General features: G+C 37.6%; 1 protein-coding gene and 3 non-coding genes across 4 annotated transcripts; 3 read left to right on the top strand and 1 right to left on the bottom strand.

The window, feature by feature from the left end:
• Positions 1-16,032: 16,032 nt before the first annotated feature.
• LOC148547991 (small nucleolar RNA R71) lies at positions 16,033-16,140 on the top strand. The gene has a single exon (XR_015897816.1). It is a non-coding gene; the product is annotated as a small nucleolar RNA R71 (small nucleolar RNA).
• A 5,711-nt stretch (positions 16,141-21,851) lies between these two features.
• On the top strand, positions 21,852-21,959 carry LOC148547992 (small nucleolar RNA R71). Its single transcript, XR_015898797.1, has one exon. It is a non-coding gene; the product is annotated as a small nucleolar RNA R71 (small nucleolar RNA).
• A 7,359-nt stretch (positions 21,960-29,318) lies between these two features.
• On the top strand, positions 29,319-29,426 carry LOC148547993 (small nucleolar RNA R71). The gene has a single exon (XR_015898811.1). It is a non-coding gene; the product is annotated as a small nucleolar RNA R71 (small nucleolar RNA).
• A 4,736-nt stretch (positions 29,427-34,162) lies between these two features.
• Positions 34,163-35,950, bottom strand: LOC107611998 (uncharacterized). Its single transcript, XM_088497498.1, has 6 exons — positions 35,924-35,950; positions 35,514-35,591; positions 35,368-35,431; positions 34,653-34,740; positions 34,394-34,478; positions 34,163-34,246 (listed from the first exon to the last, which is right to left on the bottom strand). Exons 1-6 carry the CDS (start codon positions 35,948-35,950, stop codon positions 34,163-34,165), a joined length of 426 nt encoding a protein of 141 aa, XP_088353624.1.
• Between the last annotated feature and the right edge of the window lie 36,139 nt (positions 35,951-72,089).

Consider the following 72,089-nt stretch of genomic DNA (forward strand, 5'->3'; position numbering starts at 1 on the left):
TACAAATCACGGGCAACTTACCTTTTCCAGCCCTGGTCTCAGATCTTGTCTCAGCAGCCGGAGTCTCCTACAGAGCTGGGGACACCAAAGCCATGCTTCCACGGGATGATCAGTATGTCCCCAACGGGAAGTACCTTAGACTTCCAGCAGCCACTATCAGTCAGCCTACTGAACCAGTTGAAGATATTCCTTCTTCAACGCCACAAGCACCTACAACAGCCCAACTGCTCCATCAGATACTTGAAAAGTTGGATCGGCATGCACAGAAAGCTAAGATGTGAGAGCACCGTAACGAGCGCCGATTCACATACCTCAAGGAGATGATTATGGGAAAATTCAAGGACTCAGACACCCTGGACTCCACTTCCTTTACCAGCACAGGGAGCCATGATGGTCCCGACTGTGGAGATACTACTACCAGCCCACCTTTGTTCTTGACAGATGGCACCGAGGATGGTGCAAAGCCTTAAGTGTGGGGAGGTCGGTCAGTACCTGACTTCCGGAGGTAATTTCTCTTCCCTAGCACCAATAAATTAGGATATTTAGTTAGACTTTTCTTTTCTAGAATAGGATATTTAGTTGCATGCATGTTCTGCTTGATTGAAAAGACAATAAGTTTCTTCTAAGACCCTATCGTTGGAACAAAATTTCACTAATTTTAATTACTTCTTTTATGTTAAATTTGCTTGAAGTTGTATTTGGAACATGATTTTTGAGCTAAAAAACACACAACCTGTGAGATTTGAGCCTTTATGAATGGTTACATTATTTAACTATAATTATTTTATTCTTGTGTGTTTACTTCTCTATGATTGTAATCTATATTTTGTTTCATCCTATATGTCCAATGTTTATTATATTTATATGTTTGCATATGATTGAGGCCATTATTTGTTTAGCTCACTTATCCAAATAAAGCCTACCCTTTCAATTACCTTTGTTAGCCACTTTGAGCCTTTAAATCCCATTTGTTCTATATTTTACCACATTACTAGCCTTAAGCGGAAAAACAAGTATATACCCCAAATTGAATTTTTGGTTAGCTTAAGATAGAATCGTGTGTGTTATCCAAGTATGGGAAATTGTGGGAACAAAGGATAATAAGGGAATGAGTCATGATAATATAATGGGAATTTGGATACCTACTCATGTGAAACTATAAGAATTAAAACTCTATGTGCATTGATAAGCTATGTTATTTCTATGTTTCTATGTTTATGAAAAAAAAAATCCAAAAATATTCAACAAATAAATAAGGGGACAAAATTACTCCAATGCTAAGTCAAGCATTCAAAGATCAATGCATGTATGATAAAATCAAAATAAAAGGTTGATACATGAGTATGGATGTGAAAGAAATTTTTGGGTAGCTAGGTATGAATTCTAAAGTTATATAGCATATATATAGGTTATGTTAAAGCTTGGGTTAATTAAAGATTCAATTTATAAGCTTACTTAGCCATATATATATCCTTACCCTCACCTTGGCCCCATTACAACCTTGAAAAGACCTCATGATGTTTGCATTGGTATATTAAATGTTGTTGATTGGTTAGGAGAAGAACGAAAATTAGAGAGCATGATTAGAGAAGGATAGAGTGATGACCCTATACACTAGAGAGACTAGAGTGTACATACATCATCAGTGAGGGTTCCATGCTTGAATTTCTATGTTCCCTACTTTCATGAGCTATCTTCTTGCATTTTTATCTGCTCTTGCTTTATAAGAATTGGATTAGTGGAATTTGATTTGTAATTGTTTTGAAGAGCTTAGTTACTTTAGATCAAGTGGATAGTTGCATTCGCATATATAGGCTGTATTGCATTGCATGGGTTTTGCATGTTCCCACTCATTCATTTTATCTCCTTCAACTAAGCATGAGGACATGCTAATGTTTAAGTGTGGGGAGGTTGATAAACCACTATTTTTTGGTTTATATTGCGTTTAATTGTGTGGTTTTATCATGATCTTTACCCACTTATTCATTAAATAAGCATGCATTTATAATTCCTTCCTAAAGTTATTGCATGACTGAAAACTTGCTTCCTAGAGACTTTTAATTATGTATTTTATTTCTCCTTTCTTCCATTTGATGCCGTGATCTGTGTGTTAAGTGTTTCAGGCTTTATAGGGCATGAATGAGTTGGAGATTGGAAAGGAAGCTTGCAAAAATGGAAGGAACACAAGAAATTGAGGAGATGACCAGCGAGAAGCGACGCGGCCGCATGGATGACGCGACCGCGCGGACGAGAGTAAATCGCAATGACACGGCCGCATGGATGATGCGGCCGCGCGAATTGGAAACTGCACAAGTGATGCGGAGGCGTGGATGACGCGCCCGCGTGGCAAAGCGAAACGCCGAATGACGCGTCCACCTGAATGACGCGTCCGCGTGACATGCGCAGTCTGCATAATCTGCAGAATCGCTGGGGGTAATTTCGGGCCTTATTTTGACCCAGTTTTTGGCCCAGAAAAGCATACTAGAGCCAGAGAACATGCAGAAACCAGGAACAACATTCATTTCGCATAAGTTTTAGTTTTGGATCCAGTTTTCCTCTCCTCTAGGTTTTCTCTCTACACATTCATAGTTTAAAGGATTTGTTATTTTCATTGTTTTTGCATTGGGATATTGAGAAGAGTTATTGCCTCATCAAAACTTCGACATTCTAGTTCGTTCTCTTTACTTGTCTCTTACTCTTCCATGTTCCTTAATTTACTTAATTTTACTATTGGACTATTTTAGCATTTATTAATACAAGAATTACTTTTATTTTTAATTAATCTTTTGATCATTATTTATCATGTCTTTCTTTAATTCCCTTTCTTATGTTATGAATTTTACATTTACAATGAGCGAGTAGTTCCCTAACTTGATGGGGGAGTTGATTGAAAGGAACCTTTGAGTTGGGATGCTCAAGAGAAAGATTGTAATTGGGTTTATTGTTGGACTGCTCTCTAGTCACTAACACCAATCCTCCCAAGAGCGGATTGGAACTTGTGGATAGAAACAGCATTCTAACTTATTTGACTTTTCCTTACTTAGTGAGGGACAACTAAACATAATAACCCCCAATTGTCAATTGATCTTGAAAGTACTCCAACACGAATAGGGCTTCCAGCTAATCAACTCCCAGTCAAGGCTTTTATTTAAATTTATATAAATTCTCTAATTTAATTTTCTGCCATTCAACTCAAACCTTTTTGAAAACATCTGATTAATAAAATAGCACACTTTTCTGCAACTCGTTGGGAGACGACTTGGGATCCATACTCCCAGTATTTTAATTTTAATTTCTGTGACACCCTTCTAAATTGATAAGCGGATTTCTGGTTGGTTGAGAACTATACTTGCAACGCATATTTTATAATCATTCTTAACTCGCCAATTTCCGCCAACATCACCTTGCCTTTTGGTTTTAAGGGCTATTGACTTTTTCTGCTTGCTTTTTTTCTTTCTTTTTTTTTTTCCTTCTCTTTTTTTTCGCAAGCTTTTCTCTATTCACTGCTTTTTCTTGCTTCAAGAATCATTTTTATGATTTTTTAGATCATCAAATAACATTTCTCCTTTTTCATTTTTCTTTCAAGAGCCAACAATTTTAACATTCATAGACAACAAATTCAAAAGACATATGCACTGTTCAAGCATTCATTCAGAAAATAAAAAGTATTATCACCACATCAAAATAATTAAACTAATTTCAAGGATGAATTCGAAACCATGTACTTCTTGTTCTTTTGGTTTTAGAACATTTTTCAATTAAGATAGGTGATGGATTCATAGGACATTCATAGCTTTAAGACATAGAAACTTAAACACTAATGATCATATAGTAAAGACACAAACATAAATAAAACAAAAGGCTCAAGAACCGAAAAATAGGAAAATAAGAACAAGGAGATTAAGGAACGGGTCCACCTTAGTGATGGTGGCGTCTTCCTCTTCTTGAAGAACCAATGGTGCTCTTGAGCTCCTCTATGTCTCTTCCTTGTCTTTGTTGCTCCTCCTTCATAGCTCTTTGATCTTCTCTAATCTCATGGAGAATGATGGAGTGCTCTTGGTGTTCTATCCTTAGTTGTCCCATGTTGGAACTTAATTCTCCTAGGGAGGTGTTGATTTGCTCCCAATAGTTTTGTGGAGGGAAGTGCATCCCTTGAGGCATCTCAGGGATTTCATGGTGAGGAATTTCCTCATGCTCTTGTTGAGGTCCATGATCTCTTGTTTTCTCCATCCTTTTCTTCGTGATGGGATTGTCCTCATCAATGAGGATATCTCCCTCTATGTCAATTCCAGCCGAATTGCAGAGGTGGCAAATGAGGTCAGAAAAGGCTAACCTTGCCAAAGTGGATGACTTGTGGTGCACGAAATTGTGATCCCTGGTAATGGCTCCAAAAAATTGGTGCTCTAATCTTAATTCATAATTTGTCACAACTTCGATACAACTAACCAGCAAGTGCACTGGGTCGTCCAAGTAATAAAACCTTACGTGAGTAAGGGTCGATCCCACGGAGATTGTTGGTATGAAGCAAGCTATGGTCACCTTGTAAATCTCAGTCAGGCGGATATCAAATGGTTATGGAGTTTTCGAATAATAATAATAAATAAACAGAAAATAAAGATAGAAATACTTATGTATATCATTGGTGAGAATTTCAAATAAGCGTATAGAGATGCTTTCGTTCCTCTGAACCTCTGCTTTCCTGCTGTCTTCATCCAATCATTCCTACTCCTTTCCATGGCAAGCTTTCTGTAAGGCATCACCATTGTCAATGGCTACATCCCATCCTCTCTGTGAAAAAGGTCCAAATGCTCTGTCACAGCACGGCTAATCATCTGGAGGTTCTCGATCATACTGAAATAGGATTCACCCTCCTTTTACATCTGTCACTACGCCCAGCACTCGCGAGTTTGAAGTTTGTCACAGCCATCCCTTCCCAGATCCTACTCGGAATACCACAGACAAGGTTTAGACTTTCCGGATCTCAGGAATGGCCATCCATGGGTTCTAACCTATACCACGAAGACACTGATAACTCGGACTCGGTCCCCAGTATTAGATATCCAAGAGATATTCATTCTAGCTTGTTTGCATGTAGAACGGAAGTGTTTGTCAGGCACGCGTTCATAAGTGAGAATGATGATGAGCGTCACATAATCATCACATTCATCATGTTCTTGGGTGCGAATGAATATCTTAGAAGCAGAATAAGTTGAATTGAATAGAAAATAGTAGTACTTTGCATTAAATCATAAAGAACAGCAGAGCTCCATACCTTAATCTATGGAGTGCAGAAACTCTACCGTTGAAAATACATAAGTGATAATGGAGTTCATTGGTCTCGGCCCCAGAGGGGAACCGGATTAACCAAGACTCTAAATGATCCGAAGATGAAAATACAATAGTAAAAAGTCCTATTTATACTAAACTAGTTACTAGGGTTTACAGAAGTAAGTAATTGATGCATAAATCCACTTCCGGGGCCCAATTGGTGTGTGCTTGGACTAAGCTTGAAGTTTACACGTGCAGAGGCTTCTTTTGGAGTTGAACGCCAAGTTGTAACGTGTTTTTGGCGTTCAACTCTGGTTCGTGACGTGTTTCTGGCGTTTAACTCCAGACAGCAGCGTAGAACTGGCGTTCAACGCCCTTTTGCGTCGTCTAAACTCGGGCTAAGTATGGACTATTATATATTTCTGGAAAGCCCTAGATTTCTACTTTCCAATGCCATTGAGAGCGCGCCATTTGGAGTTCTGTAGCTCCAGAAAATCCACTTTGAGTGCAGGGAGGTCAGAATCCAACAGCATCAGCAGTCCTTCTTCAACCTCTGAATCTGATTTTTGCTCAAGTCCCTCAATTTCAGCCAGAAAAATACCTGAAATCACAGAAAAACACACAAACTCATAGTAAAGTCTAGAAATGTGAATTTAACATAAAAACTAATAAAAACATCCCTAAAAGTAACTAGATCCTACTAAAAACATACTAAAAACAATGCCAAAAAGCGTATAAATTATCCGCTCATCACAACACCAAACTTAAGTTGTTGCTTGTCCCCAAGAAACTGAAAATCAAATAGGATAAAAAGAAGAGAATATACTATAAATTCTAAACTATCAATGAAACATAGCTCCAATCAGATGAGCGGGACTTGTAGCTTTTTGCCTCTTGAATAGTTTTGGCATCTCACTTTATCCATTGAGGTTCAGAATGATTGGCATCTATAGGAACTCAGAGTTCAGATAGTGTTATTGATTCTCCTAGTTCAGTATGTTGATTCTTGAACACAGCTACTTTATGAGTCTTGGCCGTGGCCCTAAGCACTTTGTTTTCTAGTATTACCACCGGATACATAAATGCCACAGACACATAACTGGGTGAACCTTTTCAGATTGGGACTCAGCTTTGCTAAAGTCCCCAATTAGAGGTGTCTAGGGTTCTTAAGCACACTCTATTTTTGCTTTGGACCTTGACTTTAACCGCTCAGTCTCAAGTTTTCACTTGACACCTTCACGCCACAAGCACATGGTTAGGGACAGCTCGGTTTAGCCGCTTAGGCCAGGATTTTATTCCTTTAGGCCCTCCTATCCACTGATGCTCAAAGCCTTGGGATCCTTTTTATTTACCCTTGCCTTTTGGTTTTAAGGGTTATTGGCTTTTTGCTTTTGCCTTTTGGTTTTAAGAGCTTTTGGCTTTTTCTGCTTGCTCTTTCTTTTTCTATTTTTTTTGCCATCTTTTTTTTTCTGCAAGCTTTGTATTCACCGCTTTTTCTTGCTTCAAGAATCATTTTTATGATTTTTTAGATTATCAAATAACATGTCTCCTTGTCATCATTCTTTCAAGAGCCAACATGTTTAACTTTCTTAATCAACAACTTCAAAAGACATATGCATTGTTCAAGCATTCATTCAGAAAACAAAAAGTATTGTCACCACATTAATATAATTAAACTAAGTTCAAGGATAAATTCGAAACTCATGTACTTCTTGTTCTTTTGAATTAAAAACATTTTTCATTTAAGAGAGGTGATGGATTCATAGGACATTCATAACTTTAAGACAAAGTTACTAAATACTAATGATCATGTAATAAGACACTAACATAGATAAGCACTTAACATAAAGAAAACGAAAAACAGAAAATTTGAGAACAAGAAATGAGTCTACCTTAGTGATGGTGGCGTTTTCTTCTTGAGAAACCAATGATGTCCTTGAGCTCTTCAATGTCTCTTCCTTGTCTTTGTTGCTCCTCCCTTATTGCTCTTTGATCTTCTCTAATTTCATGAAGGATGATGGAGTGCTCTTGATGTTCCACCCTTAGTTGTCCCATGTTGGAACTCAGTTCTCCTAGGAAGGTGTTGATTTTCTCCCAAAAATTCTGTGGAGGAAAGTGCATCCCTTGAGGCATCTCATGGTTTTCTTGGTGATGAGCTTCTTCATGCGTCTCTTGAGATCCATGAATGGGCTCTCTTGTTTGCTCCATCCTTTTCTTAGTGATGGGCTTGTCCTCATCAATGAGGATATCTCCCTCTATGTCAATCCCAGCCGAATTGCATAGATGGCAAATGAGGTGAGGAAAAGCTAACCTTGGCATAGTGGAGGACTTGTCAGCCACCTTATAGAGTTCTTGAGGTATAATCTCATTGAACCTCCACTTCCTCCCCAATCATGATGCTATGGATCATGATGGCCCGGTCTATTGTAACTTTAGACCGGTTGCTAGTGGGAATGATTGAGCGTTGAATGAACTCCAACCATCCTCTAGCTACAGGCTTAAGGTCCAGTCTTCTCAGTTGAACCGGTTTGCCTTTTGAGTCAATCTTCCATTGAGCTCCTTCCACACATATGTCCATGAGGACTTGGTCCAACCTTTGATCAAAGTTGACTCTTCTTGCGTAGGGGCGTGCGTTCTCTTCCATCATTGGCAAGTTGAACGCCAACCTCACATTTTTCGAACTAAAATCTAAGTATTTCTTCCGAACCATGGTGAGATAATTCTTTGGGTTCGGGTTCTTACTTTGATCATGGTTCCTAGCGATCCATGCATTAGCATAGAACTCTTGAACCATTAGAATTCTAACTTTTTGGATGGGGTTTGTTAGAACTTCCCAACCTCTTCTATAGATCTCATGTCGGATCTCCGGATACTCATTTTTCTTGAGTTTGAAAGGGACCTCGGGGATCACCTTCTTCTTGGCCACAACATCATAGAAGTGGTCTTGATGGGCTTTGGAGATGAATCTTTCCATCTCCCATGACTCGGAGGTGGAAGCTTTTGTCTTCCCTTTCCCTTTTCTAGAGGATTCTCCGGTCTTAGGTGCCATCAATGGTAATGGAAAAACAAAAAGCTTATGTTTTTACCACACCAAACTTAGAATATTGCTCGCCCTCGAGCAAGAAAAGAAAGAAGAGATGATGAAGAAGAAGAAATGGAGGAGAGGGAGAGAGGTTATGTTTCGGCCAAGAAGAAGAAGAGAGGATTGTGTTGGGTGAAAATGAATAAGAATTGAGGGGTTTATATAGTGGAGGGAGAGGGGTTAAGGTTCGGCCATATGGGAAGGGTTTGGGTGGAAAAGTGATTTTGAATTTTGAAGGTAGGTGGGGTTTATGAGGTAGGTTTATGGGGAAGAGTGGATGGATGTGAGTGGTGAATAGGTGATAGGGAAGAGAGCTTGAGGTGATTGGTGAAGGGTTTTGGGGAAGGGTGTTTATTGGGAAGAGAGGATGAACATTGAGAATAGGGAAGAGTATGAGTGGAGGTAGGTGGGGATCCTGTGGGGTCCACAGATGCTGAGATGATCTTGTGGGGTCCACAGATCCTGAGGTGTCAAGGAATTGCATCCCTGCACCAATTATGCATGTAAGATGCCTTTGCATGCAATTCTGGCGTTTAAACGCCGAATTGGTGCTTGTTCTGGGTGTTCAGCGCCCAGATGCAGCATGTTTCTGGCGTTCAGTGCCAGCTTTCCTCAGTGTGCATTCCTGGCGTCTGAACACCAGGATGCTGCTTGTTTTGGGCGTTCAACGTCAGATCCATGCTCTGTTCTGGCGTTGAACGCCAGCCAGATGCTCCTTACTGGCGTTTAAACGCCAGAAAGTCCTTCCTCCAGGGTGTGATTTTTCTTCTGCTGTTTTTGATTCTATTTTTGATTTTTCTATTTATTTTGTGACTCCACATGATCATAAACCTAATAGAACATGAAAGAACAATAAAAATAAAAATAAAATTAGATAAATAAAAATTGGGTTGCCTCCCAACAAGCGCTTCTTTAATGTCAATAGCTTGACAGTGGGCTCTCATGGAGCCACACAAGTGATCAGGTCAATTTTATAAACTCCCAACACCAAACTTAGAGTTTGGATATGGGAGTTCAACACCAAACTTAGAGTTTGGCTGAGGCTTCTCAACACCAAACTTAGAGTTTGACTGTGGGGGCTCTGGTTGACTCTGTTTTGAGAGAAGCTTACTGTGCCTTGGTGCACGAAATTGTGATGTCCAGGCTTGAACAATCCCTGGCAACGTGAGCAACTTGGTATGCGTAATCGTGATTACACTTTAATTATGTAAAATTCATGGCTCTTTCTTTCCCTGGCAATGGCGCCAAGAACATGGTGCCAATACCATGGTTCACAACTTCGATACAACTAACCAGCAAGTGCACTGGGTCATCCAAGTATTACCTTACGTGAGTAAGGGTCGAATCCCACGGAGATTGTTGGTATGAAGCAAGCTATGGTCACCTTGCAAATCTCAGTCAGGTAGATATAAATTGATAATGATGTTTTCGAATAATAAATAATAGAATAGGGATAGAGGTACTTATGTAAATCATTGGTAGAAATTTCAGATAAGCGAATGGAGATGCTTTTCGTTCCTCTGAATCTTTGCTTTCCTGCTATCTTCATCCAATCAGTCTTACTCCTTTCCATGGCTGGCTGTATGCAAGGGCATCACCGTTGTCAGTGGCTACATCCCCTCCTCTCAGTGAATAATATGCTCACGCACCCTGTCACGGCACGTCTATTCATCTGTCGGTTCTCGATCATGCTGGAATAGGATTCACCCTCCTTTTACGTCTGTCACTAACGCCCAGCACTCGCGAGTTTGAAGCTCGTCACATCATTCAATCATTGAATCCTACTCAGAATACCACAGACAAGGTTTAGACTTTCTGGATTCTCTTGAATGCCGCCATCATTCTAGCGTACGCCACGAAGATTCCGGTTAAGAGATCTAAGAGATATTCATTCTAGCTTATTTCATGTAGAATAGAAGTGTTTGTCAGGCACGTGTTCATAGAGGGGAATGGTGATGAGCGTCACACATAATCATCACCTTCATCACGTTCTTGGGTGCGAATGGATATCTTAGAAGCGAAATAAGATGAATTGAATAGAAAATAGTAGTACTTTGCATTAATATTTGAGGAACAGCAGAGCTCCACACCTTAATCTATGGAGTGTAGAAACTCTACCGTTAAAAATACATAAGTGAAAGGTCCAGGCATGGCCGAGATGGCCAGCCCCCTAAAACGTGATCAATAGTCTCCTAAGATGAACAATGGATTAAAACTGAGACCAAAGATGTCTAAAAGACTAGTAAAAGGTCCTATTTATAATAAACTAGTCACTAGGGTTTACATGAATAAGTAATTGATGCATAAATCCACTTCCTGGGCCTACTTGGTGTGTGTTTGGGCTGAGCTTGAGTGTTGCACGTGCAGAGGCCATATGTGGAGTTGAACGCCAGCTTTTGTGCCAGTTTGGGCATTCAACTCTGGTTTTGGCTCCTTTTCTGACGCTGGACGCCAGATTTGGGCAGAGAGCTGGCGTTGAACGCCAGTTTACATCGTCTATTCTTAGCCAAAGTATGGACTATTATATATTGCTGGAAAGCGCTGGATGTCTTCTTTCCAACGCAATTAGAAGCGCGCCATTTCGAGTTCTGTAGCTCCAGAAAATCCACTTTGAGTGCAGGGAGGTCAGAATCCAACAGCATCAGCAGTCCTTTTTCAACCTCTGAATCTGATTTCTGCTCAAGTCCCTCAATTTCAGCCAGAAAATACCTGAAATCACAGAAAAACACACAAACTCATAGTAAAGTCCAGAAATGTGAATTTAACATAAAAACTAATGAAAACATCCCTAAAAGTAACTAGATCCTACTAAAAACATACTAAAAACAATGCCAAAAAGCGTATAAATTATCCGCTCATCACAACACCAAACTTAAATTGTTGCTTGTCCCCAAGCAACTGAAAATCAAATAGGATAAAAAGAAGAGAATATACTATAAATTCCAAACTACCAATGAAACAGAGCTTCAATCATATGAGCGGGACTTATAGCTTTTTGCCTCTTGAATAGTTTTGGCATCTCACTTTATCCATTGAGGTTCAGAATGATTGGCATCTATAGGAACTTCAGATTTCGAATAGTGTTATTGACTCTCCTAGTTCAGTATGATGATTCTTGAACACAGCTTCTTTATGAGTCTTGGCCGTGGCCCTAAGCACTTTGTTTTCCAGTATTACCACCGGATACATAAATGCCACAGACACATAATTGGGTGAACCTTTTCAGATTGTGACTCAGCTTTGCTAAAGTCCCTAATTAAAGGTGTCCAGGGTTCTTAAGCACACTCTTTTTTTGCTTTGGACCTTGACTTTAACCGCTCAGTCTCAAGTTTTCACTTGACACCTACACGCCACAAGCACATGGTTAGGGACAGCTTGGTTTAGCCGCTTAGACCAGGATTTTATTCCTTTAGGCCCTCCTATCCACTGATGCTCAAAGCCTTGGGATCCTTTTTATTTGCTCTTGCCTTTTGGTTTTAAGGGTTATTGGCTTTTTGCTCTTGCCTCTTGGTTTTAAGAGCTTTTGGCTTTTTCTGCTTGCTTTTTCTTTCTATATTTTTTTTCTATTTTTTTTTCGCCTATTTTTTTTTTCTGCAAGCTTTGTTCTTTGCTGCTTTTTCTTGCTTCAAGAATCATTTTTATGATTTTTCAGATTATCAAATAACATGTCTCCTAGTCATCATTCTTTCAAGAGCCAACATACTTAACATTCTTAAACAACAACTTCAAAAGACATATGCACTGTTCAAGCATACATTCAGAAAACAAGAAGCATTGTCACCACATCAATATAATTAAACTAAGTTCAAGGATAAATTCGAAACTCATGTACTTCTTGTTCTTTTGAATTAAAACATTTTTCATTTAAGAGAGGTGATGGATTCATAGGACATTCATAACTTTAAGACATAGTTACTAACTACTAATGATCATGTAATAAAGACACAAACATAGATAAGCACATAACATAGAAAACGAAAAATAGAGAAAGCAAGAACAAGGAATGAATCCACCTTAGTGATGGTGGCGTTTCCTTCTTGAGGAACCAATGATGTCCTTGAGCTCTGGCGTTTCCTTCTTGAGGAACCAATGATGTCCTTGAGCTCTTCTATGTCTCTTCCTTGTCTTTGTTACTCCTCCCTCATTGCTTTTTGATCTTCTCTAATTTCATGAAGCATGATGGAGTGCTCTTGATGTTCCACCCTTAGTTGTCCCATATTGGAACTCAATTCTCCTAGGGAGGTGTTGATTTGCTCCCAATAGTTTTGTGGAGGGAAGTGCATTTGAGGCATCTCCGGGATCTCATGGTGATGAGCTTCCTGCGCCTCTTGAGCTCCATGAATGGGCTCTCTTGCTTGCTCCATCTTTTTCTTAGTGATAGGCTTGTCCTCTTTAATGAGGATATCTCCTTCTATGAAAGCTCCAACTGAGTAGCATAGATGGCAAATGAGGTGAGGGAAGGCTAACCTTGCCATAGTGAAGGACTTGTCAGCCACCTTGTAGAGTTCTTGAGGTATAATCTCATGAACTTCCACCTCTTCTCCAATCATGATGCTATGGATCATGATGGCCCGGTCTATAGTAACTTCAGACCGGTTGCTAGTGGGAATGATTGAGCATTGAATGAACTCCAACCATCCTCTAGCTATAGGCTTGATGTCCAATCTTCTTAGTTGAACCGGCTTGCCTTTGGAGTCAATCTTCCATTGAGCTCCTTCTACACATATGTCCATAAGGACTTGGTCCAACCTTTGATGAAAGTTGACTCTCCTTGTGTAGGGGCGTGCGTTCTCTTCCATGTTTGGCAAGTTGAACGCCAACCTCACATTTTCCAGACTAAAATCTAAGTATTTCCCCCGAACCATTGTAACATAGTTCTTTGGATCCGGGTTCTTACTTTGATCATGGTTCTTGGTGATCCATGCATTAGCATAGAACTCTTGAACCATTAGGATGCCGACTTGTTGGATGGGATTTGTTAGAACTTCCCAACCTCTTCTTTGAATTTTATGTTGGATCTCCGGATACTCATTTCTTTTGAGTTTGAAAGGGACCTCAAGGATCACCTTCTTCTTGGCCACAACATCATAGAAGTGGTCTTGATGGGCTTTGGAGATGAACCTTTCCATCTCCCATGACTCGGAGGTGGAAGCTTTTATCTTCCCTTTCCCCTTTCTAGAGAATTCTCCGGTCTTAGGTGCCATCAATGGTAATGGAAAAACAAAAAGCTTATGCTTTTACCACACCAAACTTAGAATATTGCTCGCCCTCGAGCCATAAACAAAAGAATAGAAGAAGAAGAAGAAGAAATATGGAGAGGGAGATGTGGTTTCGGCCAAGAGGAGTGTAGAGGGATGTGTTGTGTGAATTTGATGAAGAATGGAGGTCTTTATATAGGGAAGGGAAGGGGGGGAAGGTTTCAGCCATATGGGTGGGTTTGGGTGGGAAATTGGTTTTGAATTTTTGAAGGTAGGTGGAGTTTATGAGGTAGGTTTATGGGGAAGAGTGGATGGATGTGAGTGGAGGTAGTGGGGATCCTGTGGGGTCCACAGATCCTGAGTGGATCCTGTGGGGTCCACAGATCCTGAGGTGTTCAAGGATTTACATCCCTGCACCCATTAGGCATGTAAAAATGCCTTTGCACACAACTCTGGGCGTTCAGCGCCCATTTGTGTGCCATTTCTGGCGTTGAACGCCAGAACCATGCCTGTTCTGGCGTTCAGTGCCCAGAAGCTGCCCATTTTGGGCGTTCAGCGCCAGCACCATGCTCTGTTCTGGCGCTGAACGCCAGACAGATGCTCCTCCAGGGTGTGATTTTTCTTCTGCTGTTTTTTATTCCATTTTCAATTTTTATATTTATTTTGTGACTCCACATGATCATGAACCTACAAAGACATATAACTAAGGAAAATATAGTTAGATAAATAAAAATTGGGTTGCCTCCCAACAAGCGCTTCTTTAATGTCAATAGCTTGACAGTGGGCTCTCATGGAGCCTCACAGATGTGCAGAGCTTTGTTGAGACTCTCCAACACCAAACTTAAAGTTTGGATATGGGAGTTCAACACCAAACTTAGAGTTTGGTTATGGCCTCCCAACACCAAACTTAGAGTTTGACTGTGGGGGCTCTGGTTGACTCTGCTTTGAGAGAAGCTTTTTCTGCTTCCTCTCCATGGTTGCAGAGGGAGATCCTTGAGTTTTAAACACAAGGGAGTCCTCATTCCATTGAAGGACTATTTCACCTCTGTCAACATCAATCACAGCTCTTGCTGTGGCCAGGAAAGGTCTTCCTAGGATGATGGATTCATCCTCTTCCTTTCCAGTATCCAGGACTATGAAATCAGCAGGGATGTAAAGGCCTTCAACCTTTACTAACACGTCCTCTACTTGTCCATAAGCCTATTTTCTTGAACTGTCTGCCATCTCTAATGAGATTTTAGCAGCTTGCACCCCATAGATTCCCAGTTTCTCTATTACAGAGAGGGGCATGAGGTTTATTCCTGAACCAAGGTCACACAAAGCCTTAAAGATCATGGTGCCTATGGTACAGGGTATTATGAACTTTCCAGGATCCTGTCTCTTCTGAGGCAATGTCAGTTGATCCAGATCACTTAGTTCATTGATGAACAAGGGAGGTTCAACTTCCCAAGTATCAATGCCAAATAATTTGGCATTCAGCTTCATGATTGCACCAAGAAACTTGGCAGTTTGCTCTTCAGTGACATCCTCATTCTCTTCAGAAGAGGAATACTCATCAGAGTTCATGAAGGGCATAAGGAGGTTCAATGGAATCTCTATGGTCTCTAGATGAGCCTCAGAGTCCTTTGGTTCCTCAGAGGGAAGCTCCTTATTGATCACTGGACGTCCCAGGAGGTCTTCCTCCTTGGGATTCACGTCCTCTCCTCTCCTCATAGGTTCGGCCATGATGCTTATATCAATGGCCTTGCACTCTCCCTTTGGATTCTCTTCTGTATTGCTTGGGAGAGTACTGGGAGGGATTTCAGTGATCCTTTTACTCAGCTGGCCCACATGTGCTTCCAAATTTCTAATGGAAGACCTTGTTTCATTCATGAAACTCACAGTGGCCTTAGATAGATCAGAGACTAAGTTTGCTAAGCTAGATGGATTCTTCTCAGAATTCTCTGTCTGTTGCTGAGCGGATGATGGAGAAGGCTTGCTATTGCTAAACCTGTTTCTTCCACCATTATTAAAGCCTTGTTGAGGCTTTTGATCCTTCCATGAGAAATTTGGATGATTTCTCCATGATGAGTTATAGGTGTTTCCATAAGGTTCACCTAAGTAATTCACCTCTGCTATTGCAGGATTCTCAGGATCATAAGCTTCTTCTTCAGAAGATGCCTCTTGAGTACTGTTGGATGCATCTTGCATTCCATTCAGACTCTGAGAAATCATATTGACTTGTTGAGTCAATATTTTATTCTGAGCCAATATCGCATTCAGAGTGTCAACTTCAAGAACTCCATTCTTCATAGGCGTCCTATTACTCACAGGATTCCTTTCAGAAGTGTACATGAACTGGTTATTAGCAACCATGTCAATGAGTTCTTGAGCTTCTGCAGGCGTTTTCTTTAGGTGAATGGAACCACCTGCAGAAGTGTCCAGTGACATCTTTGATAGCTCAGATAAACCATCATAGAATATATCCAGGATGGTCCATTCTGAAAGCATGTCAGAAGGACACTTTTTGGTCAACTGTTTGTATCTTTCCCAAGCTTCATAGAGGGGTTCACCTTCTTTCTGTCTGAAGGTTTGAACATCAGCTCTAAGCTTGCTCAGCTTTTGAGGAGGAAAGTACTTGGCTAAGAAAGCCGTGACCAGCTTATCCCAAGAGTTCAGGCTGTCTTTGGGTTGAGAATCCAACCATAATCTAGCTTTGTCTCTTACAGCAAAAGGGAAAAGCATGAGCCTATAGACTTCAGGATCTACTCCATTAGTCTTAACAGTATCACATATCTGCAAGAATTCAGTTAAGAACTGAAAAGGATCTTCAGATGGAAGTCCATGAAACTTGCAGTTCTGCTGCATCAGAGAAACTAATTGAGGTTTCAGCTCAAAGTTGTTTGCTCCAATGGCAGGAATGGAGATGCTTCTTCCATGTAAATTGGAATTAGGTGCAGTAAAGTCACCAAGCATCTTCCTTACATTATTATTATTTTCGGCTGCCATCTCCTCTTCCTGTTCGAAAATTTCTGAAAGGTTATCTCTGGATTGTTGTATTTTAGCTTCTCTTAATTTTTTCTTCAGAGTCTTTTCAGGTTCTGGATCTGCTTCCACAAGAATGTTCTTATCCTTGCTCCTGCTCATATGACAAAAAAGAGGGCACAGAAAAATAATAATAATAATAGAGATCCTTTATACCACAGTATAGGGATCCCTGTGTGAGTAGAAGAAGAGGGGGAGACAAAGAATGTAATATAATGGAAGAAACACAACTGTGAGGATGGCAGAGATGTGTGATGAGATGTTAGTAGATGAATAAATAAATAGAATAAGATGAGAGAGAAGGGATAATTTTCGAAAATTATTTTGAAAAAGAGTTAGTGATTGTCGAAAATGGTTTTTGAAAATTGTTAGTATTTTTTCGAAAATTTTTTTTTTAAAAATTAAAAATAAAAATAAGAATAATTAGTTAATTAAAAAGAAATTTTTGAAAAAGAGGGAAGATATTTTCGAAAATTAGAGAGAGAGAGTTAGTTAGGTAGTTTTGAAAAAGTTAAGAAACAAACAAAAAGTTAGTTAGTTAGTAGAAACAAATTTTGAAAAGATAATAAGTTAGGAAGTTAGAAAAGATATTTTGAAAAGATATTTTTGAAAAAGATAAGATAAGAAGATATTTTTGAAAAGATATGATTGAAATTAGTTTTGAAAAAGATTTGATTTTTAAAATCTCAATTAATGACTTGATTCATAAGAAATCACAAGATATGATTCTAGAACTTAAAGTTTGAATCTTTCTTAACAAGCAAGTAACAAACTTAAAATTTTTGAATCAAAACATTAATTGTTTATGTTATTTTCGAAAATTTGATATAAAAATAAGAAAAAGATTTTTGAAAAATATTTTTGGAATTTTCGAAAATAACTAAGAATTTTGAAAAAGATTTGATTTTTGAAAAAGATTTTGAAAAAGATAAGATTTTCAAACTGAAAATTTGATTTGACTCATAAGAAACAACTTGATTTTAAAATTTTTGAAAAAGTCAACTCAATTTTCGAATTTGATGAGAGAAAAAGGGAAAGATATTTTTTTTATTTTTGAAATTTTTATGAAAAACATGAAAATTATGCAATGCATGAAATTTTTAGATCAAAACAATGAATTCATGCAAGAATGCTATGAATGTCAAGATGAACACCAAGAACACTATGAATGTCAAGATGAACATCATAGACACAATTTTGAAAAATTTTTAATGCAAAAAAAATATGCAAGACACCAAACGTAGAATTCTTTAATGCTTACGCACTAAGAATTCAAGAATGCATATGATAAACATGAAAAGACACAAAACAAAAAATCATCAAGATCAAACAAGAAGACTTACCAAGAACAACTTGAAGATCATGAAGAGCACTATGAATGCATGATATTTTCGAAAAAATGCAAGATGCATATGCAATTGACACCAAACTTATAACATGACTCAAGACTCAAACAAGAAACACAAAAATATTTTTGATTTTTTTGATTTTCTAATTTTTTTGGATTTTTTTTTTTGAAAATTATATGAAAAAGAAAAAATAAGGATTCCAAAATTTTTAACATGAATTCCAGGAATCTTGCATTCTTAGTCTAAAGCTTCAGTCCAGGAATTAGACATGGCTCATTAGCCAGCCAAGCTTTCAATGAAAGCTCCAGTCCAAAACACTAGACATGGCCAATGGCCAGCCAAGCTTCAGCATTTAACACCAGAGTATATTGCTCTTGATAACAAATTGCAAGCCTCAGTCCAAATAAATTTAGACATGGCTTTACAGCCAGCCAGGCTTTACATGCTTCATGAAACACTAGAATTCATCTTTAAAAATTTTGAATCAAATTTTTGAAAACATTTTTATAATTTTTTCGAAAACAGATGAGAAAATTTTAGAAATATTTTTTAAAAAATTTTTGAAAATAAAATAAAAAGAAAATTACCTAATCTGAGCAACAAGATGAACCGTCAGTTGTCCAAACTCGAACAATCCCCGGCAACGGCGCCAAAAACTTGGTGCACGAAATTGTGATGTCCAGGCTTGAACAATCCCTGGCAATGTGAGCAACTTGGTACGCGTAATCGTGATTACACTTTAATTATGTAAAATTCATGGCTCTTTCTTTCCCTGGCAATGGCGCCAAGAACATGGTGCCAATACCATGGTTCACAACTTCGATACAACTAACAAGCAAGTGCACTGGGTCGTCCAAGTAATACCTTACGTGAGTAAGGGTCGAATCCCACGGAGATTGTTGGTATGAAGCAAGCTATGGTCACCTTGCAAATCTCAGTCAGGCAGATATAAATTGATAATGATGTTTTCGAATAATAAATAATAGAATAGGGATAGAGGTACTTATGTAAATCATTGGTAGGAATTTCAGATAAGCGAATGGAGATGCTTTTCGTTCCTCTGAATCTCTGCTTTCCTGCTATCTTCATCCAATCAGTCTTACTCCTTTCCATGGCTGGCTGTATGCAAGGGCATCACCGTTGTCAGTGGCTACATCCCCTCCTCTCAGTGAATAATATGCTCACGCACCCTGTCACGGCACGGCTATTCATCTGTCGGTTCTCGATCATGCTGGAATAGGATTCACCCTCCTTTTGCGTCTGTCACTAACGCCCAGCACTCGCGAGTTTGAAGCTCGTCACAGTCATTCAATCATTGAATCCTACTCGGAATACCACAGACAAGGTTTAGACTTTTCGGATTCTCTTGAATGCCGCCATCATTCAAGCGTACGCCACGAAGATTCCGGTTAAGAGATCTAAGAGATATTCATTCTAGCTTATTTCATGTAGAACAGAAGTGTTTGTCAGGCACGTGTTCATAGAGGGGAATGGTGATGAGCGTCACACATAATCATCACCTTCATCACGTTCTTGGGTGTGAATGGATATCTTAGAAGCGAAATAAGATGAATTGAATAGAAAACAGTAGTACTTTGCATTAATCTTTGAGGAACAGCAGAGCTCCACACCTTAATCTATGGAGTGTAGAAACTCTACCGTTAAAAATACATAAGTGAAAGGTCCAGGCATGGCCGAGATGGCCAGCCCCCTAAAACGTGATCAATAGTCTCCTAAGATGAACAATGGATTAAAACTGAGACCAAAGATGTCTAAAAGACTAGTAAAAGGTCCTATTTATAATAAACTAGTCACTAGGGTTTACATGAGTAAGTAATTGATGCATAAATCCACTTCCTGGGCCCACTTGGTGTGTGTTTGGGCTGAGCTTGAGTGTTGCACGTGCAGAGGCCATTTGTGGAGTTGAACGCCAGCTTTTGTGCCAGTTTGGGCGTTCAACTCTGGTTTTGGGTCCTTTTCTGGCGCTGGACGCCAGATTTGGGCAGAGAGCTGGTGTTGAACGCCAGTTTACATCGTCTATTCTTGGCCAAAGTATGGACTATTATATATTGCTGGAAAGCCCTGGATGTCTTCTTTCCAACGCAATTGAAAGCGCGCCATTTCGAGTTCTGTAGCTCCAGAAAATCCACTTTGAGTGCAGGGAGGTCAGAATCCAACAGCATCAGCAGTCCTTTTTCAACCTCTGAATCTGATTTCTGCTCAAGTCCCTCAATTTCAGCCAGAAAATACCTGAAATTACAGAAAAACACACAAACTCATAGTAAGGTCCAGAAATGTGAATTTAACATAAAAACTAATGAAAACATCCCTAAAAGTAACTAGATCCTACTAAAAACATACTAAAAATAATGCCAAAAAGCGTATAAATTATCCGCTCATCATGCCTCTTTTCCATGTTTACAGAAAGGTGACCTTGAGTTTTAAACACAAGGGAGTCCTCATTCAATTGAAGGACTAATTCACCTCTGTCTACATCAATCACAGCTCTTGTTGTGGCTAGGAAGGGTCTTCCAAGAATGATGGATTCATCCTCATCCTTTCCAGTATCCAGGATTATGAAATCAGCAGGGATGTAAAGGCCTTCAACCTTTACTAACACGTCCTCTACTTGTCCATAAGCCTCTTTTCTTGAGTTGTTTGCCATCTCTAATGAGATTTTAGCAGCTTGCACCTCAAAGATTCCCAGTTTCTTCATTACAGAGAGTGGCATGAGGTTTATTCCTGACCCAAGGTCACATAGAGCCTTCTCAAAGGTTATGGTGCCTATGGTACAAGGTATTAGGAACTTTCCAGGATCCTGTTTCTTCTGAGGCAGTCTCAGTTGATCCAATGCATTTAGTTCATTGGTGAACAGGGGAGGTTCATCTCCCCAAGTCTGTTTACCAAATAAATTGGCATTCAGCTTCATGATTGCACCAAGAAACTTGGCAACTTGCTCTTCAGTAACATCTTCATTCTCTTCAGAAGAAGAGTACTCTTCAGAGCTCATGAATGGCATAAGGAGGTTCAATGGAATCTCTATGGTCTCTAGATGAGTCTCAGATTCCTTTGGTTCCTCAGAGGGAAACTCCTTATTGATCACTGGACGTCCCAGGAGGTCTTTCTCCTTGGGATTCACGTCCTCCCCTTCCTCCTTGGGTTCGGCTATGATGGTTATATCAATGGCCTTGCACTCTCCTTTTGGATTTTCTTCTGTATTGCTTGGGAGAGCACTAGGAGGGGTTTCAGTGATCTTCTTACTCAGCTGGCTCACTTGTGCCTCTAAATTTCTAATGGAGGACCTTGTTTCATTCATGAAACTCATAGTGGCCATAGATAGATCAGAGACTAAGTTTGCTAAATTAGAGGTATTTTGTTCATAGTTCTCTGTCTGTTGCTGAGTGGATGATGGAAAAGGCTTGCTATTGCTAAACTGTTTCTTCCACCATTATTAAAGCCTTGTTGAGGCTTTTGTTGATCCTTCCATGAGAAATTTGGGTGATTTCTCCATGAGGGGTTATAGGTGTTCCCATAAGGTTCACCCATGTAATTCACCTCTGCTATTGTAGGATTCTCAGGATCATAAGCTTCTTCTTCAGAAGATGCCTCTTGAGTACTGTTGGATGCAGCTTGCATTCCATTCAGACTCTGAGAAATCATATTAACTTGCTAAGTCAATATTTTATTCTGAGCCAATATGGCATTCAGAGTATCAACTTCAAGAACTCCCTTCTTCTGAGGCGTCCCATTACTCACAGGATTCCTCTCAGAAGTGTACATAAACTGGTTGTTAGCAACCATGTCAATGAGTTCTTGAGCTTCTGTAGGCGTTTTCTTTAGGTGAATGGATCCACCTGCAGAAGTATCCAATGACATCTTAGCTAATTCAGATAGACCATCATAGAATATATCCAGGATGGTCCATTCTGAAAGCATGTCAGAAGGACACTTTTTAGTCAGTTCCTTGTATCTCTCCCAAGCTTCATAGAGGGATTCACCTTCTTTCTGTCTGAAGGTTTGAACATCCACTCTAAGCTTACTCAGCTTTTGAGGAGGAAAGAACTTGGCTAAGAAAGCCTTGACCAGCTTATCCCAAGAGTTCATGCTATCCTTAGGTTGAGAGTCCAACCATATTCTAGCTCTGTCTCTTACAACAAACGGGAAAAGCATGAGCCTGTAGACTTCAGGATCTACTCTATTAGTCTTAACAGTGTCACACATCTGCAAGAATTCAGTTAAGAACTGAAAGGGATCTTCAGATGGAAGTCCATGAAACTTACAGTTTTGTTGCATCAGAGAAACTAATTGAGGTTTAAGCTCAAAATTGTTTGCTCCAATGGTAGGGATGGAGATGCTTCTTCCATGTAAATTGGAATTAGGTGCAGTAAAGTCACCAAGCATCCTCCTTGCATTATTATTATTTTCGGCTGCTATCTCCTCTTCCTGTTCGAAAATTCCTATAAGGTTGTCTTTGGATTGTTGTATTTTAGCTTCTCTTAGTTTCCTCTTCAGAGTCCTTTCAGGTTCAGGATCTGCTTCAACAAGAATGTTCTTGTCCTTGCTCCTGCTCATATGACAAAGAAGGGAATAACAAAGAAAATATGGAATCCTCTATGTCACAGTATAGAGATTCCTTTGTGTGAGTAGAAGAAGAAAAGAATGTAATGCAAGGAAAGAGAAGGGAGGAGAATCCAAACACAAGGGTGAGGAGAGCAGAGATATGAGATGAAGAGAAGTGTTAGTAAGTAATTAAATAAATAGAAGAAGATGAGGTAGAGGGAATTTCGAAAATTAATTTTGAAAAAGAGTTAATGATTTTTGAAAATTAAGATAAAATTAAAATTAAAATTAAAAAATTGAAACAATTAATTAATTATAAAGAATTTTTGAAAAAGAGGGAGGTATTTTCGAAAATTAGAGAGGGATAGTTAGTTAGGTAGTTTTGAAAAAGATAAGAGACAAAAAATCAATTAGTTAGTTGAAAGAGATTTGAAATTCAATTTTGAAAATATAAGAAGATAAGAAGTTAGAAAAGATATTTTAAAATCAAATTTTTGAAAAAAATATGATTTAAAAAGATATGATAGAAAGATATGATTAAAATTAGTTTTGAAAAAGATTTGATTTTAAAAATCAAAATTAATGACTTGACTCACAAGTAATTACAAGATATGATTCTAGAACTTAAAGTTTGAATCTTTCTTAACAAGTAAGTAACAAACTTGAAATTTTTGAATCAAAACATTAATTGTTGATGATATTTTCGAAAATATGATGTAAAATTAAGAAAAAGATTTTTAAAAAAATATTTTTAAAATTTTCGAAAATAAATAAGAAAATGAAAAAGATTTGATTTTTGAAAAAGATTTTGAAAAAGATAAGATTTTTAAATTGAAAATTTGATTTGACTCATAAGAAACAATTAAATTTTAAAAATTTTTGAAAGAGTCAATCCAATTTTTGAAATTTTATGAGTGAAAAAGGGAAAGATATTTTTTTTTTATTTTTGAATTTTTAATGATGAAAGAGAAAAACATGAAAAAGACTCATAACATAAAAATTATGAATCAAAACACACAATGCATGCAAGAACACTATGAATGTTAAGATGAACACCAAGAATACTTTGAAGATCAAGATGAACATCAAGACTTATTTTTGAAAAATTTTCAAGAAAAGAAAACATGCAAGACACCAAACTTAAAAATTTTTTATGTATAGACACTATGAATGCAAGAATGCATATGAAAAACAAGAAAAGATACAAAACAATAAAATATGAAGATCAAACAAGAAGACTGGCCAAGAACAACTTGAAGATCATGAAGAACACTATGAATGTATGAATTTTCGAAAAATGCATAAATTTTTAGAAAAAATACAATTGACACCAAACTTAAAAATTTGACTCAAGACTCAAACAAGAAATACAAAATATTTTTTGATTTTTTATGATTTTATAAATTTTTTTTTGTATTTTTATTTTATATTTTTCGAAAAACATATAGGAAAAGGAAAATAAGAAATTCAAAATTTTTAATAAGAATCCCAGGAATCTTTCAATGTTGGCCTAAAGCTCCAATCCAAGGGTTGGGCATGGCTTAATAGCCAGCCAGCTTTAAGATATAAATCAGGCATGCAACAGCTGATATTCCAATTAACTTGCCTCTATGCTGATGGTTGGAAGCCACAGTCCAAAAGGATTAAACATGGCTTTACAGCCAGCCAGGCTTCAACATGCTTCATGAAACACTAGAATTCATTCTTAAAAATTTAGAATAATTTTCGAAAACAGATGAGAAATTTTTGAAAGATTTTTGAAAAATTTTTGAAAATAAAACAAAAAGAAAATTACCTAATCTGAGCAACAAGATGAACCGTCAGTTGTCCAAACTTGAACAATCCCCAGCAACGGCGCCAAAAACTTGGTGCACGAAATTGTGATCCCTAGTAATGGCTCCAAAAACTTGGTGCTCTAATCTTAATTCATAATTTGTCACAACTTCGATACAACTAACCAGCAAGTGCACTGGGTCGTCCAAGTAATAAAACCTTACGTGAGTAAGGGTCGATCCCACGGAGATTGTTGGTGTGAAGCAAGCTATGGTCACCTTGTAAATCTCAGTCAGGCGGATATCAAATGGTTATGGAGTTTTCGAATAATAATAATAATAAATAAACAGAAAATAAAGATAGAAATACTTATGTATATCATTGGTGAGAATTTCAAATAAGCGTATAGAGATGCTTTCGTTCCTCTGAACCTCTGCTTTCCTGCTGTCTTCATCCAATCATTCCTACTCCTTTCCATGGCAAGCTTTCTGTAAGGCATCACCGTTGTCAATGGCTACATCCCATCCTCTCTGTGAAAAAGGTCCAAATGCTCTGTCACGGCACGGCTAATCATCTGGAGGTTCTCGAACATACTGGAATAGGATTCACCCTCCTTTTGCACCTGTCACTACGCCCAGCACTCGCGAGTTTGAAGTTCGTCACAGCCATCCCTTCCCAGATCCTACTCAGAATACCACAGACAAGGTTTAGACTTTTCGGATCTCAGGAATGGCCATCCATGGGTTCTAACTTATACCACGAAGACACTGATAACTTGGACTCAGTCCCCTGTATTAGATATCCAAGAGATATTCATTCTAGCTTGTTTGCATGTAGAACAGAAGTGTTTGTCAGGCACGCATTCATAAGTGAAAATGATGATGAGAGTCACATAATCATCACATTCATCATGTTCTTGGGTGCGAATGGATATCTTAGAAGCGGAATAAGTTGAATTGAATAGAAAACAGTAGTACTTTGCATTAAATCATAAGGAACAGCAGAGCTCCACACCTTAATCTATGGAGTGCAGAAACTCTACCGTTGAAAATACATAAGTGATAATGGAGTTCATTGGTCTCGGCCCCAGAGGAGAACTGGAGTAACCAAGACTCTAAATGATCTGAAGATGAAAATACAATAGTAAAAAGTCCTATTTATACTAAACTAGTTACTAGGGTTTACAGAAGTAAGTAATTGATGCATAAATCCACTTCCAGGGCCCACTTGGTGTGTGCTTGGGCTGAGCTTGAAGTTTACACGTGCAGAGGCTTCTTTTGGAGTTGAACGCCAAGTTGTAACATGTTTTTGGCGTTCAACTCTGGTTCGTGAGGTGTTTCTGGCGTTTAACTCCAGACAGCAGCGTAGAACTGGCGTTCAACGCCCTTTTGCGTCGTCTAAACTCGAGAAAAGTATAGACTATTATATATTGCTGGAAAGCCCTAGATGTCTACTTTCCAATGCCGTTGAGAGCGCGCCATGTGGAGTTCTGTAGCTCCAGAAAATCTACTTTGAGTGCAGGGAGGTCAGAATCCAACAGCATCAGCAGTCCTTCTTCAACCTCTGAATCTGATTTTTGCTCAAGTCCCTCAATTTCAGCCAGAAAATACCTGAAATCACAGAAAAACACACAAACTCATAGTAAAGTCCAGAAATATAAATTTAACATAAAAACTAATAAAAACATCCCTAAAAGTAACTAGATCCTACTAAAAACATACTAAAATCAATGCCAAAAAGCGTATAAATTATCCGCTCATCAACTTGTCAGCCACCTTGTATAGTTCTTGAGGTATAATCTCATGAACTTCCACTTCCTCCCAATCATGATACTATGGATCATGATGGCCCGGTCTACAGTAACTTCAAACCGGTTGCTAGTAGGAATAATTGAGCGTTGGATGAACTCCAACCATCCTCTAGCTACAGGCTTAAGGTCCGGTCTTCTCAATTGAACCGGCTTGCCTCTTGAGTCAACTTTCCATTGAGCTCCTTCCACACATATGTCCATGAGAACTTGGTCCAACCTTTGATCAAAGTTGACCCTTCTAGTGTAGGGGCGTGCGTTTTCTTGCATCATTGGCAAGTTGAACGCCAACCTTACATTTTCCGGACTGAAATCTAAGCATTTCCCCCGAACCATTGTAAGCCAATTCTTTGGATTCGGGTTCCTACTTTGATCATGGTTCCTAGTGATCCATGCGTTTGCATAGAACTCTTGAACTATTAAGATCCCGACATGTTGAATAGGATTAGAGAGAACTTCCCATCCTCTTCTTCTAATCTCTTGTCAAATCTCTGGATATTCGCTCTTTTTGAGCTTAAAAGGGACCTCAGGGATCACCTTTTTCTTGGCCACAACTTCATAGAAGTGGTCTTGATGGACCTTTGAGATGCATCTCTCCATCTCCCATGGCTCAGAGGTGGAAGCAATTGCCTTCCCTTTCCTCTTTCTTGAGGTTTCTCTGGCCTTAAGTGCCATTAATGGTTATGAAAAAACAAAAAGCAATACTTTTACCACACCAAACTTAAAAGGTTTGCTCGTCCCCGAGCAAAAGAAGAAAGGAAGTGGTAGAAGAAGAAGAAAATGAAGGAGATGGAGGGAGAAGGTGTATTCGGCCAAGGGGGAGAAGTGGTGGTTGTAATGTGTGAAAATAGAGTAGTGTTGAGGGGTTTATATAGGGGTGGGGTGGAGGTTAGGTTTCGGCCATTAGGGTTGGGTTTGGAAGGGAAAAGAATTTGAATTTTGGAGGTAGGTGGGGTTTATGGGGAAGAGTGGATGGATGTGAGTGGTTAAGGGTAGTTAGGGAAGAGGTATAGAGGTGATTGGTGAAGGGTATTTGGGGAAGAGAGGTATGAAAAGGTGTGAAGAGGAGAGAAGAAGAGGTGGGGTAGGTGGGGATCCTGTGGGGTCCACAGATCCAGAGGGGTCAAGGACTTAACATCCCTGCTCCATTTAGGCGTGCAAACGCCCTTAGAATGCATGTCTGGCGTTAAACGCCAGCTTGCTGCTTGTTCCTAGCGTTTAACACCAATTCCATGCTCTGTTCTGGTGTTAAACGCCAGTCTGGTGCTTGTTTCTGGCATTTAACGCTTGCTTGATGCTTCTTTCTAGCGTTAAACGCCAGTTTGATGCTTCTTACTGGTGTTTAAACGCCAGTAAGCTCTTCCTCCAGGGTGAGCTATTTTTAATGCTGTTTTTCATTTTGTTTTTGATTTTTCAGTAGTTTTTGTGACTTCACATGATCATCAACCTAAAGAAAACATAAAATAGCAATGAAAAATAAATAGATATAATTAAATAACATTGGGTTGCCTCCCAACAAGCGCTTCTTTAATGTCAATAGCTTGACAGTGAGCTCTCATGGAGCCTCACAGATGTTCAGAGCATTGTTGGGACCTCCCAACACCAAACTTAGAGTTTGAATGTGGGGGTTCAACACCAAACTTAAAGTTTGGTTGTGGCCTCCCAACACCAAATTTAGAGTTTGACTGTGGGGGCTTTGGTTGACTCTGCAGTGAGAGAAGATTTTCATGCTTCCTCTCCATGGTTACAAAAGGAGAACCTTGAGTCTTACATACAAGGTAGTCCTCATTCAGTTGAAGGACCAACTCTCCTCTGTCCACATCAATCACAGCTTTTGCTGTGGCTAGGAAGGGTCTTCCAAGGATGATGGATTCATCCTCATCCTTCCCAGTGTCTAGGATTATGAAATCAGTAGGGATGTAAAGGCCTTCAACCTTTACTAACAAGTCCTCTACCAATCTATAAGCCTATTTCATTGATTTATCTGCCATCTCTAGTGAGATTCTTGCAGCTTGTACCTCATAGATTCCCAGTTTCTCTATTACAGAGAGTGGCAGGAGGTTTATCCCTGACCCAAGGTCACACAGAGCCTTCTCAAAGGTCATGGTGCCTATGGTACAAGGTATGAAGAACTTTTCGGGATCCGGTTTCTTCTGAGGCAATGTCTGCCTCATCAATGCACTTAGTTCATTGGTGAACAAGGGGGATTCATCCTCCCAAGTATCATTACCAAATAAACTGGCATTCAACTTCATGATGGCTCCTAGATATTTAGCAACCTACTCTTCAATGATGTCTTCATCCTCTTCAGAGGAAGAATAGTCATCAGAGCTCATGAATGGTAAAAGGAGGTTCAATGGTATCTCTATGGTCTCTAGATGAGCCTCAGATTCCTTTGGTTCCTCAAAGGGAAACTTCTTATTGGTGAGTGAACGTCCCAGGAGGTCTTCCACACTAGGATTCATGTCCTTCTCCTCCTTTCTAGGTTTGGCCACACCAAGTAAGGTTATGGCCTTGCACTCTCTTTTTGGATTCTCTTCTGTATTGCTTGGGAGAGTACTAGGAGGAGTTTCAGTGACTCTTTTACTCAGCTGGCCCACTTGTGCCTCCAAATTTCTAATGGAGGACCTTGTTTCATTCATGAAGCTTAGAGTGGCCTTAGATAGATCAGAGACTATATTTGCTAAGCTAGATGGATTCTGCTCAAAATTCTCTGTCTGTTGCTGAGAGGATGATGGAGAAGGTTTGCTATTGCTAAACCTATTTCTTCCACCATTATTAAAGCTTTGTTGAGGCTTTTGTTGATCCTTCCATGAGAAATTTGGATGATTTCTCCATTAGGGATTATAGGTGTTTCCATAGGGTTCTCCCATGTAATTCACCTCTGCTATTGCAGGGTTCTCAGGATCATAAGCTTCTTCTTCAGAAGATGCTTCTTTAGTACTGTTGGATGCAGCTTGTAATCCATTCAGACTCTGAGAAATCATATTGACTTGCTGAGTCAATATTTTATTCTGAGCCAATATGGCATTCAGAGTATCAATTTCAAGAACTACCTTCCTCTGAGGCGTCCCATTACTCACAGGATTCCTTTCAGAAGTGTACACAAATTGGTTATTTGCAACCATGTCAATGAGTTCCTGAGCTTCTGTAGGCGTTTTCTTTAGGTGAATGGATCCACCTGCAGAATGGTCCAATGACATCTTTGATAATTCAGACAGACCATCATAGAATATATCCAGGATGGTCCATTCTGAAAGCATGTCAGAAGGACACTTTTTGGTGAGTTGCTTGTATCTCTCCCAAGCTTCATAGAGGGATTCACCTTCTTTCTGTTTAAAGGTTTGAACATCCACTCTAAGCTTGCTAAGCTTTTGAGGAGGAAAGAACTTGGCTAAGAAAGCCGTGACCAGCTTATCCCTAGAGTTCAGGCTATCTTTAGGTTGAGAGTCCAACCATATTCTAGCTCTGTCTCTTATAGCAAACAGGAAAAGCATAAGCCTGTAGACCTCGGGATCAACCCCATTGGTCTTAACAGTATCACAGATTTGCAAGAATTCAGTTAAGAACTGAAAAGGATCTTCTGATGGAAGTCCATGAAACTTGCAATCTGTTGCATCAGAGAAACTAATTGAGGCTTTAGCTCAAAATTGTTTGCTCCAATGGCAGGGATTAAGATGCTTCTTCCATGTAAGTTGGAATTTGGTGCAGTAAATTCACCAAGCACCTTCCTTGCATCTCCACCATTGTTATTATTTTCGGCTGCCATCTCTACTTCTTTTTTGAAAATTTCTTTTAGGACCTCTCCAGAGTTTTGTGCTTTAGATTCTCTTAGTTTCCTCTTTAGAGTCCTTTCAGGTTCAGGATTAGTTTCAATAAGAATGCCTTTGTCCTTGTTCCTACTCATATGAAAGAGAAGAGAACAAGAAAGTATGGAATCCTCTATGTCATAGTATAGAGATTCCTTTATGTGAGTAGAAGAAGAGAAGAATAGAAGAAGGAGAAGAGAAAAATTCGAAAATTAATTAAAATAAAATAAAAATATTTTTGTTTTTATTTTAAATATTAATTAAAAATTTAAAAATTAAAAAGAGAAATAAAATTAAATTAAAATTTAAAATAATTAGTTAATTAAAAGGAATTTTGAAAAAAAAAGGGGGAGGAGTTTTCGAAAATTAGAGAGAGAAAATTAGTTAGGTGATTTTGAAAAAGATATGATTGAAATAGTAAACTTTTAAAATCAAACAAAAAGTTAAGTGGTTAATTGAAAAAGATTTGAAAATCAATTTTGAAAAGATAAGAAGTTAGAAAAGAATTTGAAATTGATTTTGAAAAAGATATGATTGAAAATCATTTTGAAAAAGATTTAAAAAGAAAATTAAAAAGATTTGATTTTTGAAATTAAAGTTGATTACTTGACTAACAAGAAACTAAAAGATATGATTTTAAAATTCAAAGATTGAACCTTTCTTAATAGGCAAGTAACAACTTGAAAAATTTTTTGATTAAAACATTAAATGTGAGAAAGATTTTCGAAAATATGAAGTAAGAATGAGAAAAAGATTTTGAAAATAAATAAAATATTTCGAAAATATGTAGAAATAAATGAAAAAGATCTGATTTTTCAAAAAGATTTGAAAAGATAGGATTTTGAAATTGAAAATTTGACTTGACTCATAAGAAACAACCAAATTTTTAAAAATTTTGAAAAAGTCAACTCAAATATTCGAAATTTATGAGAAAATAAGAGAATGATATTTTTTTAATTTTGAATTTTTAATGAGAAAAGAGAAAAAGAAGATATCATTTTTATGTTTTTCTCTTTTTCTTTCAAACAACAAAAATGAAACAACACATAAAATTTAAGATCAAAATAAAAATGCATGCAAGAACACTTTGAATGTCAAGATGAACACCAAGAACACTTTGAATGTCAAGATGAACACCAAAAACTTATTTTTGAAAATTTTTAAGAAAAAAAAATGCAGGACACCAAACTTAGAAATTTTCAAACTTTAGACTCTAACAAATTGAAAATACACATGAAAAACAAGAAAAGACACAAAACATGAAAATGCAAAGATCAAACAAAGAAGATCATCAAGAACAACTTGAAGATCATGAAGAACACCATGCATGTGTTTCAAAATTTTTAGGAAATTAAAAAAAATGCAATTGACACCAAACTTACAATTTGACACTAGACTCAAACAATAAACACAAAATTATTTTTAGCTTTATGATTTTATTAATTTTTTTTATTTTTCGAAAATTAATTGGAAAAAGAAAAATAAGGATTTCAAAATTTCTAATGAGAATTCCATGAATCATGCAATGTTAGTCTAAAGCTCGGGTCCAGGAATTAGACATGGCTTACTAGCCAGCCAAGCTTTCAGCGAAAGCTCCGGTCCAAAACACTAGACATGGACAATGGCCAGCCAAGCTTTAGCAGATCATTACATACAAAAGCTAAATTGCTGAGAAAGACAAAGAAGCTCTTCTCTAATGATAGTTGAAACCTCGGTCCAAAGGATTAGACATGACTTTACAGCCAGCCAGACTTCAACAGATCATCATGAAACTGTAGAATTCATTCTTAAAAATTTTGAAGAACATAGAATAATTAAATTTTTTTATTGAAAATTTTTCGAAAATAAAAAAGAATAAAAACAAAGACTTAAAATTAAAATAAAATTACCTAATCTAAGCAACAAGATGAACCGTCAGTTGTCCAAACTCGAACAATCCCCGGCAACGGCGCCAAAAACTTGGTGCACAAAATTGTGATCGTTCATTCCTTGGTAACGGCGCTAAAAACTTAATACGCACGTTCATAATCTTAGTTCTTTGTCACAACGTCGCACAACTAACCAGCAAGTGCACTGGGTCGTCCAAGTAATAAACCTTACGTGAGTAAGGGTCGATCCCACGGAGATTGTCGGTTTTAAGGAAGCTATGATCACCTTGTAAATCTTAGTCAGGCGGATTCAATTGGTTATGGAGATTTGATAATTAAAATATAATTAAAATATAAAATAGGATAGAAATACTTATGTAATTCATTGGTGAGAATTTCAAATAAGCGTATGGAGATGCTTTTATTCCTTCTGAACCTCTGCTTTCCTACTGCTTTCATCCAAATCATTCATACTCCTTTCCATGGCAAGCTGTATATTGGGCATCATCGTTGTCAATGGCTACATCCCGTCTTCTCAGTGAAAATGGTCTAAATGCACTGTCACCGTACTGCTAATCATCTGTCGGTTCTCGATCATGCTAGAATAGGATTCAGTAATCCTTTTGCGTCTGTCACTACACCCAGCACTCACGAGTTTGAAGCTCGTCACAGCCATCCATTCCCAGATCCTACTCAGAATACCACAGACAAGGTTTAGACTTTCTGGATCTCAAGAATGGCCGCCAATAATTCTAGCCTATACCACGAAGACTCTGATCGTAGATCAGGAGGCTAAGAGATATGCATTCAAGCTTGCTTTCATGTAGAACGGAAATGTTTGTCAGGCACGCGTTCATAAGTGAGAATGGTGATGAGCGTCACATAATCATCACATTCATCATGTTCTTGTGTGCGAATGAATATCTTAGAGAAGAAATAGGCTTAAGTTGAATAGAAAAACAATAGTACTTTGCATTAATTCATGAGGAACAGCAGAGCTCCACACCTTAATCTATGGTGTGTAGAAACTCTACCGTTGAAAATACATAAGAACAAGGTCCAGGCATGGCCGAATGGCCAGCCCCCTAAACATGATCTCAGAACATAAAATTAGTCAAAGACTAACCAGAGATGTAAATACAATAGTAAAAAGTCCTATTTATACTAAACTAGTTACTAGGGTTTACAAAAATGAGTAAATGATGCAGAAATCCACTTCCGGGCCCACTTGGTGTGTGCTTGGGCTGAGCGTTGAAGCTTTCACATGTAGAGGTCTTTCTTGGAGTTGAACGCCAGTTTGTAACTTGTTTCTGGCGTTTAACTCTGCTTTGCAACTTGTTTCTGGCGTTTAACGCCAGAATAGGGCAGAAAGCTGGCGTTGAACGCCAGTTTGCGTCGTCTAAACTTGGAAAAAGTATAGACTATTATATATTGCTGGAAATCTCTGAATGTCTACTTTCCAACGCAATTAAGAGCGCACCATTTGGGTTTCTATAGCTCCAGAAAATCCATTTTGAGTGAAAAGAGGTCAGAATCCAATAGCATCTGCAGTCCTTCTTCAGCCTCTGAATCAGATTTTTGCTCAAGTCCTTCAATTTCAGTCAGAAAATACCTGAAATCATAGAAAAACACACAAACTCCTAGTAAAGTCCAGAAATGTGATTTTTAATTAAAAACTAATAAAAATATACTAAAAACTAATTAAATCATACTAAAAACTATGTAAAAATAATGTCAAAAAGCGTATAAATTATCCGCTCATCAGACATCATGCAAAATAAATAAATAAACATTCTCAGGACACCTTGCCTTTGAGAAGCACACTATTGATTCTTTTCTATTTTGGTTATTTTAAACGTGTTCCTCTTCCAAAAATTAGAAAACAAGACTAATTTCTTTGGAATATCAACTTACTCCTATATGCTATTCTCTTTGTGCAATACTATTTGTTAGATTAATAGATTTTGACTATTTTTTTTTAATCTGAATTGATGTTGTATAGTGTAATTTCAATCCCACACAAGATTTAAGTGAAAAAAAAATAAGAAAATTTTGTTCGGTGCGAAATCACCCTTTACAGACTCATTTCAAAAAATAAATAAATAAAAGGATCCAATTTTGCTTTAAAATTGCTCAAAAATATAAATTTGAGATAGAATTTGTATTCCGAACAAAATTGACTTTTTCATGTGTACGAACTCCATATATACCGGCTTTGATATTTACATGCGCTCCTTTGTTATAACATTTTCTTTTGACATGGTTAGTTATACATAATTGGATACATAAGGCTTCAACATTTTATCTTTGTACACAAACTTCACATTGCTCAAGAGGAAAAGTGAATATTATTCCACCATGAAATGCAGCTCCAAAATCCAAACCTCTTTGATTTATTCACATCGGGTAAATATTCCACAAAATTTACCATCGACAGATGCCAGGTGCCTCTGTTATGTTAAATGCAAGTACTTCATCATATTTGGAAGCATACACAAAGCCCCATAACTGTGTATATGAGAGAAAGACCAATAATTTTTCTTCAGCTATAAATTTTTCTTGAAATTAGCAACCAGAAAAAGATAAAAAAGAAAGGATGAAGGAGTGTGTAACATTGTGTGCATGTGAGAAGAATCGAAGAAGTTGCATGAGCACCTCTACTTCCTTCACTTCAAAATCTTGAGAATTCGCAAGACAAGGATTTTCGTAGGTTTCCGAGACCGACCTTGAGCCATTCAATCTTCAAGAATATTGCAAGAGTTTGAAAGGGATTAAATAAAAACACAAGGTGATGATATATGATTGAAGACATGTTCACATTTCTTCCTTTTTATATTTTTCAATTTTTTTCTTTTGGCAGTATAAGAGTAACAATTTAAGCAAAGAGATAGCGATGGAAGTAGAAAGTTCTTACAAATCACCATCCAAATAAACCGCAAAATGGCTTCCCCCTCCAATTGCTAAGAACTCACTGTTGCATAGTGTGAAATAGCGGGTTAACCCTGCAATGTTGTGATTAGTTTAGGGTTTTGCATTTAGAATTCTAAAACCAAGCAAAAGAAAAGAAAGGGAAAAAAAAGAGAAAGGAAAACCAAACAAACAAATGTATTCCAAAATTTGAGAAAAGCCTCATGCTAAGGCTGAAGATTTAGTAATAGAATTCAAGGTTCCAAGATTCTACTAGAGGCAACTATTGAACATGATAGCATTTTTATTATCTTTAACAATTCATAGATATTCGGATGAATGTGAAATTATGATGGAGCAAATTCAACTCTCATTGACAAACTAATAATTGAATGTTGCAGACGACATTCTCACATTTCTGAATAAAAGTAAACTCAAGCATTCCTCATTGGCGCATAGGAAATGGTTCTTATATATAGTTGAAAGATGACATTATGTTCACCATATTTCACACAATTCCTGAAATTTAACCTTTTAATGATCTTCATGGGCATAATTTCTAAGGTTTGCACCATAGATTCAAATGTCAATGCACCACATAACAAGAAAAACTAACACCGATTCATTAATCTTGGATTTTGATTGCTAGCTAAGCATCGTATAATTATGACAGCAAAAAAGATGAAAGAGTAACATGTTCAAACTTGGACGGAAGAAGATACCTGTTGGACGATATATAACAGGATGGCCAGAAATATTTGTGAAAACAAATGTACTATTTGTTCCCTGTACCAAATATTTGTTATCAATAATACAATAACAGATACAATCTATCGGATAATCTTTGGATAACGAATTTTGGTTTGACCTGGTATTTCTTGTTGGATGGTCTAAGAGGCGCTTCGACTAAGCTTCCAAACACTGCTCCTCTTTGGTCTCCGACAACCTGAAATGTAATAACTAACATTTGGAACCAATCCATGATAGAAACGAAGAAAAATTAACCTTACAAGTTACAAATAAAAGATTCCAATACTGAATATATCTCTAATAATTCAAAACGTATTAAGAGTTTTCAATCCATAGCAAAGAACTCAAATGTCATGTAGGACTTTCAGGCTTCCAAACTAGGACTTGAATTTGTAGAAAACATGAACTATCCCATTCTACAACTAATGCTAGTGTTGAAACTCTATATAGAGTATAGTATACATTACAAACACCACAGAGAAGTGTGTGCTTATGATTCAAATTTGCTCAGGGAAAGTTGTAGGGTACCAGCAAACTCAATCCAGGCCAAAGCATTCTTATAAATCATGGCACCCAAGCTCCCCAACTAAGGGAAGAACACCCATCATCAAAGTATGAGCCTCTTAACCTATCCGCAATGTGCCAAGCTCCCCATCTAAGGGAAGAACACCCATCATCAAAGCCGAATTCGGCATTATTCCTTCATCTACCATCAACCTCACCTACTGCAATGCTTCAATCCAAATCCCATGGTGTGCAAAACCAGTAACCATGGCACCCCACAAAGCAACATCTCTCTCAGAACATTCATCAAATACATTTCTCCGCGCAAGCTCAATTTTCCCACACCTAAAATACATTCTAACCAAACAGACCTTAATATATAAACTAGCATCAAAACAACTATTCTTAACCAAAATGGCATGAACCTTAAACCCTTCTTGAACCGCATTTGCATCACCCAAGCTTTCAATAACATTCACAATAGAACAGGCATAATGTCACTGTCCTAAGACAAAATATGCCCAATTTGGTATCTATCCAAAAGTTGGGGACCAGGAAAATTGAGACAGTGACATAAATATATTCTCTGGCTATAAGCCCAGTCATATGAAAAACGAAGTTCTCGATTACTGATGAAAGGAATAGGGGAATTTGTTAGATCTCACCAAATCATGAAGAAGCTTCTGATTGTGCGAGGGAAGCTGACGGTGAGACTCAAAGCAATAATTTGTGGGGGTAAATGCCCTCATTAATATTTTGAAAAAGTATATCATCGTGTGTGTATATATATATATATGCTCCCATTAAATAATTATACTTGCCCCCATACTAAAAGAAATTATCTATTAAATTTTGTGTTAAAATATTTTAAGAATTTTATTAACCTATGCCATAAGAGCCAATTTTAAAAATACCATAAAAAATGTTTGACAAAAAATTATTGATTTTTTTTATTTTTAACATATTAACTATATTAAAAATTAAAAAAATTATTATTATACTCTAAACATGTTTTCTTAGGATACAAGTTAGCTAACTCTTTCTCTATATATATATATATAATTTTTAGAACTAAATTTTGATATATTATTAGTATAAAATAAATTTACACGTGTATCCAATTACGTAATGTCATGTCATAAAAAAAACTAATTTTTACATTAATCGTGTAAAATGATCATCTAAAAGAACATACATAATTAAACAACCATATAAAATATTTTATATCGTCAGTACATCAAAATTAAACTCTAATTTATATATAAAAGTATAAAATAAAAATATTCATTAAATCAATTTAATAAAAATAAAACATTACTAGCTATAGCATTATAAATTAAGAATTTATTTAATTAAAATTTATATCCTTGAATTTTTTTACTCAAATTTTTTTATTATTATTAGTATTATTATTATTATATTATTACTATTATGTAGTTAATTTATAAAAAATTGAATTAATAACTACGTTATTAGTTATTAATATATCAATATTGATAATTAATAAATAAAAAATTATTTAATATTTTCATGTTATTTATTTTTATATATTTTGATATGTTTATATGCTTTTTTTTAATTACTTTTATGTGCTATATATTTGTCCTCACCACTTAAAATTTCTGAATCCGTGTATATATATATATATATATATATGTCTACGAAAAATTATTTAAAGTGTCAAGGGGGGAGAAAATCATGAAAAAAAAAAGACAAAGCAAATATCAAATAAGAAATGAGTAAGATTTCAGAAAAGTTTTTGATCAAAGAAAAGCATGAGGAAATCCCACATCATAATCAAAGAAATATTCCTACGAAGTTGAGTTGTAAATCCGAGAAGTAATTACAAAAAAGAGTTGTGGAATCAGTAAATCTCATAACATGACAGAAGACAATTTTATCTTGATGCAACAAAATTAATAAAATCACGATTTCAAGTCTTTGGAAACTGAAATCTAACAATATTGGACCATTACAAGAAGAGTTTAGACTTATAAAGAAAAAGAAAATATACTAAATTTTGTTTGAGACGAATTCACTTGACTTATACATCAATAATAAAACAAAAGAAAAATTAGTCATTAACAAATCTGACAAAGATAGACATAAGAAAAAAAACCTGACAATGATGAATTGATTAGACCTATAACCCAATATAAAAAATAGTTCACTATAACTATGTTTGTTTACAGACACGAAATATTGAAATAAGAATACAGAGATATAAAATTATATTTAGCAGATAAGACATAAACAAAGATATTATATTAAGAGATATTAAATTAATGTATTTTGTATTTATGCTAACATTTAGAACGCAGAAACATAATTTATTTTTTATTTTTTTATTATTCTTGTTAATTTTTTATAATGATATTTTTCTTTTCAATTTTTTTGAATGAAAAAATAAAAATAAATTAGACTTTCATAATTTGTTCTAATTTATCACCAAATAAAATACAAAAATACTTATTTTTGTGACTTATTCTTAGTGTCTTATCATCTTATTTTCAGAACCAAACATAACCTACTAATCAAAGTGTCAAACTAGCTCATATCGTCTAACAACTAAGTATAATGATATTGGTATACCATACACAAATCTTAAATAGCTAATTGAATGGTACAACGTTAAGTGTGTTTTTATTAAGTTTCCAGAGTCCAAATGCTAGACCACAAAAAATGATTTTTTTTCTTATATAAATAAAAAAAAATTAATTCAAAAGAGAAAATAAGAAGCAGAATGCATTTTTTTTGCCTTCCATTTAGTTCTTTTATTGGGTAAGCAATCTAGTCTAGCTCGTCCAACGATGCGGCGATCTGCCTTTCTATCACTCACTTCGTCTATTCACTCGATGAATTGTTCCCATTACCTAATTCCTTGTAGTATAAAGAGGACCATTTTTCACCTCATTTACCTTATCAGAATTTGGAAGAGGAAATAACAAATGAATGACTTATGCAGTACATCCGATGGTATATCTTGCAGATCATAGGGGGATATGGATTGATGTGGTCATCTATCTTAGGGATCAGCCGTGCTGGCTTTTTTGTACCAAAGGATAGGTCGAGCCACAAATTACAAGCAACAAAACTTGAGTGGATGTGGATGTTTGCTTCTCTTTTGGGCGTATCATCATATCACTGCGTGTCGATCCCACGAATTCAAAGGGCAGGGGTTTCCTTTGGTGGAAAGGTATTTATGCATTTTTTTTATTTGTTTGATTGTTCTATAAGTTATAGTATATGGATGTATAATTTTTGACAACTTATGACATTGCAGGTGGGTAGAATACGGGCCACACCAGGACATTGCGAAGACCATACTTTAGAGTTAGAGATAGGTTCTCAACAACATTGGGATTAATGACATACTTAATCAATACATTTGTATTTAAATATATTTGTGTTCTTGTTATTTTTTGGTTTGAACAATTGTCTTGTTATTGACTTTGTGATATGTGGATTGTGTGTAGGTTGAATGAACTCCATATGTTAACCTTCATGTCTAGCACATTATACCACAGAGCATATCTAAGGGTGAAGGTTCATGGAGTATCATATGTTCACTCTTGTGCTTTTCAATCGTAGAGTGGAATTAGGTGAACTGTGTTGTTGTTAGGCAATTCAGTATTTTGCAACACATCCTTACTTCATCATTGAACATTGGCGAGTGATACCCAAACGTTTTGTAGGGTTAGTACGACATGTGGCAGGCTCGGAATAACCATCACTTGCACTTATATCACAACTTTGATCTAAGTCTGTCATAATAGTATTTATGATGGTACTTCTAGTGAGCATATTTAGTGTTTCTTGATTTGGGTAGCAAGTAGGATCACATTGTTAGACGCATATTGGATGATCTACCTATTTACACTCTAGAGGATCCATAGTTGTATTAGGCCGAGGATGGCGATTTACAAAATTTAGACCCTCGAGAAAGCAAACCTGGCAGGGAATATCCCAGGCTTAAGAAAGTAGATCAACAGGCCAGAGTAGTTGATGTGTGGAAAACGATCCAACACAAAACTCACCGGCAAGTGCACCGGGTCGCATCAAGTAATAACAACTCACGGGAGTGAGGTCGATCCCACAGGGATTGAAGGATTGAGCAATTTTAGTTTAGTGGTTGATTTAGTCAAGCGAATCAAGATTTGGTTGAGAGATTTGTGATTTGCAGAATTTAAATTGCATGAAATTAAAGAGAACTGAAATTTAAAGTGCTGAATCTTAAAGAGCAAGAAATTAAAGAGCAGAAGCTTAGAACGCAAGAAATGTAAATTGCAGAATCTTAGAGTGCAAGAAATGTAAATGGCTTGAATTATAAAGGGAATTGGGAATTGGATTTGCAGAAATTAAACAAGGAAAAGTAAAATTCAACACACAGAAGAGTAGAAGATGGCTTGGATTGAACCGGATCTAAAACGGAAATGTAAATGAACATGAAAAGCGTTAAACAGAGAAAGTAAAATGATAATTCAGATCTCAGGACCCAAGAGACTAGATAACCAAGTCTAGATCTCAATGCCTTCCTAGATCCAACAAGAGCAATTGCAAAGGAAATGTAAATTGCAGAGAAAGTAGATGAAGAAGCAAGTAACAGAAATGGAAATTCAATTATGCAGTAAAATTAAACAGAGAGATCTCAGGATGAGATTGAAACAGAATTCCATCAATTCTCCAACCCAAGATCCAAGACAAGAAAAGTAAAGAGTGCTGGGCAAGAACAAGGAAGAAGAGAGATCAATTCTCCTCCCAAATTCTCTTGAATTAAAACAACAATGCTAAATGTAAAGTTGAGCTCTCTACTAAGTGCACTCAATCCAAACCGAAAAGAAAAACTCCCGAAAAACTTAAATCCTATGCTATTTATACACTTTCTTCAAATGGTCTTCAAGCCTTCAATTGGGCCTTTGCTCTTGATGGAATTGGGTTGATAGAGGCCTTGGTTGATTGCTCTTGGAGTTTGGAGAAGAACCGAAGTGAACCGGGTTTGGAATCATGTAAGCTTGAGTAAAAGTTTGAGTAAAAGTTTGAGGCAAACTTTTACTCAAACTTTTCATATCAGCCACCCCATCCTTGCTGCTACCAACGTTTGAGCCAAAGTTTGGGGTCAAACTTTTGCTCAAACGTTGGCTCCCTCTTGCACACTCATGGCGCCAACGTTTGCCAAAAAGTTTGAGGCAAACGTTGGCGCAAACTTTTTCTCTCCAGGGTGTGTTGTTCATGGCGCCAACGTTTGCCAAAAAGTTTGAGGCAAACGTTGGCGCAAACTTTTGCTCTCCAGGGTGTTGATTTGTGATGCCAACGTTTGCCAAAAAGTTTGAGGCAAACGTTGGCTCAAGCTTTTCTCCCAAAAGTTTGCCAAAAAGTTTGAGGCAAACTTTTGCTCAAGCTTTTTGCCCAAAAGTTTGTGCAAAAGTTTGAGGCAAACTTTTGGTCAAGCTTTTTGCTCCCTGGTTCATTTTCACTTATTCCAAAAGTTTGAGCTAAAGTTTGAGGCAAACTTTTGCTCAAACTTTTTGTCCTCTCTTTCTCCTAGCCATTCCTTCTTGCATCAACCTTTCTCCAAGCTTTCTTCACCTATCATTAATCAACCAAACACATCAAAGCTATGCTCAAAATCATGAGTTTGTCATTCTTTCATAATATGTAGCAATTATAGCATAAATCCTCATGAAATTGTATTAATTCATCTATGGTTGATTAAATCAAAGGAAGCATGAAAATCTACCAATTGGCTTGCTTATGGCTCAAGAAAGTGCATAAATCAATTGAAAACAAAAGAGAAAGGCTAGTGAAACTAGGCTAAGATGACTTGTCATCACAACACCAAACTTAAAGCTTGCTTGTCCTCAAGCAAGAAAAGATTTATTGAGAAGAAAGAATGAAATGGAAGATGATGTTCATGCTAGCAGAGTATTATTGGTAGTTCATGGGGTTTTATGTGGATTTGTAAACACTCACTTCTTATTGACTCTTAGGCCTAGAAAGTCTTCTTCAAGCATCAAGCAACACACTGCTATGACCTCTCATTATTCCTTTATCCTTGGCTATTATTTTGTTCATAAGCTTTATTTGAGTGTCATGTGTAACAAGTTCATTGATTTCTTTATACTTGACACATTATTCACTATAGACACTTGGCTCACATTCCTTCTTAAAACATTGATGCCCAGCACCTCTTTGGGTTACTAAATGCCTTGTAGTTAGGTTGCTCTTGATAGTGGATTTTCAGCTGATGATCCCGGGTTAGTTAACCCAAGTCACCAAGTGTTGATGCACTCCAAAGAGCTTAATAATCCAAGCAGATCCTAGTACAAAGACACCACAGGCATATATTCTAAGGTTCAAGCTATTGGTGTCTAACTTTGTTTCTTTTTGTTTTTCTTTTGTTCTGCTGTCATTTTTGGCTTTTTCTTTTCTCTTTTTTTTTTGTTTTTCTTTTTAACCAAGGATTTTTATTTGATTGAGATTCATAGACAGTAGGCCACTTTCTACTTAAGAGGAGACATCCTAGTTCTCTTATTCATTAAAAGTGAGCTATTATGCAATCACACATTCTTACCACCACTTACTTTTATTGTACTTCTATCTAACAGAGAACTATCTTACTTCACATTCAAACATTTCTTTTATTGAATTAAAGATGCAGGGGACAAAGCATGCTTTTTGTTCAGTGAAAGTAAACACGCAAGCACACACATAGGCTAGCTTACTTATTTTAAGAGTGATTCTACTTGTACTAGATGAACACTTTAGCAAGACACAAGTCAAAGCATTTTTCAACAGTAAGAGTTAAGTGTAGATACCACCTATTGGTTTGCAGTTCCTTTGTTCTTCCTTCTGTTGGGCCCTTTTGAGTTATGATGCATAGTGTCTTCAAATTGTAGTGAGTTCCCTGCATTCTCAAAAGTTGCTTGCTTCTCAAGCCCTTAGGTGACTGGTTAGTATGCATGAATTGAGTGTGGCTTTTGGGTTTGATTTGGTGTAGGAACACCAAACTTAATTCCTTGCCACTTTCTCTGATGCAACAGGTTGACTATATGTAAAATCTTGTTTCCTTACTAAAGGTTATGAAATTAAAACTAGAAATCAGTTAAGTAAGTGAATAACCTGTTTGATTGCTTAGAGCTAGTATTGTGCAGGAGGTGAGAATGTGCTTTTCAAATGAGGTTTTGGTGAAACACCAAACTTAGAATCCTTCATTCTCCCTTAAATTGTTTTGGTGTGCAACACCAAACTTAGCTCCTTGCAATGCATACCAATTATTCAACATTTTTATTGAAAAGGCTATGAAAAGAAAACTACCTCAGGTTGGGTTGCCTCCCAACAAGCGCTTCTTTATTGTCATTAGCTTGACATTCTTCAATTCTTTTCAAGAAGGTTGTAGGTTCTGAACCTCTTTTTCCTTATCCCATTGTCCTCCCAAGTACAGCTTTGCTCTGTGACCGTTTACTGTAAATTGACTCTTTCTTGCTTCATCTAGCAATTCAATACTCCCATAAGGAAAAACATTTGTCACCAAGTACGGGCCAGTCCACTTAGACTTAAGTTTGCCAGGGAAGATCTTAAGCCTTGAGTTATACAGGAGCACTTGTTGTCCTGGCTTGAACTCCTTCTTTGTGATCTTCTTATCATGCCACCTCTTAGCTCTTTCCTTGTATATCTTAGCACTCTCATAGGCTTCTAGCCTGAATTCATCTAACTCATTTAGTTGTAACAACCTTTTCTCTCCTGCAGCTTGGGAATCAAGGTTGAGGAGTTTAGTGGCCCAAAAAGCTCTGTGTTCCAGCTCTACAGGGAGGTGACAGGATTTGCCATATAATAACTGAAAGGGTGACTTGCCAATAGGGGTTTTGTACGCTGTCCTATATGCCCATAAGGCATCTTCTAACTTCCTAGCCCAATCCTTTCTCGTGCTTCCCACTGTTTTCTCTAGGATCTTCTTCAGTTTCCTATTTGCGAGTTCAGCCTGGCCATTAGTCTGAGGGTGGTAAGGTGTGGCTACTTTATGGATTACTCCATATTTGTGGAGGAGTTTCTCCATCTGTTTGTTGCAAAAGTGACCACCACCATCACTAACCAGCCCCTTGGGCACCCCATATCTTGTGAAAATGTGCTTTTTAAGGAATTGGAGGACGATCTGTGCATCACAGGTGGTTGTGGCTATGGCTTCCACCCACTTTGATACATACTCTACTGCCACCAGGATATATCTGAAAGAGTAGGAAGGAGGAAAAGGTCCCATGAAATCAATGCCCCATAAGTCAAACACCTCCACTTCCAGGATGAAGTTTTGAGGCATCTCATTTCTCTTTGTTAATCCTCTAGTTCTTTGACATTCATTGCATTGGTGAACAAACTCTCTGGCATCCTTGAAGATGGTTGGCCAATAAAACCCACTCTGTAATACCTTTGCAGCTGTTCTCTCTGGTCTAAAGTGTCCACCATATGCTGAGCCATGGCAATGCCATAGTATATCCTTCATTTCACTTTCAGGGACACACTTCCTAATCATTCTATCAGAGCATCTCTTGAATAGAAAAGGTTCATCCCACAAGAACTTCCTTGCTTCATTGAGTAATTTCTTCATTTGTTGCTTGGAAAATTCTTGAGGTATCTTCCTTCCTACCTTGTAGTTTGCTATGTCAGCAAACCAAGGTGTTTGTTGAATTTGGAAGAGATGTTCATCAGGGAAGTTCTCATTGACTTGATGTGGTTTGTCTTGCTTAGCTTCTTGTGGCACTCTTGATAGATGATCTGCTACTTGATTTTCACTTCCCTTCCTATCCCTCACTTCAATATCAAATTCTTGTAGCAGCAACACCCACCTAATAAGCCTTGGCTTTGAATGCTGTTTAGACATTAAATACTTGAGAGCAGAATGGTCAGTGTATACTATAACTTTTGAACCGATCAAGTATTGTCTAAACTTATCAAATGCATATACAATTGCTAAAAGTTCTTTTTCAGTGGTGGTGTAATTTTTCTGTGTTTCATTCAACACTTTGCTAGCATAATATATGACATGATGTAATTTGTCCTTCTTTTGCCCCAGTACAGCACCAATAGCAAGGTTGCTTGCATCACACATAAGTTCAAAAGGTAAATTCCAATCAGGAGGTGTGATGATTGGTGCTGTAATGAGCTTTCTCTTGAGAGTTTCAAAGGCATGTCTATAGTTATCATCAAAAATGAAGGGAACATCATTCATTAGTAAATTGCTCAATGGTTTTGCTATTTTTGAAAAGTCTTTGATGAACCTTCTGTAGAAGCCAACATGCCCAAGAAAACTTCTTACTGCTTTCACATTAACAGGTATAGGGAGTTTTTCAATAACTTCTATTTTAGCTTTATCAACTTCTATACCTCTACATGACACTTTATGCCCAAGAACTATTCCTTCCGAAACCATGAAATGGCATTTTTCCCAATTCAACACCAAATTAATTTCTTGGCATCTTTTCAAAACAAGAGTTAAGTTATGCAAGCAAGTGTTAAATGAATTGCCAAAAACAGAAAAATCATCCATGAAGACTTCTAAAAATTTTTCCACCATATCAGAAAAAATAGAAAGCATACACCTTTGAAAAGTGGCTGGGGCGTTGCACAGCCCAAAGGGCATCCTTCTATAGGCAAAAACTCCAAATGGGCATGTGAAGGAGGTCTTCTCTTGATCCTTGGGGTCCACCACTATTTGATTGTAACCCGAATACCCATCCAGGAAACAATAATAAGCATGGCCTGCTAGTCTTTCCAACATTTGATCGATGAATGGCAAAGGAAAATTATCTTTTCTTGTTGCATCATTCAATCTCCTGTAGTCTATGCACATTCTCCACCCAGTCACTGTCCTAGTGGGGATCAACTCATTCTTTTCATTGGTGATGACTGTCATTCCTCCCTTTTTTGGCACAACTTGAACCGGACTCACCCAAGAGCTGTCTGAGATTGGAAAAATTATCCCTGCATTCCATAGCTTCATCACTTCTTTTTGAATCACCTCTTTCATGGTTGGGTTGAGTCTTCTTTGAGGTTGAACCACAGGTTTTGATTCTTCCTCCAATAAAATTTTATGCATGCAAATAGCAGGGCTGATGCCTTTGATGTCCTCAATTGTCCACCCCAAGGCCGTTTTGTGAGTTTTTAATACTTCAATCAACCTTGCTTCCTCATCCATGTTCAAAGAGGAATTTATAATCACTGGTAATGCCTCTGCTTCCCCAAGAAACACGTATTTGAGGTGAGGAGGGAGAGGTTTCAACTCCTTTGGTTTATCCTCTTTCTTGTCTTCAATGAGTATTTCTATCACTTCCTCTCTTTGTTCTTTCTGATGCTCCAAATAGTCGTCTTCAAACATTTCTTCTACCAGCCCTTCTATCATATCCACATTCATGTAGTTTTCTTGCTCTGAGGGGTGTTGCATTGATTTGAAGACATTGATTACCATTTGTTCATTATGCACCCTGAAGGTCATTTCTCCCTTCTCCACATCAATAGTGGTTCTTGCTGTGGCTAGAAATGGTCTCCCCAAGATGATTGAGCTGCTTCCTTCCCCTTCTGTGTCTAAGATTACAAAGTCTGCGGGGAAGATAAACTTTCCAACCTTCACTAGTAAATTCTCCACAATACCATTAGGTGTCTTGATTGATCTATCGGCCATGACTAATGACATCCTGGTGGGTTTAATTTCTTCTATGGCAAGCTTTCTCATCAATGATAGAGGCATCAAGTTGATGCTGGCACCTAGATCACACAGGGCGTTTTCCAATGTTATATTGCCTATGGTGCATGAGACTATAAAACTCCCTGGATCTTTGAGCTTTGGTGGGATACCCATCTGGATCACAGCGCTACATTCTTCAGTGAGCATGATAGTTTCCTTTTCTTGCCAACTTCTCTTCTTGTTGATTAGCTCCTTCATGAACTTGGCATATAGGGGCATCTGCTTCAGTGCCTCAGCCAAGGGAATATTTATCTCCAACTTCTTGAAAGTCTCAAGGAACTTGTGAAATTGTTGGTCCTTTGCCTCCTTGTTGAATCTCTGGGGATATGGCAGTGGAGGTACAAAGGTCTTCTCTGCTTGTTGCTTTTGATTCTTTGTTGGCTCTTCAATTGCTTCATTCCCCTTTTTTGGAATTTTTGATTGTTCCTCCTTTTCTGGAGTTTGCTTTGAAACTTGCTTGCTTGCCATTGCATCATTATCATTGGCTTCCTCTTCTAGTGGTCTTTTGCTGCTCTCCAATGTTCTCCCACTCCTTAATTGTATTGCCTTGCATTCTTCCTTAGGATTTGGGATTGTGTCACTCGGCAATGAGCTTGAAGGTCTCTCAACAGAAATCTGTTTGGAGATCTGCCCAATTTGCCTCTCTAGGCTCTTTATGGAGGCTTCATGATTCTTGGTTGTCATTTCCTGGTGTTTCAACATTTTGTCTATCAAGGTCTCCAAGTTAGTGAGTCTTTGAGATTCAGGTGATGCTTGTGGTGGGTTGTGAGATGTGGATGGTGGATGGTAGGCATTTTGGTTGGTGGATTGGTTATTGGATTGGTACTGGTTGGGGTTGGGGTAGTTGTTTTGAGGTTTTCTATAGGGATTCTGGTTAGTTTGCTGCTGGTTGTGGTTTTGGTTGCTTCTTGGGTTGTTTTGGTTTGAGTTCCTCTGCCATGGTTGTTGGTTTTGGGTGTGATTATCTCCCCATCTGAGGTTTGGGTGGTTCTTCCAGGATGGATTGTATGTATCACCATACACTTCATTTGGTCCTTGGTTGTGCATATACTGTACTTGCTCTTGTTGTTATTCTTCTTGAGTTTCTTCATTTTGCCCCCATGTGGATGATGGTTGGCTTGTGTTAACTGCTGCAACTTGGAGGCTATCAATCCTCTTGGCCATTTGTTCAAATTGTTGTTGAATTTGCTGCTGCATCATCTTGTTTTGAGCCAAGATTGAGTCCACCCCTTCTAGCTCTATTACTCCTCTCCTTTGTGATGGTTGGTGATTTCTTTGGTGAGCAAAGAAATATTGATTGTTGGCCACCATGTCAATAAGATTTTGAGCTTCTTCTACTGTTTTCATCAGCTGCAATGATCCTCCAGCTGAGTGGTCAAGTGATTCTTGAGCCTTTAGAGTGAGTCCTTCATAGAAGTTCTGTAGCTTGTCCCACTCAGTGAACATTTTTGGTGGACATTTCCTCAGCAGAGCCTTGTATCTCTCCCATGCTTCATACAGATTTTCAGCATCCAATTGTGTGAATGTTTGCACCTCAGTTTTCAGTCTGATGACTCTTTGAGGTGGATAGAATTTGGCTAGAAATTTAGTCACCAAATCATCCCAACTAGTGATGCTTCCTTGAGGAAAAGTTTCAAGCCATTGTGTGGCCTTGTCCCTTAATGAGAACGGGAACAGCAGAAGCTTGTAAGTTTCAGGATTCACGCCATTGGACTTGACAGTGTCACAAATCCTTAAGAAGGTAGATAGATGTTGATTTGGATCCTCCAATGGTCCTCCCCCAAAGGAGCAGTTGTTTTGAACCAATGTAATGAGTTGTGGCTTCAATTCAAAGTTATTTGCATTGCCATTAGGGGTGAGAATGCTGCTTCCACAATGTCTAGCATTTGCAAAGGTATAGGAGGCCAATACTCTCCTCTGCTATGGGTTATTGTTAACCCCTCCTCCTGGATTAGATGGATCTCCTTCCATCTCGTGATATTCTTCCTCAGATTCTTTCTCTCCAACAATATTTTTCCCTCTTTCAGCTCTTCTCAACCTTCTAAGAGTTCTCTGGTCAGTTTCAGATAAAACAGGAATGGATCTTCCTGTACCTGACATACAAACAAAACACAAGAAACACCACCAGTAACTCTTCAGTCTATTGCTAGAACGAAGTTTAGTTTAAGCAAAATTTCAAACAGTTAGCGTGTTAGTCAAAGATTAGAGAAACAGAAAATAAAAATGCTAGATCTAGATCACCACCTCACTTAATCATTGTCAATCTAATCAATCCCCAGCAACGGCGCCAAAAACTTGATGTGTGGAAAACGATCCAACACAAAACTCACCGGCAAGTGCACGGGTCGCATCAAGTAATAATAACTCACGGGAGTGAGGTCGATCCCACAGGGATTGAAGGATTGAGCAATTTTAGTTTAGTGGTTGATTTAGTCAAGCGAATCAAGATTTGGTTGAGAGATTTGTGATTTGCAGAATTTAAATTGCATGAAATTAAAGAGAACTGAAATTTAAAGTGCTGAATCTTAAAGAGCAAGAAATTAAAGAGCAGAAGCTTAGAACGCAAGAAATGTAAATTGCAGAATCTTAGAGTGCAAGAAATGTAAATGGCTTGAATTATAAAGGGAATTGGGAATTGGATTTGCAGAAATTAAACAAGAAAAAGTAAAATTCAACACACAGAAGAGTAGAAGATGGCTTGGATTGAACCGGATCTAAAACGGAAATGTAAATGAACATGAAAAGCATTAAACAGAGAAAGTAAAATGATAATTCAGATCTCAGGACCCAAGAGACTAGATAACCAAGTCTAGATCTCAATGCCTTCCTAGATCCAACAAGAGCAATTGCAAAGGAAATGTAAATTGCAGAGAAAGTAGATGAAGAAGCAAGTAACAGAAATGGAAATTCAATTATACAGTAAAATTAAACAGAGAGATCTCAGGATGAGATTGAAACAGAATTCCTTCAATTCTCCAACCCAAGATCCAAGACAAGAAAAGTAAAGAGTGCTGGGCAAGAACAAGGAAGAAGAGAGATCAATTCTCCTCCCAAATTCTCTTGAATTAAAATAACAATGCTAAATGTAAAGTTGAGCTCTCTACTAAGTGCACTACATCCAAACCGAAAAGAAAAACTCCCAAAAAACTTAAATCCTATGCTATTTATACACTTTCTTCAAATGGTCTTCAAGCCTTCAATTGGGCCTTTGCTCTTGATGGAATTGGGTTGATAGAGGCCTTGGTTGATTGCTCTTGGAGTTTGGAGAAGAACCGAAGTGAACCGGGTTTGGAATCATGTAAGCTTGAGTAAAAGTTTGAGGCAAACTTTTACTCAAACTTTTCGTATCAGCCACCCCATCCTTGCTGCTACCAACGTTTGAGCCAAAGTTTGGGGTCAAACTTTTGCTCAAACGTTGGCTCCCCTTGCACACTCATGGCGCCAACGTTTGCCAAAAAGTTTGAGGCAAACGTTGGCGCAAACTTTTGCTCTCCATGGTGTGTTGTTCATGGCGCCAACGTTTGCCAAAAAGTTTGGGGCAAACGTTGGCGCAAACTTTTGCTCTCCAGGGTGTTGATTTGTGATGCCAACGTTTGCCAAAAAGTTTGAGGCAAACGTTGGCTCAAGCTTTTCTCCCAAAAGTTTGCCAAAAAGTTTGAGGCAAACTTTTGCTCAAGCTTTTTGCCCAAAAGTTTGAGGCAAACTTTTGGTCAAGCTTTTTGCTCCCTGGTTCATTTTCACTTATTCCAAAAGTTTGAGCTAAAGTTTGAGGCAAACTTTTGCTCAAACTTTTTGTCCTCTCTTCCTCTTAGCCATTCCTTCTTGCTTCAACCTTTCTCCAAGCTTTCTTCACCTATCATTAATCAACCAAACACATCAAAGCTATGCTCAAAATCATGAGTTTGTCATTCTTTCATAATATGTGGCAATTATAGCACAAATCCTCATGAAATTGAATTAATTCATCTATGGTTGATTAAATCAAAGGAAGAATGAAAATCTACCCAATTGGCTTGCTTATGGCTCAAGAAAGTGCATAAATCAATTAAAAACAAAAGAAAAAGGCTAGTGAAACTAGGCTAAGATGACTTGTCATCAGTAGTCGTTAACCTCTATAGAGCAGAGGAACACACAAATGAGGATATCAGGGAGTTGCTATTTACAAGTGCCATCCCTGAAGATTATCTAACCTTGAGCTATCCTGTATGAAATAGTTTTTACAGCCAGCAATTGATGCAGATACAAACCTCAATCACTAGATGATGCCACTTGTACATCTTATGGGTTTTAGTCAGCTGGTTCTTGATCAACTTGATTATTCCCAGTGTTATCAGCCTGAGCTCCATCATATGCTTCGTTAGTGTTTGCAAAAATTCAACCTTTACTTGAAATCATGCTTGAGCTTTTATGTCTTTTCTTGAAAAAAGCTCCCCCAATCAGAAGTATGTTGACTTGACAAAAGTGGTTATTGGCAGATTATGAGTGGCCTTCATCACAACATTGATGGAGTTAGATATATTTGTGGTCATGTGATTGAACTGATGATCTTCATTAATATACTGTGTCTAGTGTGAATATGACATTTTCTCTAGCCAGTTAGTGATAGCCATGTTCTCTACTCCCAGCTACCAAAGTAGTGAGCAAACTCCCTACGTGATTTTGAATATGTTGCATTGACAAGTATGTTCTTCAAGTCTTTGTTCTTGAAGTATTTTATGAAGTTGGCCATAATATATCATGTACAAAAGGCCTAGAAGGGATGGGGTTCTTGCTAGCCATTCCCATCACCATTCAGTGTAGAATTAATTGACTTATGCTTGTTAGAAATTACCAAGATGCCATGCTAGGGTGTGACTTGTTGCCTGAGGTAAGACAAAAAAAATGACCAAGCCTCCTTTGTCCCCTTTAACTACTGCAAATACAATAGAAAATATGTTTAAGTTACCATCTTGGACAATAGCCATAAGCATAATGCCTTTATATTTACCATAGAAGTGATGAGTACTATCAATGGAGATAAGTGATTTACAAAGCTTGAAAGTCTCAAGACAAGGTGAAAATATCCAGAACACCTAATGAAACATAGCACTGTCATCATCACCGTGGTTTGGTTAGGTTACAAGTTAAACCCAAGTATCTAATTTACAACAACTGTTAGAACATAACATCATTTAAAATTGCATATGTAACCAAAGGCAATGTAATGAATCATATCAAGTAAGTACATCTGCATTTCAAATAACTACTTGAGAAGCTTGTTGTATGATTCCTCCTAATCTTTTTATATTCTAGTGATTACTATTTGCATTGCAAGACAAACATTTTGATAAGATACTTTGTAACTAAAGTGATTCTCAATAGATCTTCGCAAAACTCTTATGCTAATGGTCGAATCTGCTTGTACCATTGTGAAGATCCCTTGAGCTTTCACTTTTGAGTCTAACCATCAATGATCCTGCCAAATTAATGCTTGCATACGGGAAGGGACTATTGTATATGTAACATCCCTTATTTTTGAAAATTCAATTAAAAATAAGTTATGACATTAGTTTGAGTTTTTTATTTTTAGAAACCATCTTATTAAAGTTAATTAAATTGATTTTATGACAATTTCAGTTTAAATTAATTAATAATCTTATATAATTTTTATTATTGTTTGGATATTTTGTATAATTGAAATTAAAGTTTCAATAATTGAAAAATGATAAAAAATTGAAGTATTTGATATTTTGGGTTTAAATTATATCTTATAAAAGATGATTAACTTATTCATTTTAAAATTTAAATTAGAAATAATTATTTGAACTTATTGGTATGTTGATGAATAAAAATTTTGTGTTTTCAAAGTAATTTTATAGTATTATATTGTAATCCTAAATTATTGTCTTATTCCAAAAATTTTGTAAAATTTTTATACTACCAGTGCATATTTTTCCTAATCGTAACACTAAGTTCCTTATTTTACACACACCGCTATTATCTAACACGTATACTCCTCACACCACTCACTCAGATACACGCACACAAATACTCGTCACACTCACATCACTAACAAAATATGCATATCGCTCTCTTCACTCCTACACACACATTCTCCTTTCACTCATCCTCACCTAGAAATGAAGAAAGAAGAAGCAGAGAGGGAGAGACGCGAGAATTAGAATGTGTAGAGAGAGGAAGAAGAAGAAAGAGAGAAGAGAGGATGGAGGAGGGTACGGCGGTCTCCTTCGCCACCGGGATCACCGTGAAGAGGAGATGTGAAAAGGAGAAGATTGGACGTGAGGGAGAACAGGGGTGAGTTTTGACAAGCATAAGAGAGGAGGAAGGGGTCCTTCGCCACTGCCAGGGTTGCTGACAAGTTGCACGCCGCCATTGGAGTCATCGTTCTGTTACTGTCGAGCATAAAAGGAAATGCCACTAATGTTGTCTCTGATAGCACCATCATTCCATTTTGGTTCCCATTCTTCCATTCTTGAAACTTTTTGCCACTTTACTTCTCTTTTCTTTCTACTACAACTATCTTGAGTATTGGTGTTGATGCTGCCATGGAATTGTTTGAAGCTGTTGCTGGTTCTGTTTGGAAGTTGTTGCTGCCGGTAACGCTGATTGATGGCGGATGACAAAGCTGCTACGTTGTTGGTGTAGTCCAGCTAGCTGCCACCTTCACGATTGCATCATTTATTTATTTTAATTATGATGAACTGAGGTAGAGGATACATTTTTAAAATTAAAGGATTAATTTATAAATGCCTATAAATCTTAGTAAATAATTACAAATAGATTAATAATTGTTGTGTTATTAAATTTTGGTTGTGTGATGAGCGGATATTTTATATGCTTTTTGGCATCATTTTCATATAGTTTTCATTATGTTTTTTTTAAGTTTTATTATATTTTCATAGGTTTTAGTGCAAAATTCATATTTTTGGATTCTACTTTGAGTTTTTGTATTTTATGATGATGTCAGGTAATTTCTTACTGAAATTAAGGAGTTTTGGCAAAGTCTGATTCAGAGACAGAGAAAGGACTGCAGATGCTGTCAGATTCTAACCTCTATGCACTCGAAGGAGAATTTCTAGAGCTACAGAAGTTCAAATGGCACGCTCTTAACGGATATGGAAAGTTAACATCCAGGGCTTTCCAGAAATATATAATAGTCTATATTTTTCTCTGGAAATGAAGGCCCAAAACTGGCGTTCAACGCCATCCACCAACCCTATTCCTGGCGTTGGACGCCTAAAAGGGAGCAGCTGGCATCCAATGCCTATTTAGGAGTCCAAAGTTGGCGTCCAACGCCCATAAGGGAGTACCAACTCATGGCTTCACTCAAGCTCAACCCAAACACTCACCAAGTAAGCCCAGAAAGTGGATTTTTGCACTACAAGACTAGTTTATCTTATTTCTCTAAACCCTAGCTATTAGATTAGTATTTAAAGGAGAAGATCACCCTTGTTTAGGATCATCTTCCTCCCCCATTCGAACCTTTCATTACTTTCTGTAAGTTATGAATCACTAACCTCCTAGGTTAAGGTTAGGAGATCTGTTGATTTCTATGGATTAATCATATCATAGTTCTCTTTCAATCTATGCTTAATTCTATTCTAAGATGTATCTTCGTTCTTCATCCTAATGAATTAGGAGTGTAACTTGACTGTCATCCCTATTCTATATGGGTTCTTGCGAGTCCTTGATGGGATAGTACTGAACCACAAGCTTGATTATACATCTCTTAGACGGCTATTCCACGACTTCATTGGGGACTTGGAGATATCAGTTTACCTGAGGTACGGGGCGATTAGGGCCTTTGTGGTATAGGCTAGAATCATGAAGCAGTGTTCTCTGATCCGGAAGATCCGACTTTGTCTGTGGCGCTTTGAGTAGGATCACCAATGGAATGGACTGCAAGAGCTTCACCCTCATTCAAATTGGATGACCACTGACCTGGCGTTTGATTTGAAGTAGAGGAGATTAATGACCACTGACCTGGTGTTAATCACTTACAGCTTGCCATGGAATGAATCATCAGAAGTTAAAGTAGACAGTGAGAAAAGTTGATCCAGAAGGAGGATGCATCTCCGAAGCCTCGACCGTTCTCTCATCATTGATTTCACACCAATTAAGTAGTTTTATCTTTATTTATTCTGTTTTTATGTGTTTCTCACAACAACTATATTTCCTATCCGCCTGACTAAGTTCTACAAGATAGCCATTGCTTGTTCAATCCGACAATCTCCGTGGGATCGACCCTCACTCACTTGAGGTATTACTTGGACGACCTGCTGTACTTGTCGGTGTATCTGTGCGAAACTTGCGGAGTCAATTTCGTGCAGTAAATCTTTATCTTTTCAACTTATTTTCAAATCTTTATCTTATCTTGTTTCAAATTCAAAATTCAAAATCAAATCCTTTTCAAATCTTTTCAATTCTTATCTTGTTGAGTTTTCCTTTCCAATTTTTAAATTTAAAATTTTTTAAAATCAATTCATTTTCAAATCTCTTATCTTATCTTATTTTCAAATCTTTCTTAATTAGTTATTTGTTTAATCTTATTTTAATTTTAAAAATTTGGTATCTCTTTAATACTCTCCTTTATTTTCCCTCTTTTTCAAACTTCCTAACTAATTCATCCCTCTTCTTTTTCGAAAATCACACTCAATTTTCAAATCTTTTTAATTCAATTAATAATTAAAATAAAAACAAAAATATTTTAATTCTAGTTTTCCTTTTTACTTCTTAATATTAGAATTCTCCTACTTTTCTTCACCATGAATCCAAATGGAAATGAACAATTCAGAAGAACTTTGGGGTCTTATACGGCCCCCACTCCTGACTTCTATGGGAGAAGTATCAGTATACGCCCCATTAGAGCAAGTAATTTTGAGCTAAACCCTCAGCTCATTACTCTGGTACAGCAAAACTGTCGGTACTCTGGACTTCCACAGGAAGAGCCTTCTGAGTTTTTAGCAATTTTTTACAAATTATTGACACAGTACACACTGAGGGAGTGGATCAGGATGTCTACAGACTGCTCTTCTTTCTCTTTGCTATAAGAGACTGAGCGAAGAGGTGGTTAGATAACCAACCCAAATCCAGCTTGAAAACTTGGAAGCAGCTGGTAGACAAGTTCATGAATCAATACTTTCCCCCAAGAAAGTTAACCAAGTTACGGCTGGATATCCAAGGCTTCAAGCAAGAGAATAATGAATCTCTTCATGATGTCTGGGGGAGGTATAGAAGAATGCTACAGAAATGCCCCACTGAAATGTTTTCAGAATGGGTGCAATTGAACATCTTTTACTACGGCCTAACAGACATGGCTAGGATGTCTCTAGACCACTCTGCTGGTGGTTCTATACATATGAGGAACACAATTGAAGAAGCTCACAAACTTATTGAGACAGTTGCCACAAACCAGCATCTGTACTCGGTTGATGAGACCTCCCTGAAAGGAGAGGTTAAGACAATATCTGCTGAATCTAACCCTCCATAACAAAATGGCCTATAGACTCAGCAGCTTCACGCCCTTGCACAGCTTTTGCTGGAATTGCAAGAGACTTTGCGAGAAACTCATACTTCTAACAGAAATATAGAAGCACAACTGAGCCAAACAAGGTAGCAATTATCTAAACAGATAAAAGAAGAATGTCAAGCTATTCAACAAAGGAGTGGGAAAACATTACACACCCAACCTCAGTACAACAGAAAACTAGGAGAGGAACAGTTGACAGAAGGTAACCAGCCTGCAGACCAAGGCACCTCTGAGGGCATTGAATGCCCAGAGAGGAATGTCATTGGCATTCAATGCCAAGAAGGGGGCAGCGCTCCTGGCGTTGAACGCCCAAGAGGGGACAATAGTCCTGGCATTGAACACCAAGAAGGGGCAGCATTCCTGATCTTAAACGCTAGGAAAGGGGCAACATCCCTAGCGTTTAACGCCCAAATAGAGATGGTCAGACACGTACAAGTGCTGATAAGACCCCTTCTAAACAGGCCAGTAAACCCTCTTCTAATTCTATAGGCATTCAACCTACATCAAATAAGGTTGATGAGTATAGGGCCAAAATGCCATTTCCTTAGAAACTCCATCAAGCGGAAAAAGATAAGCAGTTTGCCCACTTTACGGATTATCTCAAGACATTTGAGATCAAGATCCCTTTCGCAAAGGCTCTTGAGCAGATACCTTCTTATGATAAGTTTATAAAAGACATCTTAGGTCATAAGAAGGATTGGAGAGAGGAAGAAACAATCCTCCTCACTGAAGAATGCAGTGCAATAATCCAAAAGAGGTTACCAGAGAAACTCAAAGACCCTGGGAGCTTTATGTACCATGCACCTTAGGGGATGCCTGCACAAAGACAGCCCTATGTGATCTCGGAGCAAGTATTAACCTAATACCTGCATCACTAATAAAGAAGCTCTGTTTAACTCACGAAGGTAAACCGACCCGCATATGTCTTCAACTTGCTGATAGCTTTGTTAAGCTTCCATCAGGCGTGATTGAGGACATGATTGTTAGGGTTGGACCCTTTGCTCTCCCCACAGATTTTGTGGTACTAGAAATGGATGAGCACAACAGTGCATCTCTCATTCTAGGAAGACCCTTCCTAGCTACAGGATGGACCCTTATTGACTTTCAAAAAGGGGAAGTAACCCTGAGAGTCAATGAGGATGAGTTCATGCTAAATGCTGTCAAAGCTATGTAGTATTCAGACACTCCAGAGGAGTGCTGATACGGAATTTATAACCACAAACTAACCGGCAAGTGCACCGGGTCGTACCAAGTAATACCTCAGGTGAGTGAGGGTCGATCCCACGAGGATTGAAGGACTAAGAAACAATGGTTGATTAATTTACTTAGTTAGACAAGCAGAAAATAATGTTTGAGAGTTCAAAAGCATTAAATAGTAAATTCAGAATATTAGAAGACATGCAAGTAAATAAGTTGGAAAAACAATATGGAGAAAGTAGTTAAGGCTTCAGAGTTATCTATTTTCCGGATTGATTTTTTTTATTAATTTATTTTAATCATGCAAGATTTAATTCATGGCAAACTATATGTGGCTAGACCCTAATTCCTTAGACCTTTCTTGTCTCCTCTAACTTTCATCGACTGCCAATTCCTTGGTCAATTAATTCCAATTAGGGGGTGAAGTTCAATTCTAGTTTATATGCCACAGAAATCCTAATTATCCAAATATAAGAGGATTATATGTCACGTATCCCGTTAAGTCCAGATAATTAGAATTTAGGAGAAATTGTTTTCAAGCTGTTGTTCAAGTAAAGAGCTTTTCCAAGTTATACAAGAACTCAATTAGAAAGAGGGTCATACTTTTGTTCCACCCAATTTCATAAGATAAAGAACGAAAACAATTCTTGAATTATAAATCAGTACATGAATTAAAATAGAAAAATAATAGAATCAATCCATACAATAGACAGAGCTCCTAACCTTAACAGTGGAGGTTTAGTTGCTCATGGTTTAGAGAGAAAAACTAGGATTCTCTTAAATTGTGAATTCGAATGGAATAATGTTCGAATGGAATTCCCCCCAGAAGAGAAGTTTCTTTTCTCTTTTATATATAATCCTAATTAATTAAAAATGTATTTTCTAAAACTAAATAATATATTTTCCTATTTTTAAATAAAGTAAAGTTTAAATCAGAATTAATAGAAATAAGCGTTTGCTGCGTTTTCTGCACGTGGCGCATGTCACGCGTACGCGTCAGTCACGCGTACGTGTCGATGGTCTTCTTCGCGTGTCACGCGTACGCGTCAGATATGCGCACGCGTCGCCATGGAAAGCTCCGAATCACGCGCACGCGTCAAGTACGCGCACGCGTCGCTCCTCGCTGGTCAACTCTTTTAATTCTTGTGCTCCTTCCATTTGTGCAAGGTTCCTCTCCATCCTCTAAGTCATTGCTGCCCTATATAGCCTTCTTCTTATTTTCTGCGGAAGCTCCATCAACTCCAACCAAATGCTACCTAAAATAAACAGAATTGTACAATACTCAAAGTAGCATCTATAGTGGCTAAAAGATAATTAATTCTTGATTAAACTCAATAAATTAAGTGCAAATTCACTAGGAAAAGATAGGAAAGATGCTCACGCATCACAACACCAAACTTGAATTGTTGCTTGTCCTCAAGCAACTAAACTTATATAGGCTTATGATGTGAATTTGCATGAGAGTGTGAGTTCGATTAAACTCATGTCTCTTCTTATAGTGGGGTTTATAACTGTAGTCCTGAATAGTTCTGGCATCCCATTCTCCTTTGAATTAGAAGGATGTTACTGTCATTCGGAATTAGAATCCGGATAATATTACGAATTCTCTGATCTTTTGTAACTCAATTTAACCCTTGAACACAGCAATTTTTCTTTTGATTTTCTTTTCTTTGGTGCTTTGCACCTTGAGCCTAGCCGTGACTTTAAATATTTTGTCTCAAGCTTCACTTGACACAGAAACACTACAAGCACTTAACTGGGGAACTCTCTTTAAGTTTCGATTTTCCTTTCAGTTACTCCGAGACAGTGGTGCTCAAAGCCTTTGGCATACTCTGTTAATTGCAATTGATCTCGACTCTAAATGTTTTGTCTCAAGGATTACTTGATATAAGAACACCACAAGCATATGACTAGGGAAAGAACTCTTTGAGCTTTTAATGATGTCTGACCTCCCTAGTAATTGATGCTTAGAGCCTTGGACCTTGCTTTTATATCCTTTTTTTTTCTTTGCTATTTCTTTTACTTCAAGGATTAAATTTTTGTTTATTTCAGAGAAGTCATAACAATTCTCTAAATCCCTGTTCCTTGTACATCAACATTCTTTGATTTAAATTTAAATATGAGACCAGCACAACTTTCGGCCATGCACCCATTTACGTCGATTTTTCAAGGCACACGTGCGCGCCATGTGTGCTCCCGTGTGGATTGCCAGGAACCAGAGTGACGCGTACGCGTCTGGTACGCGTACGCGTGGGTGAGCTGGTGCACGAGGCATAGTTCCTGCACAACTCCAGCTTAACTTTCGGCCTTTCTTCTTTTTTTTTTCCGAAGTGTTCGGTTCCTGTTCTAAAATAGTTGCTTGATCAGAACACACTTAAGGATACGAAATTATCGGGTTGCCTCCCAACAAGCGCTTCTTTAATGTCACTAGCTTGACACTTGATTGTTGAATTTTCTTTCTCTTCTTCCAGTTGGTTAAAAGAAATGTCTCCAAGGGGGGAGAGGTGAAAATTAGTGCCCCCTGATATAAATTCCTCCAAACAAGCTTTCTTTTATTGTGATTAACTTGATTCACCTTGCTTGTTGGTGTAGAGGTTGGATTATTTTTTTCTGACCTTCTCTTTTTCATGGATATTTTCTTCGGTTTCTTGGTCACAATCCTCTTTTCAGTGCTTTCCTTGGTTTCCTTCACTTCTTTGATTTTAAAATTTGAGTGTTGTGTGGTGGTTAGAGTGTACCCTTCATCAAGAACTTTTTGAATTGATGGTTCAATAAACACACTATCTATGCTAGTCTCTACTTCATTGGAGTGTAGATTCCCATAATTATTTTCATCCCTTACAACCACCTTTGTTTGTGCATCTTCCTCCTTTGTTTTTGCATCTTCCTCTTCTTCCATGTGTGAGGGTGGAAAGTTCTCTAATTCATTGGAGTATAAACTTCTTTGATTGATTTCCTCACTTTCTTCTATAGGATCTTGCATTATATCTCTTGGAAAGGAATTTGCTTGTTCCTCTTCCTGGGACTTGATAATCAACTACATATGTTTCTCTACATTTTTGACACTCGTCTTTATATCATGTATGAATTCTTTCATGAGAAGCTCAAGATCTGATGGTACTTGATATGAATAAGGAGATGTTGGCTCTTGATATGAATAAGAAGGAGATGATGATTCTTGATAAGAGTAAAAAGATGATGGTTCTTGGTTTGAATAGGGAGATAGTGGCTCTTGATATGGGTAAAAAGATGATGGTTCTTGATATGGATAGAGAGGTGGTGGTTCTTGATATGAATATGGAGATGGTGGTTCTTGATAGTTGGAACTTGGAGCACTGAAGTTTCTTTGGGTTTGACTTTGCCACCCAAAATTTGGGTAGTTCCCCCATTCATAATAATATGAATCATTCCTTGGGTGTAGTAGTAACCCATTTGATCTCTCTCCATTATTTTTCTTAGCACAAAACATCAAAAAGAATTAAACGCACCATGTGGTAAACAGGAAAGCAAAGAAGAAAGAACAGAATTCTTTTTTTTTTTTTTTTGAAAATACTAAAGCAAAATTTAAATAAGAAAAATTAAAGTAAGACTAACTAGGAAACACCAAACTTAATTTCAGAAATTAAGAAAAATATTAGTGCTATTTATTTAATTTTTTTCGAAAATACTAAAGTAAAATTTAAATAAAATTAAAACTAAGATGCCTAATATAAGCAATCAAATAACTAATAGTTGTTAATCACCATCAATCTCCGATAACGGTGCCAAAAACTAGATGCGGAATTTATAACCACAAACTAACCGGCAAGTGCATCGGGTCATACCAAGTAATACCTCAGGTGAGTGAGGGTCGATCTCACGAGGATTGAAGGACTAAGCAACAATGGTTGATTAATTTACCTAGTTAGACAAGCAAAAAATAGTATTTGAGAGTTCAAAAGCATTAAACAGTAAATTCAGAATATAAGAAGACAGGCAAGTAAATAAGTTGGAAAAATAATATGGAGAAAGTAATTAAGCCTTCAGAGTTATCTATTTTCCGGATTAACTTTTCTTATTAATTTATTTTAATCATGCAAGATTTAATTCATGGCAAACTATATGTGACTAGACCCTAATTCCTTACACCTTTGTAGTCTCCTCTAACTTTCATCAACCGCCAATTCCTTGGTCAATTAATTCCAATTAGGGGGTGAAGTTCAATTCTAGTTTATTTGCCACAGAAATCCTAATTATCCAAATATAAGAGGATTATATGTCACGTATCCCGTTAAGTCCAGATAATTAGAATTTAGGAGAAATTGTTTTCAAGCTGTTGTTCAAGTAAAGAGCTTTTCCAAGTTATACAAGAACTCAATTAGAAAGAGGGTCATACTTCCGTTCCACCCAATTTCATAAGATAAAGAATGAAAATAATTCTTGAATTATAAATCAGTACATGAATTAAAATAGAAAAATAATAGAATCAATCCATACAATAGACAGAGCTCCTAACCTTAACAGTGGATGTTTAGTTGCTCATGGTTTAGAGAGAAAAACTAGGATTCTCTTAAACTGTGAATTGGAATGGAATAATGTTCGAATGGAATTCCCCCCAGAAGAGAAGTTTCTTTTCTCTTTTATATCTAATTCTAATTTATTAAAAATCTATTTTCTAAAACTAAATAATATCTTTTTCTAATTTTAAATAAAGTAAAGTTTAAATCAGAATTAATAGGAATCAGCATTTTTTGCACGTGGCACATGTCACGCGTTCGCGTCAGTCACGCGTGTCACGCATACGCGTCAAATACGCGCACGTGTCACTGTGAAACTTCACTTTTCACGCGTACTTATCAGGTACGCGCACGCGTCACCATGGAAAGCTCCAAATCACGCGCACGCGTCGCTCCTCGCTGGTCAACTCTTTTAATTCTTGTGCTCACTCCATTTGTGCAAGCTTCCTCTCCATCCTCTAAGTTATTCCTACCATATATAGCCTTCTTCTTATTTTCTGCGAAAGCTCCATCAACTCCAACCAAATGCTACCTAAAATAAACATAATTGCACAAGACTCAAAGTAGCATCCATAGTGGCTAAAAGATAATTAATTCTTGATTAAACTCAACAAATTAAGTGCAAATTCACTAGGAAAAGATAGGAAAGATGCTCACGCATCAAGTGCATGAGTATTAATATCGTTGATTCCCTGGTGGAAGAAGTGAACATGGTTGAGAGACTCGAAGAAGAGCTAAACGACATCTTTTATGATGCCCAACCCGATTTAAAGGAGTCAGAGGAAATAAAGGAACCTTTGAGAACTCCTAAGGAAGAAGATAAGCCTCCTAAACTCGAGCTCAAGCCATTACCATCATCCTTGAAATATGCATTTCTTGGAGATGGGGATACTTATCCTGTTATTATAATCTCTGCCTTAGAACCACAGGAAGAAAAAGCACTAATCCAAGTACTAAAGACACACAAGACAACTCTTGGGTGGACAATAAGTGACCTTAAGGGAATTAGCCCAACCTGATGCATGCACAAGATCCTGCTGAAAGATGATGTCAAACCAGTGGTGCAACCACAAAAAGGTGACTGAATCCAGCCATGAAGGAAGTGATGCAGAAGGAAGTCACAAAATTATGGGAAGCTGGGATTATTTATCCCATTTCTGACAGCCCTTGGGTGAGCCCTATCTAAATTGTTCCCAAAAAGGGAGGCATGACAGTGGTTCATAATAAAAAGAATGAACTAATTCCCACAAGAATAGTTACAGGGTGGTGTATGTGTATTTACTATAGGAGGCTTAATAACGCCACCAAAAAGGATCATTTTCCTTTACTATTTATAGACCAAATGCTGGAGAGACTAGCGGGTCATGCATTCTACTACTTTTTGGATGGCTATTCAGGTTATAATCAAATTGCAGTAGATCCTCAGGACCAAGAAAAAACAACATTTACATGCCTATATGGCGTGTTTGCTTATAGGCAGATGCCATTTGGCCTGTGCAATGCACCTGCAATCTTTCATAGGTGTATGCTCTCCATTTTCCATGAAATGGTGGAGAAATTCCTTGAAGTGTTCATGGATGACTTCTCCATCTTTGGGGACTCATTTGACTCCTGCCTTGACCATCTGGCCCTAGTTCTCAAATGATGTCAAGAGACAAACCTGGTTTTAAACTGGGAGAAATGTCACTTCATGGTGACTGAAGGAATTGTTCCTGGGCATCGGATTTCGAACAAGGGAATAGAAGTGGATCAAGCTAAGGTGGGTAATTGAGCGATTACCACCAACAACCAATGTTAAGGCAATCAGAAGTTTTCTGGGTCATGCAGGATTCTACAGGAGGTTTATAAAAGATTTTTCTAAAATTGCAAAACCCCTGTGCAACTTATTAGCTACTAACACTCTGTTTGTCTTTGACTAAGAGTGCCTATATGCCTTTGAAACTCTGAAAGGCTAACTCTGATGAGCAGATATTTTATACGCTTTTTGGCATCATTTTCATATAGTTTTCATTATGTTTTGTTTAAGTTTTATTATATTTTCATAGGTTTTAGTGAAAAATTCATAATTTTGGATTCTACTTAGAGTTTGTGTGTTTTATGATGATTTCAGGTATTTTCTGACTGAAATTAAGGAGTTTTAGCAAAGTCTGATTCAGAGACAGAGAAAGGACTGCAGATGCTATCAGATTCTGACCTCCATGCACTCGAAGGAGCATTTATGGAGTTACAAAGTCCAAATGGCACGCTCTTAACAACTATGAAAAGTTAACATCCAGGGCTTTCCAGAAATATATAATAGTCCATACTTTTCTCTAGAAATTAAGGCCTAAAACTGGCATTCAACGCCAGCCACAACCCTATTCCTGGCATTGGACGCCCAAAAGGGAGCAGCTATCATCCAACGCCCATTCAGGAGTCCAAAGCTAGCGTTCAATGCCTATAAGGTAGTACCAACTCGTGGCTTCACTCAAGCTCAGCCCAAACACTCACCAAGTAGGCCCGGAAAGTGAATTTTCACACTACAAGACTAGTTTATCTTATTTCTGTAAACCCCAGCTATTAGATTTGTATTTAAAGGAGAAGATCACCCTTGTTTAGGATCTTGTTCCTCCCCCATTCGAACCTTTCATTACTTTCTATAAGCTATGAGTCACTAACCTCCTAGGTTATGGTTAGGAGCTCTGCTAATTTCTATATCATTATTCTATTTCAATCTAAGCTTAGTTCTATTCTAAGATGTATCTTCGTTCTTCATCCTAATGAATTGGGAGAGTAACTTGAACGTCATCCTTATTCTACCTGGATTTTTGCGAGTCCTTAACGTGATAGTACTGAACCACAATCTTGATTATACATCTCTTAGACGGCTAATCCACGACTTCGTCGGGGACTTGGAGACATCAGTTCAGTCGAGGTATGGGGTGATTAGGGCCTTTGTGGTATAGGCTAGAATCATGAAGCAATGTTCTCTGATCTGGAGGATCCGACCTTATCTGTGGTGCTTTGAGTAGGACCACCAAGGGAATGGACTGCAGGAGCTTCACCCTCATTCAGATTGGATGACCATTGACCTGGTGTTTAATTTGAAGCAGAGGAGATTAATGACCACTGACCTGGCGTTAATCACTTACATCCTGCCATGGAATGAATCATCAGAAGTTGAAGTAGACAGTGAGAAAAGTTGATCCAGAAGGAGGAAGCATCTCCGAAGCCTCAACCGTTCTCTCATCACTGATTTCACACCAATTAAGTAGTTCTATCTTTATTTATTTTGTTTTTATGCGTTTCTCACAACAACTATATTTTCTATCCTCCTGACTAAGATCTACAAGATAGCCATGTCTTGTTCAATCTGACAATCTCCGTGGGATCGACCCTCACTCACCTAAGGTATTACTTGGACGACCCAGTGCACTTGTTGGTCTATCTGTGCAAAACTTGCGGAGTCAATTTTGCGCACCATTGTGACTGTGAATTATGGTTGATTTTTGTGTTATGGTGATGATGGTTAAATGCAGTATGCTTGTGAATTGAGAATTATTGATGGTAACATATATCTTTGCAAGTATTTTTGAGAATTAATGCTTGCAATAAATCTTGATCCTTGCTTGATGACATCAAATTGGGTATTGAATTGAACTATGATAAGCTAGGACAAAGTTGATTGCTAAACTAATGATGCACGAAAAACTTGTCTCGCAACAAATTCCCCATCGGCAAGTATACCAAATTGTCGTCAAGTAAAACTCACAATAGAGTGAGGTCGAATCCCACAGAGATTAACGGATTAAGCAATCAATGGTTAATTGATTTTCCTAGTTAGACGATTCAGATTTGGATGATGAGCAACAAGGAAATGTAAATTGACAGAAAAGTAAAGAAAGCAATAAAGTGCAGAAAAGTAGAATGGCAAGAAAAGTAAATGTAAGAACTAAAAATAAAATGAACATTGGGATCAAGAGATATTGCAATCCTCCGGATCAAGTTCATTTTCATCTCTTCCTCAATCAATGCACTCATTGATCTCCTTGGCAATCTTAATTGATTGAATTACAATTTCTTGCAATTCAATCTCTCAAATCTTGATCAATAGCCAATTCCTTGGTCAATTTCTCATGAGAAGAGATGAAGTGTGGTTATTGATTATACCACATGCATTTCCCAAACCAGGTATTGAGAGGATTATAGTCACATATCAATCCAAACCCAATTTGGTCCAGCATGAGAAAGCATTTCTAGCTTGATCTCTTCATTCCTCTTTCAAGGTTCAAAAGAGATCCAAGTCTGAATAGCTCCTTTTCCAAGATAACTATCTAATTGGATGAAGATCGAAAGCTTTCAAGTAAAATCAAGAGAAAACAAAGAAGAAGAAGAATAAGAACTACACTTAATCCATTGAATCACAATAGAGCTCTCTAACCCAATGTAAAGAGTTAGTTGATCATTGCTCTACAAAAATAGAAAAGAAAAAAAGTGCAGAAGAGTAAAGATGAAGATAAAAACTGAAAATAAAACTTCAAATTCATAAATGAAAAGTACAAAGAAAGAAAAGGAAAAGTGTGTGAGGGGAGGGAGTCCGAAGACCCCTCTTCAATCCCCCATTCCGGGATTCCCCCTCGTCTAGCCTAAGATGTTTTCAATTAAAAGACTAAGGCCTTTATATAGGCTCTCCTAAATTACAAAATGAAATGAAAAGCAAATTACAATTAAATGAAAATTCCTATTCTAGATGCTTCTTGGGGCCTTGATTGGTTGACAATTGTGGGCCTGCTTGCTTGAGCTTGGAAGTGGACTTGAGAGAGAAGTGAGTTAAGTTGAGGTCCAGGTGCTAAATTTAGTGCTAAAGTTAGCCACACTAACGCTACAAGTGTGGCGTTAGTGCTGAAGTTATTGTGGCTAACGTTGCACTTGCTGCCCAGTTGGTATTTTTGAGGCTTAAAATATGCCTCTTGTTTGTGCTCAAATTTCATGCCCACTATAGAGTATTATATATCGTTGGAAAGCTCTGAATGTCAGCTTTCTAACACAACCGGAATCACCTCAATTGGACCTCTGTAGCTCAAGTTATGCTCCTTTGAAGTGGACATGGTCGCTGGCATATATGCCAACGTTACTGGAAATGTTGATTGCCAATAACGCTAGAGATTTCCCGTTTTTGAAGCTCAAACTTAGTGTTCACCCCATACTATTATATATTTTTAGAAAGCCCTGGATGTCTACTTTCCAATACCTTTGGAAGCGCATCATTTGGAGCTCTACAACTCGAGTTATACTTCTTGGAAGGTGAAGAGGTCAGTTGGCCTTAATACAGGTTGATACCATGTTCATCATTGCACTTTCGGGGCAGGTTTTCTCCCTCAAATTTAGTGTCAACCATGTAGTGCCATATATGCTTGGAAAGCTCTGGAATCCTACTTTCCAATGCCACTAGAATCACCTCATTTAGAGTTTTGTGGCTCAAGTTATTCTTGTTTGAAGAAGGCATGGTCAGGCTTCCAGTTGGGACTTTTGCCCACGTTAACTACGACAACGTTAGTGACAATGTTTGGTGTCACTAACGTTGTCGACAACTTCTCTTCTTCACGTTAACTTCCACGTTAACTAAGTTAACGTGGAATTTAACGTGACTCCTTAGGGTTGTGTGGTTGCTTTCAACGTTAGTGACAATGTTGGGTGTCACTAACGTTGTCGACCACCCTTGCCTCTTCACGTTAGCTCCCACGTTAACCAAGTTAACATGGGAGTTAACGTGGCATTGTGCACTTAGGCCAACGTTAGTGACAATGTTGAATGTCACTAACGTTTGCTTCCTTTCCCCCTTTTAACGTTAGAGGCCACGTTAACTAAGTTAACGTGGACTCTAACGTGGCCACTTATGAGCATTGGCCAACGTTAGTGATAATGTTAAGTGTCACTAACGTTGGCTCCATTTCCTTTCTTCAAAGTTAATGCCACTAACTTTTCTCACTAACGTTGTGGCTTTCCTTCCTTCCACGTTAGTGCCCACATTAGTGTAACTAACGTAGCCACTAACGTGGCTCTTCTCTTCGTCTTTTGGCCTGAAATCAATCAAATAAAGTGCATCAAAGTCTTGCTCTTAATCATGGATCATGCATCATCCAATTTATCATATAATTCATGCAAAATCCTGATGAAATCATGTAAAATGCACAATGTATGCTTGAATCAAGATGTAAGTGAATATCCACCCTAAACTAGCTTATTTCCTAAGAAAATGCATGAAACTACCTTAAAAACAGTAAAGAAAAGGTCAGTGAAACTGGCCAAAATGCCCTGGCATCACAACACCAAACTTAAAGCTTGCTTGTCCCTAAGCAAGTATTGGAACAAGAGAATGATGAATGGAATGCCAAGGGAAATGAGTCATTCTTGTGGAAGTCATATCCCTGGTTTTATGGTGGTTTCATGCATAGCAACTTAGGTTCATTCCTGGCTTTCAGACCTTTATCATGTCCTAGAATACTCACTGTGATTGCATCCCATGAGACTTTTATTCATTGATCATTTTGTTGTCATTTTAGGGCTTATTTTTGTTCTTAAGCTAAGTGTTCTGTAAGGGGGCAACTCTTTAAAATAAGCTTTCAGCCAACACTCCCGAACCAGTTGGTTCAAGGTGCTAGGTGTTGAAGCACCCCTAAGGACTTACCTGCTCAAGTCTCTCCCCCATACATACACACCACAGGCACATAGTTTATTTATTTTCTTTTCTTGAGACCTTGGTGTCCAGCACCTCTTTGGGTTACTAAATGCTCTGTAGTGAGGGTTACTCTTGATAGTGGACTTTCAGCTGATAATCCCGAGTTAGTTAACCCAAGTTACCAAGTGATAAGGCACCCCTAAGAGCTTATTCATCCAAGTAGATCCCTCACATAGGAGCACCACAGACACATGCCTCAGGATTAAAACCATTGGTGCCTAGCCTTATTGCTTACTCTTTTTCTTTTATTTTTCAACCTTTATTGTTCTTTCCCTTTCTCTTATTAGGATCTTCTTATTTAGCTAGTCTCATGGGGTGTTTCTCAAGCACAGTATTCATGACAGATAGTTGTCCTCCCACCTTCTGGTTGAGCCAACTTAGCTAACTTATGACCACACCATAAACTCATGAACTTACTCCATAGTATGAACTCTACTCTGGTCTTTAAAAACACTCATTCTCTTTTCATTTGATTCAAAGGGACAAGCATACTAGTAAGCAAAGTAAGGATGCAGTAATGACATTCAGATTAGAAAACACAGCCTTAATCAATAAAAACTTTAAAAGACAGAATTGACATGCTTATTCACAAGGAGAAAGCACACATACATACAAAGAACATAGAAGACAATCATGCAAATTAAAGTGCTGGAAATAAGTAAGAGGAAAAAGGAACTTTACCACCTTGTAGTTCATCTTCATTATTGTTACCCTTTTCCTCCTATTCTTCCCCTTCCCACACCAGTCATAGAATGATTGCTTATACTCAAGCAACAATTAAAACAGTGGTGACGGGGTTTATGATGGATCATGAATGTCTTAAAATAAAGTGTGAGTATGCATGTGTTTCAGCAAGCATGATTTATGGATCACAACAAAAGCACAAGAAGTAAAACAGAGACAATGTGATTGCATTAATAAGTGGTGTTGGCATGGTACTTTGCATGAAAGTTAAGTGGCAACACCAAACTTAGTGTGCCACTGTCAATTTAGAATGTTGCAAATACCCAGTGAAGATTGAAATTCAAATTGTTGCATGGCAACACCAAACTTAGAGTGCAATCATATGCCAAATTATTGAAAGTAAACTAAGCAAAGCAGGGAAATGTTACCTACGGTTGGGTTGCCTCCCAACAAGCGCTCTTTTAATGTCATTAGCTTGACATGTTGTTCATGACTTTCTTCCTCTTCTTCCAGTTTGTTAAGAGGAATGACCTCAAGAGGAAAGAGGAGCCAGTTAATGCCCCTTGTTTTGAGTGCCTCTCCCCAGCAAGCCTTCTTCTGTTGTTAGCTTGAGTAAACTTGCTTGTTGGGGTGGGGGTGGGATGGCTTTTGGTTGACCTTTTCTTCTTCATGAATATTGCCCTTCTTTTCTTGGTCACCATCCTTTTGTTAGTGTTCATGTTGATTGCCGTTACCACCTTGATTTCAGGATTTGGGTATTGTATGATGGGTGGAGCATCCTCTTCATCAAGAACTTCTTGAATTGGTGGTTCAATGAACTCACCCTCTATGCAACTCTCAGCTCTTCAATGAATTGTTCTTCAGAATAGAGTTGTGCATTCTGTCTCAATTTTTCTTTATGGTCTCTTTCTGCTATTTTCTCTTCTTCGATTGTTTTTATTCTTTCTTCAAGGAGGAGTTCTATCCTAGTGAGTCTCTCCTCTATTCTACTTTTTCTGCATTCTTCAATGATGAGTTCCATCCTAGCAAGTTTATTTAAAGGAGGTTGGGTAGGTTGTAATGGTTGGTCGGGATTGGCTTGTGAATGGAATTGGTTGTTTTGTGGTTGTGTGTTCTGAAAATGGTATGACTCTTGTGGGTAGTGGATTGAGTTTTGTGAATGGTGAAATGAATTGTATGGATTTTGGATAGACTTTGGTGCTGAGGCATACTCAAATGATGAAGAATTTAGGCATGTAAAACTTGGAGGTGAGGTTGTATAATTGAGAGGTGATGGCTTTTGATGAATGGGGTATGAATGAGTGAAATCTCTTTGATTATGATCTTCCCAGCCACAACTTGAGTAGTGATCAATTTCACCAAAATATGGACCATTTTGTGGCTCTGGAAAGTACCCCATTTTATGTTCTTGATACTCCCACCCACCATGAGCATAGTAAAGTGAATCATTCTGTGGTGGTGGAGAGTTTCCCATGAAATTTGATTGGCTAGAATATGATGGATGCTCCTTTCTTTCCTGCAGAAAGCACTGTCTCAAACAATAATCACCAAAAGAAATTGGAATCTCCATTGTCACAGATGAGGAAATTCCCAGTGAGGCAATATCACAAACAGTTGGTTAGCAAAAGAAAATAAAGAAACAAAAGAAAATAAAGACAAAAGAAAAGTGTCTAATCTAGTAAATCAATCAACCGGTAGTTTGTTAATCACGATTAATCCCCGGCAACGGCGCCATAAACTTGATGCACGAAAAACTTGTCTCGCAACAAATTCCCCTTCGGCAAGTATACCGAATTGTCGTCAAGTAAAACTCACAATAGAGTGAGGTCGAATCCCACAGAGATTAACGGATTAAGCAATCAATGGTTAATTGATTTTCCTAGTTAGACGATTCAGATTTGGATGATGAGCAACAAGGAAATGTAAATTGACAGAAAAGTAAAGAAAGCAATAAAGTGCAGAAAAGTAGAATGGCAAGAAAAGTAAATGTAAGAACTAAAAATAAAATGAACATTGGGATCAAGAGATATTGCAATCCTCCGGATCAAGTTCATTTTCATCTCTTCCTCAATCAATGCACTCATTGATCTCCTTGGCAATCTTAATTGATTGAATTACAATTTCTTGCAATTCAATCTCTCAAATCTTGATCAATAGCCAATTCCTTGGTCAATTGCTCATGAGAAGAGATGAAGTGTGGTCACTGATTATACCACATGCATTTCCCAAACCAGGTATTGAGAGGATTATAGTCACATATCCATCCAAATCCAATTTGGTCCAGCATGAGAAAGCATTTCTAGCTTGATCTCTTCATTCCTCTTTCAAGGTTCAAAAGAGATCCAAGTCTGAATAGCTCCTTTTCCAAGATAACTATCCAATTGGATGAAGATCGAAAGCTTTCAAGTAAAATCAAGAGAAAAGAAAGAAGAAGAAGAATAAGAACTACACTTAATCCATTGAATCACAATAGAGCTCTCTAACCCAATGTAAAGAGTTAGTTGATCATTGCTCTACAAAAATAGAAAAGAAAGAAAGTGCAGAAGAGTAGGGATGAAGATAAAAACTGAAAATAAAACTTCAAATTCATAAATGAAAAGTACAAAGAAAGAAAAGGAAAAGTGTGTGAGGGGAGGGAGTCCGAAGACCCCTCTTCAATCCCCCATTCCAGGATTCCCCCTCGTCTAGCCTAAGATGTTTTCAATTAAAAGACTAAGGCCTTTTATATAGGCTCTCATAAGTTACAAAATGAAATAAAAAGCAAATTACAATTAAATGAAAATTCCTATTCAAGATGCTTCTTCTGGCCTTGATTGGTTGAGAATTGTGGGCCT

The sequence above is a fragment of the Arachis ipaensis genome, chromosome B8 (genome assembly GCF_059453495.1).
Source record: "Arachis ipaensis isolate K30076 ecotype BB chromosome B8, ASM5945349v1, whole genome shotgun sequence".
Lineage (NCBI taxonomy): Eukaryota > Viridiplantae > Streptophyta > Magnoliopsida > Fabales > Fabaceae > Arachis > Arachis ipaensis.

Excerpts from the sequence above, each read along its gene's own strand:
- LOC107611998 (XM_088497498.1), bottom strand. The coding sequence starts at position 35,950 with ATGCTTTGGCCTGGATTGAGTTTGCTG. Across the intron at positions 35,592-35,923 it reads GGCCTGGATTGAGTTTGCTG|GTTGTCGGAGACCAAAGAGG; the intron begins GTACCCTACAAC and ends ATTACATTTCAG. Across the intron at positions 34,479-34,652 it reads GTTTATTTGGATGGTGATTT|ATTGAATGGCTCAAGGTCGG; the intron begins GTAAGAACTTTC and ends ATATTCTTGAAG.